At 37.4% G+C, this 72089-nt stretch overlaps 1 protein-coding gene across 1 annotated transcript; it reads right to left on the bottom strand.

Annotated features, from left to right (window-relative positions):
- Positions 1-12065: 12065 nt before the first annotated feature.
- Positions 12066-68211, bottom strand: LOC141840688 (DNA polymerase lambda). The gene is made up of 14 exons (XM_074728738.1): positions 68092-68211; positions 67576-67713; positions 56639-57034; positions 37963-38056; positions 37760-37890; positions 27520-27582; positions 26481-26660; positions 26363-26416; positions 24080-24168; positions 16637-16727; positions 13399-13479; positions 13223-13290; positions 12499-12583; positions 12066-12425 (listed from the first exon to the last, which is right to left on the bottom strand). Exons 1-14 carry the CDS (start codon positions 68209-68211, stop codon positions 12327-12329), a joined length of 1689 nt encoding a protein of 562 aa, XP_074584839.1. The 3' UTR covers positions 12066-12326.
- Between the last annotated feature and the right edge of the window lie 3878 nt (positions 68212-72089).

Here is a 72089-nt window from a genome sequence, read left to right as displayed (position 1 = left end):
CAACATGAAAATGCGTAAAGATATCTAATAAAAGCAGTAAAAATATATGCATATGCTACACACATCACTAATCGCCCAAGACTTAGTATAATTAGGTAGGCAATATTTTACCAATTACATCTTATGCTACTCTGAGAAACAAAGGGTCAAGATCCACATTACACATCATCTTGAATTAGCTTTGGCTAATCACCCAAGACTTAGAATAATTGTTCTCTTACCCAACCTTTCCAATTTTTGGGATATGCCTCTAAGTTCTCCTCAATCTAATTGATGTAACTTAGTTAAGTCCCACCCAAAATTTGATAGCGGGACATCATAATTGTTCTCTCGCACTCTACTAAGATAAATTGTGTTAGTTTGTTTTGGCAAACCTAACAACAAATGATTAAGATAGTAGTGAGTACCAAACTTTGGAAGGCATATCGAGTTGACTTAATTAAGATAAAATTATTATCTAACATACATCACATACACACATAGCATATATCAACACATAAGCTTAAACGTGACATGGTTATGGCTCATATTCTATGATCCTCTCAAGCCAATGAGAAGATTGAATGGTCAACCTAGGGATAACATCTTCTCCAAGTGCTTCATTTGGTCATTATGTGTCATCGTCGGCATCCTTCTTGTAACTTCATCCTCCAATGGACTTTCCACTCCTCATTTTATACATTACAAAATAAAAATACTTGAGTTACATTCGAGTCTAAATCTATTTTTACAACTAGAAAAATAGAGAGAAATGCACGACATGAAAGTCATATTATGAATTATAACATACACACACAACACAACCACAATTACATCGGAGTATAACAATGCTGGTGGCAATCAACACACAACAAATAGATCTAAAACATGAATATTATTATGTTTGCAAAAATTACTCATGAGCAGAAACCTCACGAAAGTTAGCAAGCGGGGTCAAAGTAGCACTCCTAAAGTAAAATTTTATTTACAACTCCTTGAATGAGTCACTGCCCTTTGTTCATCAAAATGAACCTGAGACCCTCTTGTTCCATTGATGCATCCTTGTGATAAAAATTGCACAATCTGTTCATAACAGATCATGAAAAATTTATCACAATTCGTTCTTAATAGAACGATGCAATTTCATCAATAGAACGCCATAGGTTACAAACTTTTATCAAATGAAATTGGACTATAGAACATTGTCATTAGACAAACGCTTGCACATCCGTCAACATGACGATGCTATATCCTCTTAGTTTGATCAACATAAACTTTTGCATACATATAAAATACTCATACAATTAAGCAACCCATAACAAAAATATGTCTTACTTCTATATCACATATAAAAGAAAAAAAATTGTGTATGATCTTTCGCAAATGACTCTAATACCATTGTAGGGAATCCTATGCGATAAACAACAAATTGCAGTAGAAAAAGGATCCCTTGAGTGATCCATGCAAAAGAAAACTCATACAAGTTTAGCTCTATAAAATTCTATCTAATAGGGTATATATTTGGAGGGTGCCCTTCACTTATCCTGCTCATCCAAAGTTTGTCGGATCTCTTGCACGTTCAAATGTCCGTGCCTCTATGCATATCCACATGAACACTCACTTTTGGAGAAAATTTTGGTGGTGTGTTCAGCCAAGAAAAAGAGGCGGAGGAAGATGAACATCCAACATGAGTTTTGAGAAGAAAAAACTCTTTTATACTCAAGCCATTAATACCAAAGGTTTTTAGGCTTTTGGTATTCCCTCATCAATGCATGATTAATCCTTATTAATCATGCATGATGAATTCAACATCATCTTCTTCAATGCATGATTAATCCACATTAATCATGCATGATGAATCAAATTCATCAACTTGGTTTAATTTGAGTCTAACTCAAATTCAACCAACTTAAGTCTAACTCAAGTTTTGGCTATCTAATGAGCTTAATTGTTACTTTAGTCAAACTAAAATGAACTTATCTCCAAAATAGAATGTTATTTCTGTGTGACCCAATAAGTTCTTGTAACATTGGCAATATCTCTAAAATGTATTTTAAAAATATAAGCAATGAGTGATATCTAACAATGCATCATTGCTACCCAAGTGATAAGAATGTGGAAATCCGACATAACCTTCGTGACTATGATAATGTATGACCATGTCCTTCTATCCTCGATATCTAGATTGATCAATGAGACATAGATTATGTCAACCCCTTATCATACTTGGTGTTTCTTGATCCCCAAGTAGACTCACTCAAATAAATGAGCTCAATATCTTATATTGACTTATTTGAGCATGACCATGTATTTCGTGGTCCTACTCTATCAAGAGGTCGCAAGATATCACTCACATTATATTGGAGGGATAGATCTCATCTACATCACTCACATCCCTCCGTATAATTTATTTCATACTCAGTGATCGCTTTTATAGTACACCCTGTTATGGGTGATGTTTGACGACACCAAAGTACATAACTCCTTATGTAGGGAATCATAGTAACTTCAGGTCTAAGGAATATTCATACCAATAGTCACATGCAATCTTTTAAGATCCTCAACTTGAGTTTTCAGGGTAGAAATTTCTTTCTCAAGTTGTTGGATTGGAGTCGAAGTTCCACTCTGAACATCTCCCATTGAAGAACTAAGGTTAGTCTTCTCCTTAAGGAGTGTAACCTCCTTTTGGAGTGACTTTACCCGAACTATAGACTTAGCTACTTTACGAGATAAACAGTAAATTATTGAATATAATTTTTTAAACTAATTTAGCTCTTACATCGGGGTTTGAGCCTTGTAAACCAGATACAAATTCATGGCTTGACTCAAACTCAGCTTTGGACTCAGTGTCGGGTTTAGATTTAATCTCAGCCACTTGCTCTCGTGCTGGTAGGGCTAGGAAGCTTTCTTGTTCTTCCTAATCTAATTCTTCTGAGGAGGATTCATCCCACGTAGCTTTAAGCACTTTCCTCCTTGGCTTCTTCTCCTTCTTTTGCTTTAGATACTCTACCTTGAAATGTCCTTTTTCGTTGCAGTCATAGCAAGTTACTTCAGCTTTGTTGATTGTGATTTGCCTTGATCTAGCTTACTTGTTCTTGGACTGGATCACTTTATTGATGTCCGACTTTCTAAAGCCCTTCTTCCTCTTGAACATTTTTCAAACTAGGTAAACTAGCTCGGTCATGATTTCGTAGTTTTCTAATGAATCTGAGTCATCTTAGCATTCGTGCTGAGGTTGATGGTTTGCCTTTGACTCCTTCTTCTTTGTTTGTCCTGCAAGAAGAGCAATACCTTTCTCAGTCGGAGTGGCATTAGTTGATCATGGAGTTCAAATTCTATAAATAATTCATCAAGTTTAATCTTAGAAAGGTCCCGAGATACCTTATAAACATCAACCATTGATGCCCATAAGGTATTTTTTTAGGAACGCTTTCAACCTGTACCTTATAATATCGTGGTTCTCCATGGGTTTCCCTATTGCATGAAGACCATTAAGTAGATCTTGGATTCTTGCATGTAATCCACTAGCAGATTCTCCTTTCTGTATTTTTATATTATATAATTTATTTAAAAATAGATCATGCTTACATACCTTGGTATCAGAGTTCCCTTCATGTAGCTTAATTAGCTTATCCCATAGGTCCTTTGTGCTTATGAAGGAGCCAATTCTATTGAGCTTCTCCTTTGTGAGATCGCACTGTAAGGTTTGGGTAGCCTTCGCATCTACCTTGATTTTACGCTTAGTTGTGTTATCTCACTTCTTGTAAGGTTGCGGGATTCCGTCTGCATCGGTCGGATCCATCCTAATAGTGAAGTACAAAAGATGAATAATGGAAAACTTAAAGTTACATACAAAAGAATGATTAGGATGTGTGTGTGGTTGTCGGTGCAACATTCCAGTGTCACGGTAGCATCTCAGGTGCTTCATTCTCATTCAGAGTTACCGCGAGAAGAGCGTGAATTAATGCTCTAGGGCTTTCCCTTGCAATTGCTTTTATTGACCGATTGGGGCACTTGGAACTCCTTCCAGGCGTCTCCACGTTAACTCATTGATCTGCTCTCATGCTGATTTAGCATCTTCGGGCACTTGTATCCCTTCTATGCACCTGATGCTAATGTGGAGGTTACCGAGCTAGCTTTGACTCCACCGTGCCTTATCTCCGGGCTGACTTAGCATCTCCTGGTGCTTGGAGACTTCTAAGCGCCTAGAAGTTGATGTGTCTCCGTCCGATCCTAATTCACCACTTCATCCGCCTCTCTTCTATTCCTCTTTATTTATTTCGATCCAATGGATGCAACTTGATCTAATCCCACGGATACAAGCTGATCTCATCCATTAACTCATCCTACGGTCGAGAACTAATCTCATCCAACGGTCGAGATTCAATCTCATCCGACGGCTGAGAACTAATCTCATCCGTTTGATTGCATCCTTTTGAAGATGTCTTTAGGCTACAGCGGGGACCTCGAGGAGGTATTGGATCTGGCCTTCTGATGGGTTTCGGATCCCGTATTCAACCCCGAATACACACCTACATCCATCAATAACGATCCATTCCACTAGAGGATCATTATTGCACTACCAATCTAATCCCCAAATTACATTATGGGTTCCTTCTTATTATTTTATGCATTGCTCCCCGTGTTTAAGATATCGTATGTCCGTCAATTATCTGAGTTCACTGACAACTCAATAATCGACATCTAAGACCTTGAATAGTACCACTCAACCTTATTGTCAGCCGGACCAAGTCCACTTGCAAGATTTGACTTGACAATCCTTATGAGCTCTCCAAGGGGACATCATCAGCCCTACTGGGACACGGATTCCTTCTATAATTAATGGCACACCGTATAGATAGTAACATCACCCAACTTACCGAGAATAATTGATCTGACGGAAAGATCTCACCCTTTGGTAAATCAAAGCAATAATTACTACCTATAGGTGCCCATTTATTACATCGGGATTAAGAGTGCATAATTATAATAACAGAGGTCTTGTTCAATTTGTGAGTCAGAGTAAATTGAACAACCTCAATGGTCCTACTCAATACACACAAAGTGCACTAGTGTAATTCTACAGTCAAGACAGACAGTCACCGAATTACACTACAACCGTTCCCGATGGGTTGTCCAACGCCATCTTGGTTGTGAGCCTTAGTTTATAATTCACAAGGGACTGATAATCATGGTCTTCTGTGTCTCACAGACACCAAGTTATCTACAATGTGAATTAAGAGGACTTTATTGCAAAATGCACTATTGCAATCATTTGACCAAAACATGATTTCTTATTTCATAAATGTTTATATACAAAAGACCTAGTCTTTTCATACAAAACCTGATGAGACTTACCCCTATCTGATTGGAAGTCAGAGTCCGTGTAACCCACAGGGATTAAATTATCTGCCTGGTAAACCAGCATATAATTCCTAGTCCTTCTCAGGTACTTCAATATATGCTTTACCGCAGTCCAATGTCCCTGTCCTGGATTACTTTGATATCTGCTAACCATGCCCACGGCAAAACAGATATCCGGTCTCGTGCATAGCATTGCATACATTAGGCTTCCTACTGCTGAAGCATAAGGAACCGCCTTCATGTCCTCTATCTCCTTTGGTGTCTTAGGACACATCTCCTTAGATAGAGGAACTCCATGCCTAAAAGGTAGAAAACCTTTCTTGGAGTTTTGCATGCTAAAACGAGCTAGGATAGTATCGATATAGGAAGCTTGGGATAAGCACAACATCCTTTTCTTGCGATCCCTTATAACTTTGATCCCAAGAATATGTGCGCATTCTCCTAAGTCCTTCATATCGAACTGCTTGGACAACCATACCTTTACGTCTGATAATATTTTAACATTGTTGCCAATGAGTAAAATATCATCTACGTACAGTACAAGAAATACCACCACGTTTCCGTCACACTTCTTGTATACACAAGACTCATCCGGACATTGAATAAATCCATATGACTGGATTACTTCATCAAACCGGATGTTCCAAGACCTTGAAGCTTGCTTCAGTCCATAAATGGACCGATTAAGCTTGCATACAAGATGCTCTTTGCCCTTTTTCAATGAATCCCTCTGGTTGCTTCATATAGATGTTTTCTTCAAGACTTCCGTTAAGGAAAGCTGTCTTGACATCCATTTGCCAAATCTCATAATCCATATGAGCAGCAATAGATAAGAGAATCCTTATAGACTTAAGCATAGCTACCGGTGAAAAGGTCTCCTCATAATCGATTCCCTCTTTCTGAGTATACCCTTTCGCAACAAGCCTTGCTTTGAAGGTTTCCACCTTCCCGTCTATTCCTCTCTTTCTTTTGTAGACCCACTTGCATCCGATGGCTTTTACACCATCTGCTGGCTCTACAAGCTCCCAGACCTTATTAGAATACATAGATTCTATTTCAGAATTCATCGCACTTTGCCAAGATGCTGCATCTTTATCTTGGAGTGCTTCGTCATAATTCCAGGGATCAGTCACAAAATTTAGAGTCAAATCTTTTCCATGCCTCAGCGTCTCTCGGATGCCTCAATAAGCCATCCTTATTACTGTCCACAGCATGCCATTTCATATCATCAGATGTCTTACTTGACATGAACAATCTTTGTAACCGAGGAATTAAAGGGAAATAACGAAGAAACTTTGCTGGTTGTTGTTTTTTCTTTTTAGTAATTACAAGCCTATGCTCAATAGAAGAATTTTTTTCCATCTAGATGTGCCACATCGCTTGCATTGATTCAAACTTTTATCGGGTCCCCAATATAGCATGCAATCATTTGGACATGCATCTATCTTCTTATAATTAAGACCAAGCTTTTTTATAGTCTTTTTTGCCTCGTATAATGATTCTGGGATCTTTGCGTGCTCAAAAGCATCATGCAACAACTCGATTATCATAGACAAGGCCTTGTCACTCATCCCACAAATGCACTTGATGTGATACAACTTTACTAAAAAAGAAAGCTTTGAGTATTTTGAGCATCCTTTATATAATTCTTGTTCCCCATCTTTAAGTAAATCGTAAAACTCTTTAGCTTTACCACTCGGACCCTCTTGTAAATGTGGCATTCTTCCTTCACCTTCATTTAATGGATCATGCATTGTTGAATCTTGACTGACATGTGGTATAGGGAATATGAAAGCATCTTGAATCATATCACGGATTGGATCTTCAGAAGATTTAGTAGGTTGTGTTTCATGCACATAACTAGAAGTCTCCCCTTCACCTCTCTCACCATGTAATAGCCAAACTGTATAACCCGGTGGAAAGGGCCTTAACAACAAGTGATCGTACACCTCTTCTCTAGTCTGGAATAGTCTGAATCCACAACGAGAACAAGGACACTTTATCCTATTATCGGATGATGCATTAGCAAATGCAAAGTCCAAAATTTTCATTAATCCATCTATATATTCGGGAGTATCTCGCGGCTTCAAAATCCAACTTTTGTCCATATCTAATTCAAGAATAAATAATTAAATTAAAAGCACGTTATAGTAGGTGCTAAAAAAGACCATTAAATAAGGCATAAAAAAAGGGATAGGAGACATACACATTCAGATTAGCACAATAGTTTCTATGGTTCTAAGGGATGCTCATCATATACCAAGAGGATCACTAGTAATTACTAGTGACCAAGGAGATCCACATAGGTGAAATGACCAAGGAGATCAATATAGCAGATTGATTAACATATGCCTATACTAATGTTGCCTATAGTTCCATAGTTGATATTCTCTAACATTGTCCGAGAACACTTGATGAAGATGCAAAATTAGTTTACCAGTCCTTGAATCCTATATAAAGACAAAAGTGGTGTCTGACGGTAATAGAATATTGCAAGCGTGAAAGTGTTCAGTTAGGTAATATTGCAAGCACAACATGTAAACATGATTTACAAAACTCTTCCTAGAACAATTATCTAATAGTAGTTTCCTGATAAAAATAGTAGGCGTAAGTACATCACACATAGTAGATATCACCATTGTTGTCTTTGTGCACAAATTTGGAAATAATGAGTAGGAAAAATGCCACACAAAATCTGAGGTTTGTTATGTTTACCAATAAAAAGCAAACTAAATATACACTGAATACATAAAACAAATCTTCATGAATCATTTCTTTTTATAAGTTATGATAACAGTGATTAGCAATACTCTGATCCTGACTATGGTTGTATTATATTATACATTCGTTTGGATTGAAATAACAGTGTATAAAAGTTTTTTTTTATTCCTTGTGTTTCATGCTAGTAGCACCCGGAAATTACTTGGTCTTTGACCTAAGTCTTGAAGGAATCAGAAATTGCAGAAAACAAGTCTCAAATTGAAAATGTTGAGGAGAGAATTTCTAATACAGTTTCTTTGTTCAACGAAACCAAATCTAGTATTGAGACCAAGCTCGAAGATATGCAATTGGCCTCTCGTGAGGTAGAATCTGAAGATGATGTGTTAGTGATAAGACAGAAGGAAATTAATGAAGTTATGTGTTCAGCACAAAAGATGAGGGGAAAGATAATGGAACTTTCTTCCATTTCCTCTGATGAAGCAAAAACTTATCAGGATTCAGTTGTCTTGAAAAAAAAATTGGCATCTTTGATTTTGAAGTCACGGGAGGATAGAGTGAGGTTTTCAAAGACGGAGGAAAAAATTCTGGAAGACGGAGGAAAAAATCTGAGGTTTGTTATGTTTACCGATAAAAAGAAAACTAAATATACACTGAAAACATAAAACAAAAAACAGATCCGGCAGTGGTTTCGGCCAGCGAGTTGCGGGAATAAACGGAGTGCTAGGAGAACGCATACCTCTCCTGCCCCTAAAGAGGGAATAAACGGAGTGCTAGGAGTTGTCGTCCGGTGGCTGGCGGAGTGAGAGTGGCGGTGTTGGCGTGCGCGAGAAAGAGGGCGATCCTGGGCTAGGGTTCGGAGTGTGCGAGGAAGACGACGATCTGGCAGTGCCGGTGTCCGGCGGCCGTCGGAGTGAGAGGGCTATCGGGTAGCGTCGGAGTGAAACGGAACTGCGGCGGCGTGAAAGGGAAGGGTTTGGATGCGTGCGTGAAGTGTAGGAACAGCGGCGTGAAGTGTGGGTTAGGGAACCGCGGCGTGAAAGGGAAGGGTTTGGATGGAGCCGCGGTTCGGTTCGGCCGTGTCAAAAAAAAAAAGGAAAATAAAAAATCGCCAGAAATACAGAATAATGGCGGTTAAATTTTAAACCGCTGTAAATTAATTTTTAAACCGCCGCGAATTACTAAACCGCCGTGAATTAAATTATAAACCACCGCGAATCACTAAACCGCCGCAAATCAAAATTAAACCGCCGCTAATAATTTATTTTTGCGGCGGTTAATTGAAACCGCCGGGAAAATAGAAAATAGCGGGCTAAATAACCGCCGCAAAATCATGATTTTTTAGTAGTGAACTCATTCCACTAAAGAGTTATTATTGCACTACCGCACCAATCCCATATTATAATATGGACTCCTTCTTACTATAAGTACATTAATCTCCCCGTGTTTAAGATATCGTATGTCCGTCAATTAAATGAGTTACTGACAACTCGAATTTAATTAACTTCTGATCCAAGAGTAGTACCACTCAACCTTTGTTATCATGCGGAACTAAGTCCACCTGCAGGGTTTACATGATAATCCTTTATGAGCTCCTCAAGGGGACATCATCAGCCCTACTGGGACACGGATTCATTCTATAATTAACGGCACACCTTATAAATAGTAACATCACCCAACTTACCTGGAATATTTGATCTAACGGAAAGATCTCACCCTTTGATAAATCAAAGCAATAATTACTAAATATAAGTGCCCGTTTATTATATAGGGATTAAGAGCATGTATATCTATAGTAACAGAAGTTTAGTTCGATTATATAGTCAGTATAAATCGAACAATCCTCAGATGGTCCTACTCAATACACACTGAGTGTACTAGTGTAATTCTATAGTCAAGACAGACTAAGACCAAAAACATTATCTTCTGTGTGTAACTCTGCACACCATGTTCATCTACAATATAGATTAAATGGACACTTGCAAAATATACTATTGCAAACATTTGACCAAAACATGATACTTTATTTCATAAATGTTTATATACAAAAGAGCTAGTCTTTTCAGTATACTTCCTAACAATCTCCCACTTATACTAAAAGACTATGCTGTCTTTTTCTGTCATCCACTAAAAGGCTACGCTGTCTTCTCCTGCCATACATCTGATTCTCATCCCCTCAACATGCCGATCACAAGCTTTCGCCTGAAGGGCCTTGGTGAAAGGATCTGCCAGGTAATCTACCGATGCAATCTTGGCGACAACGTTTTCTCCTCTACCTACGATTTCTCGTACAGGGTGGTACTTGCGCTCTATGTGTTTACTTGCTTTGTGGGCTCATGGTTCCTTCGAGTTTGCTACTGCACCTCTGTTATCACAATAAATTGTGATAGCTTCGTGCAAACCAGGAATCACCTTTGAGTCCATCAAGAAGTTTCTGGGTCATACAGCCTCTTTGGCTGCCTTAGAAGCTGTTCAGCTTCCATACTTTGACCTGAGTTACACTCAAGTTGGTTAAATTTGAGTTAGACTCAAATTAAACCAACTTGATCAATGAAATTTAATTCATCATGCATGATTAATATAGATTAATCATGCATTGAAGAAGATGAGGATATCATGCATGGAGGTTATCATGCATGATTAAATTAATCATGCATTAATGAGAGAATACCAAAAACCTAAAAACCTTTGGTATTCATGGCTTAGGTATAAAAAAAGTTTTTCTTCCCAAAAGTTATGTTAGATTTTCATCTTCACCTCCTCTTCTTCTCTTGGCCGAAACTCACACCAAAGGTTGCTAGCACAACCAACTTTCTCTAAAGGAGTGTTCACATAAAGGCACGGACACTTGAACGTGCAAGAAATCCGACAACCTTTGGACGAGCGAGATAAACGAAAGGTACCATCAAAGGTATACTCTATTAGATAGGACTTTATTTTGTAGATCTAAAACTTTTATAAGTTTTCTTTCGCATGAATCACTCAAGAGATCATTTTTCTACTGTGAATTTTTGTTTATCATATAGGAATCCCTCCGCCAAATTAGTAGACCGACCCGTTCCACCCCTCCATATGACTAACTCCTGACAAATTGACCTGCTCCACAATGAATTAGCTCATTTGATAGCTGTATTCATATTTGTCTCTTTCCATCCACCTCTTTTTTCCATTTCCAATAAAACTCACATTGAACTTTGATTCTTTTTGGTAACTCTCGTGCATATTTTCTTGCATACAAATGAAATCGAGTTTTTTTGTTTCTTTTTTCACACTTATATTTTATATAATTATAAGAGAGAAAACTGTGAATATTAGATTGATCTAGAGGTATTGACCCTCCAAGGTTGGCCATAAAATTGAGGAATATATCTTTCTCAAGGAACAATTGTGAAATTTATTTGGTCATAAAATTGAGGGAATTATTCTTTAGATTATCTTTCTCAAGGAGCCGATGCTCTGTGTTCTTTGCACATTTTTCTGATACTGCATCCATAAGTGATCTCGAGATCAAGATGTAAAGAGCGTTTTTTTGTAAAATAATAATAATAATAATAATATATTCGTTTTTTGAAGAAGTGTCACACTAGGAGTGCAAGAGCTGTGAAATAGGAAAAGTCTTGAACCACATTATTATTTTTTATTTAATTCTTTTCTGTCATTTTAATTCCCCTGCTTAACTTTTTTTAATTATATTTATTTATAGTTTTGTATTGTAAACTACACAATCTCTAAACACACATCTCACTCTTAAATTTTGGGTTGAGTTTTTGAAATAAAATAAAATAAAATTATGAAGGCATATGAGGGCTATTTTCTCAGTAACCTTGTGTGGTGACAATTTTTTTTCACAGCCTATTAATCCCAATTCATTTATTTTCTCAGAAAAGGCATATGAGAGCACACAATCTCGTGATGTTAGATTGATAAGCATTTGTAGGGCCTACACATTCTTTTTTCTCATGCTTTCATTTGGTTGAATGCTCTATTGCATGACCTTTGTTCACATAGGTTTCTTCAACCTTAATCTACAAACTGACTACATTTTATCAGTATCTTCTGCATGTTTATATGCAGCAATAACAAAGCAAGGATTTTATGCATCATGGAGTCCAACAACATGATAATCCAGATCCAAAAGGGGACTCCCCAAAGGGCAAAATATAGTAGTGGTGACTATTTACATGGTATTCTTCGATACATGTCCAATAAAGTACATATAGCCCGCCAAAAAGAGTCGGCACATGTAGAAAACCCTAAGAGAAAATTCACAGATTCCTCGCATGAGGTTCCAGCCAAGGAAAGTCAAGAACATCAAAAACTTCCTTTTCTGTATAACAAGTTACCCTGGTGTTGGATTTCCTCCCCTGGGAAGACAAAACAAAGTTAAAGCATTTACTTTCTCCTTTTTGCAATTTATAGGAGGTGAACTGTCTTTACTATCTTTCCAGCAGAACCCTGAGTTGCCAAGTACAGTCCAGTGTCATCCAGTCTATATCCTTTTGATTCTGCTAACAGCCTCAACCTGGCCCAGGTTTATTTAGTAACGAGATGGTGATTAAAAGAACCAAAAAAACAGATGGGCATAATTGTTTTTTATTCAAGGAAGAATTTAGGCATTTACTCATGCGAAACAAGTAAAAATACTTCCATGTCAATTTTGCCAATGACCATCAGCTGATAAACTCATGAAGCAATCCTATGCCCCGATGTTACTTAATAGTTTTGTAGGTAGCAGTGTATAGCATCTGGGATTTAGTTTACTTTGTTAGATAACAAAAATTTGCTTCAGATGCTATTCCAAAAAGTGTTTGCTTCAGATGGACCAGAAACCATTGATTTTTATCCAAGTGAGATATGTGATGCTGTTGCATGTAAGCCGCACTTCAAATTAATGTCTTTTCTTTGATTCGAGCAAAAACTGAACAGCCTTCAAGTGCGAGCGGAGACAAACATTTGCATGAATTACTTTTTGCGCTGAAAAAACATGTAAGTCTTAATGTTCAAATCTCGTTCATCTTAGGCCAACAAGGACAAGGTTGCAGATTTGAAGATACCCAAGGACTTGATATGAGCTTTATCTATATGTAGTTTTTGGTGCAGAACAGGAAGCTATATTATTCAATAATGATTGTTCATATGAAATTCATAAAGAGATGCTTACCGCCTATTTAGTACATCATTCCCGGTCCATGCAATTAATCCAAAAGCATATCGATCCCTTGGATATACCTGCCGGCAAAAAGTAAATTAAAACATAGCCATCTGGCAAAAATGCATAGGCATATGGGGAAACAATTTTAAGTAATTTTTTTATTTACAATATTTTTGTATCTTTACCTTCAGATCAATTCGATGTCGCAATTCTCTGTCAGGATATGTGCAAAGACCAAAATATGTATCAACCCCTGAATCAGTTCCCTATATTTTTTTTAAGTTAAATCAAGATAAACAAATCCAAATCTCCAATAACAGGAAGTATGAAGTAGTGGAACATAGAATTTTGAGAGTTATTGCTTGGTGCTATGATTTGATATCTGAACTGAAATTTAATATTGAGAAACAATGTTCATAAGTGCAGTGTTGAATGGGGAAAATTATTAGGATTATTGCTAATGTGGTTGGTGCAACATGGGGATAACTATTTTACAAAGAAACTAAAATTCTCTCATACAAAGAAGGAAACTCACAAGAATTTTACAACAATTGAAGAACACCTAATGGGTTTGAGAGTTCTTATAGAACAATAAAATATATTTATTCTTTTAAAAATAACCTATCTCCTAATTACTTGGTAAATAACTAATCCTCATAAACATAAATTCCCTACTTTTGTTTGACTACTTCAATGTAAAAAAAAACATAAAGTATTAAATCCATCACAAATTTACCAATTTTAAAAAATTTATTTTGAACTTTAAAATTAACAAATGTATAACAAACATGTTAAAATTACAACAAATCTACCATGGCCATTAACATTCTGTCAAATCTTTGTAAATGTTGAGCTGATATGATACCTACTTATCAAACCATCCATGTAATGTGCCACATCACCTTCCCCAATCAAAAAAAAAAAACCAAAAACAAAAAACAAAATCAAGAAGGCAACATAAATGCTGGAACAACTAAATATCAGATTTATTTGTATACCACATGGTTCTTCAACACAAATGTCTTTACTTTAGCAAGGAGTTTACTCTGAGGTCAGACTAGAAGTTTGATTGGTGACATGGGTACAAAAGGTGGGTGACTTGACAAATAGGCAAAAAACCAAATCAACACTTTTTTGATAGAATTTAGTGTTGTGATATATTTATTGCAAATTCAACAAGTTTGTAAATGATTCATTAAAAAAATTAGAAGTCTGATAGATTTAGTAATATACCATAAAATTTAAAGCTTCAAGATCTAGAACTCTTAATTTAAGCTTTCCAATTTTAACTATCTTAACTCTTAAATTAAAACTGCATAATTCTACTCAACGAAGATGTTTGTCAGCATCTTTCTTTCTTCGGATGTTTCCAAACATAAGGAGTAATTGTATTGCTAACTTTGTTAAGCATAGTACATTGGTAATCTTTCCCTTTTAACTCTTCCAATGGCTATCTGATTCTTGATGCCTGAATTTCAAAATCAACATATTGTCTAATTAAAAAAAAACACTAATACTTATATAAGTTGGTCAGTTAAATAAATAAACATGAAATCAACTTTTTTTTTTACATTAAGAGAGGTAGAATAAATGTAAATTCTTTTGAAGGAGCCATTTTTCATGAATATGTTGATGCAATTGCAGAATATCATGATGCATCTTACATACATCACTTGATGGATAATATAATTCACGAGATATGTGTAGAACATATAGAGCAAGTGATCACAAATAATGGTGCCAATTTAAGGAGGGTTAGAGAGCTATTGGAGTAAGAGCTTCCAACATTGTTTTATGATGACCACACACACTATATCAATTTGACAATGACAAATACAAGTAAACTCAATATAGTGAAGAAGGTAGTAAAAGATTTGACGATGACAAATACTACAACTAAATTCAATACAATGAAGAAGGTAGTAACAAGATGAAATTTATTTATAAGGAGAGTCTATGACTAGGACAACTATGTTTGAGATTTACTTTCTTCTATTAAAGTCATTGTCCCAGAAAAAAGTCAAATTGAAGATTGTTCACTTTTGAGGATTATGACGCCTCTCGACACTCTAACCATGTGATTGGTGCGGTCGAGAGAGGGGTTGAATCTCGATCGTTCGCATTTTCGTTCGTTTCGATCTTTCTATCATAGGAGAACTTGCAGTGGAATTAATAATAACAAGACAACACAAGAACACGGGGGATTTACTTGGTTCCCAACTTCCCAGGGTTGGTACTCCAAGACCTATGTACAAGAGGCGTCCATCCACTAGCATATTTCTTTTCTGGAACTTTTTCGGAGGCGGAGAAACCCGTCTTACAGTTTTAATTACAAGCACAAAAGATTAGAAGATCAAACACGACTTGTAATAATAAAACAAACAAACACTTTGCCAAGCCGATCCGAAAGTAACTCTAACACGTACATTAAACTATTAACTCTTAACAATGACAAATGTTCATAGCATATGTTGGTTATTCTTGAGCACTACCACTGCTAGTATTCAACTACAATGCCCACCAAGAAAAGCCAGATTAGTTGGTTGTTCGCAACTCTTATAAACTAATGCAAGTATGAGCCCTGGAGGAAGATTAAGTGATAAGAAGTGAAAGGAAATGGAAAGATTAAACAATCGGTAATGGACAGCTAGTAACAATACAATACTAGTTCCCATGGTCTAATCAAAGAAAAAACCAGAACACAATATTGGAAGGACATATCTTCCTGACCTACCTTTACCTAGGTATGAATGTAAGCTATATAGGGATGTTTAACATAATAGTTTTCATCTCAAGCAGAAGTTGATCAATTTCAGCTGTTATGGTATGGGGAGTTAATGACCCATTATTGGATCAACTTGGCCTTGCCAAACTATTGCATCCCTAGATGCTAGATTTTAAATTTGTTAATTTTAGGCGTAATTACAAATTATCCATCTTAAAACTATAGCACGGAATAACAAAGAATTTGGAAGTAAATAGCATAAGTCTAAGCATGGTTAATTGGCTTTCTATTATTCAAGAATGTGGCCTCAAAGATATTTGACCTTGTTACAACTTGCATTACGAAGAGAAATCTTACAAGGAGAGACTAGTGCTAAGTTTTTTGCCGTGAATGAATAGAAATATATAGAAATACAGTATAAAGAAGAAACATGACAACTTTGTAACAAGTCTGCAATAATCAGGGAATGTATCTTGTGGAGAGGAGAGTTTAGATATATGACCATTAAAAGTGGCAGACTGAGGTAAAAGTTCCATGTTACAAACAATTTATTTTTCATTGAAACATGTAATACCAAGCAGTCAGGTAGCTGAATTAATGCTATACTCCTTATGTTCCATGTAAAACTAAACAAGTGTCCTTAATAAATAAATAAATAGATAGAGATGTAGAATAATAAAAATAGGAAAATCACTTGCCTCAGTGCTATGTATGCTAAACACCAAGTCTTCTCTCAAAAATTTGATGTCCTTCAAATATTGAACATACCTAAGTAAGAATCCTTCATGGCTGGAAGATAAAAAAAGGTTTGATAACTGCATAAACTGTACCATTTAAATACAAACAAACAAATAATGAAAAACTATCCCATTTTAAGTAAATTATATCAACTTTGGTATACTTCATGGAAGGAATTTTGTCTGACCATGTTACTGCTCTCAGTAAAGCAATGGCATTTGCTAAAAAATCTAGGTGGCCAGTGGGGAACCTAGCTTGCATAAAAGAACAATATCATGTTGTATTGCCAGCAGCAAGATTCTTGGACATGTCCATCTAAAGGTCCATACAGAAAATAAGTATGAACACAATTAACAGCAAAAGAAAAGGAAACAGGATAGAATAAAAAAGATAAACTTGGCATGTTCAAGACAATACAATTTGCTCATATGCGAATTGAGATGTCAGACAGATTCTCAAAACAAATGACAAATACAAGAAAGATGTAAGGTGAAGGCTAGTTAAAAAATATATATACAAATTCTAAAATGGCAGATAAAACAACTAATCAAGACAAGTGATTTGAAATATATTTGGTATCACTTAACCAACAACAATGTGTACATGACATTAAAGTGCCATCAGATTCTTGCATCCACTAATAACAAAACTTCTGAAATAAATCAGATAAATAAACAAATAAAGGTTAGAAAAATGGTGAAGCCACCGCAAAAAAACATATAAGACATTCATCCATAAAATACTTTATAAAAGGTTTATAAAAGGTTTGAACTATGTTGTCTCAAGGCCACAGTGAACCAAAATGGGTGTCACTCATCTTCCACTATTTTCATCTTCCACTATTTTGGTTGTCTCAAGGCCACCATTGCTCTAAATAAGACAATATTGCTACTAATATTCATAGTCTTTAACTTTCAAGTCACTTTCTTGCATCCACTAATAACAAAACTTCTGTAATAAATCAGATAAATAAACTAATAAGGGTTAGAAAAATGGTGAAGCCACCGCAAAAAAACATATAAGACATTCATCCATAAAATAGTTTATAAAAGGTTTGAACTATGTCAGACAGTGAACCAAAATGGGTGTCACTCATCTTCCACTATTTTTGGTTGTCTCAAGGCCACCATTGCTCTAAATAAGACAATATTGCTACTAATATTCATAATCTTTAACTTTCAAGTCACTTTTAATTAAGTAGTGCTCTTTGTCCTATCTAGTGTCTACTCCCAGGTCAAATTAATTAAATTTGCCTATGGACAAATCCTGATATCCATATATCTTAATCTAATTTTCCTATTTTATCAGGTGCACCAAACTTCCCTCAAATAATAATGTCCTTTTATTATAATAATTTTATTTTTACAATAACACATCTTAGAATTCTTATTTTTCTATTATGTCAAGTTTTTTGCTTTCCTTTTAATCTAAGGAGCACTCAAATATACCCATATGACTCTATAAGATCTCTTTTTGGCCACAAAATCCTTATTATATTAACATTTTTCATTGATACTGTTAGAGTAATTGGAGAATATAAAACGAGAAAAGATATAAAGGAATAAATTCTTGTGTATTGTTTTGTTTGCCAAGAGGCTACATTTTTTATACACCTATTACATTCCTAATGTGTATGATTCGTATCCATATTTTCTATCTTATTTTGCATTTATTTCCAATATTACATGTGCATATTTACATTTATTGCTAGCATTTCCATGCATTTTCACTTTATATTGATAGGCACGAAGATCTCGGCTTTTGGATGCATTTGGAGACGGAGAGCATCATTCCAGCACTATACATGACCTATTCGTGGCTCATGCCACGATCGTGTACCATACTTGGAGGCAAAAATACACATCGGAGCAACAACACGAAGCCCAAGGCCAAACACAACCTGGTCGTGCCAGCCGGCACGGCTATGCCAGACGTTGCTCCCTCCACCATTTAGTCCAGTGAGCCACACGCCCCGGCTGTGTTCTCCAACACGGTCGTGGCGCACCAAGCCGTTTTCTCCCTAAAATAACGAATTTGGTTGGAGACCAAGCCACCCTCAAAAGCTATAAAAGGAACCAAGAGGCTCTAGCCAAAGGACATTGAAGAATATGTGGGTTTGTGACAGAAACCCTCCTTGGGAGAGTTGTCTTGCAAGGAAGTGGAGATTGCGACATCGCCGAGGAGCGATTAGAGTTCTTTTGAAGACATCATTGAGTTCTTTCTAAACTTAATTTGTATTTTCCATTGTAGAACTATGTCTTTGATTTATAATTCTATCTCCATGGAGTAGTCTCCCTAATTCTAGGATTAGAGAATAACGATGTTGTGTTCGACAAAATAAATACATTGATCCTTGTTTTGTTTATGATGCGTATGAATTATGATTGATTCTAGTTTGTTTCTCTTCATCCATCGTTATTGTTGGATTCGACTTAGATAGCAATCTCATCGGAATAACCCGAGGGATAAACCCTAGCTGTAATCATTGCATATAAATATACGATCAGATCAATAGAGAATAGGGGACATACTTATCGGCGAACCCTATTCTCCGACCTCTAGAACCGACTTGAAAGTTCCTATCACGAAGTAAGGGTATCATCTAGAGGTTCATGGAGTTTCTAGTGACAGGAGTTTTCCTTGAAAGCGACCGGAGCACGCTACAACGAAAATTGTTAAGTCTTTCGAGGCTTTCACAATTTTTCATAAAGCTTAAAGGGTCTACCTCAATCTACCTTATGAGTTGCGATTAGGATAAATACATCGGTATTTTTTTTTTCTCCACCCCATAGACACATTTGATTACCTTTGGATGAATCTCTTTATAATCATATGTTGAGATAAAAGACATTGCATTCGTCAACATTTATTATAGTGAAACTGAAACCCTAGGATTGCCTTCCAAATTAGTTTCTCACCGTTTTCTCTCAATATCTTTTGGTTCTTTACTATAACATATTTTTTCTCAATCTTCTAGATAATCTACTTCGTAAGTATTTTGGTACTCAACACACAGTCTTAGTAGACGACAATCTTTTATTACTTAACACCGTGCACTTGCGGTACGACCCACATCAATTACCTAATCAACAATAATAACAAAATTCTAATTAATTTTTTTTACTTATTCTAAAGATTTATTCTAACAACTAATTTGATTTGACGGAGTCATTGGATAATTCTCTTTTATGTGTTAACACAGCCATATTAGGTACCTCTTTGTTGAGCAATAATGTAAAGTTCTGAACCATTACTTGCACGCCATGTAGGAATTGTGAAATGGTTGGCTAGAGAAGGAGAGAGGGGGTTTGTGTGTGTGTGTGGGGAGAGGGGGTCGGGGAAAGTGTATAGAAAACACAATGAATAGTAGGCATGTATATGATCGAGAATATCAATTATATGCAATATGAAAAAAAAAATTCATGTTGTTTGAAGGCCCCACTCCTATTGCACAATCTAAAATGTTTAGTGTGTCACCCTTGTAATAATCCACTATTATCACCCTAATATAAAGCAACGGGATAAACCTCTATAACTCAAGGTTTTACACCCTTAAAAGAAAACACCTTGACCCAACTGTGGAGATTTCACAAGTTATCAATGAGCTAGACCATAAAATCAATACAAATTCAATCTCACCTCTTTCAAAAGATGAAAAATGAAAGATTAGGGAATTAGTAAACTACTAAGAGCTTTAGTTGCATGAGATATTTAAGTCTTCAACCTTTGATTCAAGCTTTTGGGTTCCTTTAGGCACTTATAAATGATGAACTTAAGAGAATTAGAAAGTATTCAATGAGTGTTGAGTGCCCTAAAAACCTTTTGTATCCAAGACTTTAACGTGCACATTTAGTCGCCTACAACCAATTGAAAAAAAATCCTTCGGCCCATTGAATTGCTCAAAGTCGAATGTTGGACTCCAATAACTATGACTTAGTTGATTAAAAAAAATCCAATCAACTAAAATACATTCAATTGATAGAAACCCTTTCAACAAATTAAATAGAAAGATTTTTTATCCAATCAATTGTCAACCTTGGCTAGTTGAGTAGTTGACATCCATTAGACTACCAACCATTAATAGTGAGTTTATCTGGAACATTGGTAATCACTCCTTACTTAGCCTATGACCTATCATAAGCCTTTGCAAGATTAAGGACTTGAGCCCAATTGACCAACATGACTTTAGAACACCCCAATGTTGCAAGACTTAAACAACCAAAATCCTTGCTAGCTCAGTCATAACCTAGACAACCGCACATCATTACAATTTGCATTTACATTCACATGCAATCACCATATAAGGGTCACAGTTTTCAGTCTTTAGCTCCTTAATTCAGCCTCCCCACAACACCTTAATTTGTACTGTATACGCTTGAGTCCACTAAGCTCCATATCCACTCAATAATGGATCGATTGCCCTTAAGTCCTTTGAGTTCCTACCAAATCCCTTTTGAGTTCTACCTCTAGTCATTTTCTCATCTACCATTCATCATCTTCCCATCCTTTGGCCACCATCTCTTCCTATCACTCGCACCAACGTAATCACACCATTTACATATCCTCATCTGCCTTCGGTCATTAATTTTATTGTCCATCTTTGGCCACCTCACTATATTTCTTTAGCCATCAGCCTCCAACCCCTCCTAGCATGTTTCTCCAACAATCTTGACACCATCACCCCACACCCTTTAATTGTTTACCTTCGACTTTCACCTACCTCCCACCAACAGCCAACAGGGCTTGTCAACACCACTCTAACTACCCCAAATCTCAAATAGCTAATGCCTACAACCCCTACAAGTTGCCATAAGGCCTTTTCATTCTCTCTTGCTTTTCTTTATCATTTATAATCTCATGTTCATTAATTATTGCAGAAATTAGCAATTGTATTATCAGATTTCTTCATACAAATATAATTGCTTTACTATTATTATTTATTAGTAGATGGCAACTATATGTACACATTGTAACAATTGCTTTACTATTATTATTTATTAATAGTTACTTTTTAGTTTCTAATAGAAAGATGTATTTATGATTGTTGTGATAGTTATGCAATTAGGTCGGTCAATCAAGGTATGTTCAACTAATTAGCTTCTTTGAGTCAATTCTTGGTTTGATATGCAATTTGACCAATTCATCCACTAGTTCATCCAACAAACTAGTGGAATTCGACTATAAATCCAATCATCGACCAAATGAACTAGTTACTTGGAGCTAGTTACTTGGAGCCATCTTCCCCTTCTTCCATGTTTCTCCAACAATTTTGACACCATCATCCCACAATCTTCAATTGTCTACCTTCGACTTTCATCTACTTCTGACTAACAGCCAACAAGACTTGTCAGCACCAACTCTAACTACCCTAAGTCTCAATAACTAATGCCTACAATCCCTACAAGCTGCAATAAGGTCTTTTCATTATCTCTTACTTTTCATTTTCATTTATAATCTCATGTTCATTGATTATTGTAGAAATTATCAATTGTATTATTGGATTTTCTTTATCTAGATATAATTGGTAGATGACAACTACATGTACACATTTAACAATTGCTATTATTTATTAGTTACTTTTTAGTTTCTAAAACTAAGATATATTTATGATTGTTGTGATAGTTATGCAATTAGGTCGGTCAATCAAGGTCACTTCAACCAATTAGCATCTTTGAGTCAATTCATGGTTTGATATACAATTTGACAAATGCATCCACTAGTCATTCAACAAACTAGTGGCCCAAACCCAAAGGTCTTCGGGTCTGAATTCGACTAAAAATCAAATCATTGACACAATGAACTAGTGACTTGGAGCCATCTTCCCCTTCTACCATATTTCTCTAACAATCTTGACACCATCATCCCACACCCTTTAAATTTTTACCTTCGACTTTCATCTACCTCTGGCCAACATCCAGCTTGTCAACGTCTCAAATAGCTAATGTCAGCAACCCCTACAAGCTGCAATAAGGTCTTTGCATTCTCTTTTTCATTTATAATCTCATGTTCATTAATTATTGCAAAAATTAGCAATTGTATTATCAGATTTTCTTTATATAAATATATTAGTAGATGGCAACTACATGTACACATTTAACAATTGCTTCATTATTACTATTATTTATTAATAGATACTTTTTAGTTTCTAAAACTAAGATATATTTATGACTGTTGTGATAGTTATGCAATTAGCTTGGTTAATTGATGCAGAACAACAAAGCGATCCACAGGATGTACAAGTATTAAATCGAAGCTCGTTCAGAAATCTATAGTTGGTTATTGGGTGGAACCTGTAACAGCGAAGCTCAAAAAACATCGTTTAAAGCCTTTTCAACGGCCCAAAAGCATTTGTCTTTTTTTGTTATCTTTTGTCGAGTTAGGGTTAGGGCGTCTTTCATATATTTAGGGTTTCAATTATTTAAACATCTATTTAGATTTTTAATCAAGACCCAAATGATATTTCCATTCTGCGAAATCAATAGATTTTAAAAGATTATTTCCAATATCCGTCGTCGAATCAACGAGATCATATAGCTTGCACTGCGTCATTAACCAATTAGCTTCTTTGAGTCAATTCTTGGTTTAATATACAATTCAACCAATACATCCATTAGTCCATCCAATAAACTAGTGGCCCAAACTAGAACGTCTTCGTATTTGAATTCAACTATAAATCAAATCATCGACCCAATGAACTAGTGACTTGGAGCCATCTTCAATGGTAACTAAATTGTGATTATACGTGTGTGTGATGTGCAATTCGACCAATCCATCCACTGGTTCATCCAAGGAACTAGTGGCCTAAAGTTTTTGGGTTTGATTTTTAGACCAGAAATCAAATCATTAAACCAATAATCCAGTGACTTGGAGCCATCTTCAATGGTGACTAAATTGTGATTATACTTGTGTGTGTGGTATACAATTCAATCAATCCATCCATCTAGTTCATCCAACAAACTAGTGGCTTGAAGGCTTTCAGGTTTCATTTCTAAACTAAAAATCAAATCATCAAACCAATGAACCAATGACTTGGAGCCATCTTCAATGGTGATTAAATTGTGATTGTATGTGTGTGCACAAATCAAATCATCAAACTAATGAATTAGTGACTTGGAGTCATCTTCAATGGTGACTAAATTGTGATTATACAGAACAAATAAAGTCCTTTGAAAATGAAAATTTACATTGCATCTAATTGTGCAACATCTTCAAGGACACTACAAACATCAGACATGATAGGAAAGACAATGCTGTTTGAAAAAATAAAAAAGAATATTGGTCTCTACTAGTACTCGTGCACCAGTTATGGTCCAATTTTTGCATCATATTTGGTCTAACTTAGGAAGGATACAGATTTCAGTCAAGTTATACAGAATAAACTTTATTGGTATTCAATATAGTACCTTTCACCATCAGGATGCGTAATTACAATGTCCAAGTCGCCACAAGATGCTTTCCCACGTCTATATGATCCTCCACAAACAATAATCACCTGCAAAATCAAAATGCTTCACTTAGGAATGAATATTACCTAAAATTGACGAGTGAAGATAACCTAAGACTGTGATTTAGTGCCACCACTAGACAATCATTTCCAATTGATGACCCTACCAAACCTAGGACTTGATCAGCTCTCATATTAACTACAACACCCTATGCACATAAGAGAACAATTAACTTGATAAGTCCAACATTCATCTAGAATGCTTAGGCAAAGTTGAGAAAGAATAAATCCAAGTCTAGTCTCTCCTCATTATGTCACAACTTCTCAAATTGGAGTGTCATAATTTGTCTAGCAATTCAACATCTTCATCAGATTTTTGTATTTTATAAAATTAAAAAAAAAGGCGGGAAACCATCACTGAAGTAACAAGGAAAAAGGCACACTCACTAACTCCATAACATAATTTAACAATACTCTTTTGGTTGTTTATCATGGGAAACATGACCATGTATATTCCTAAAAAATTGGTTGAAAATATTTGATATATTATGAGATATGATAACTTTATCATATCAAGTTTCCATAAAAGATTACTTAGTTTTTAGAAATTTTTTTATTGGGATGATTAGTTTTAGTTTGAAAAGGAAGAATAAGTTGTGTTATCAATCTATAAAAGGGCGATATAATCTCATATATTGGAGAAATTTTGAATTAATACAATTTTCTATTTTCTTCATAGTTTCAGAGCAAGGTATTTCTGTATAATCCACCTCAGTATTCACAATCTTCTCATAAATGTTATTATTTGGTAGTATTGGTACTTGAAGCTCCTCTCTCAGAGTATGTATTTCAACAAGATAATATTGGAGATATTATTGGCGATCTTCTCTATAAAAAGGTGATATAATCTCATATATTGGAGAAATTTTGAATTAATACAATTTTCTATTTTCTTTATAGTTTCAGAGAAAGGTATTTCTGTATAATCCACCTCAGTATTTGCGATCTTCTCATAAATGTTATTATTTGGTAGTTTTGGTACTTGAAGCTCCTCTCAGAGTATGTATTTCAACAAGATAGACTACTTAGTATCAAAATAATTTTCAAAATAATTTTCCAAATTTTCTGACATTAATGCTAGGATTTCTTCCATATCAAGTTTACTTCTTTGGTTGCAATTTTGATTGTTTCTACTTTTGTTGATACAATATATTATTCAAATTTTAATTTCTTAGTTGCAATTTTTAAATAATTTTCCTATATTTCTGATGTTAATGCTAGGATTTCTTCCATATCAAGTTTGAATTCCTTGGTTGCAATTTTTGTTATTTGTCCTTCTGTTGATACAATAGATGATTTAAGTTTTAATTTCTTAGTTGCAATTTTTAAATAATTTTCCAATATTTCTGATGTTAATGCTAGGATTTCTTCCATATCAAGCTTTAATTCCATGGTTGCAATTTATATTATTTGTCCTTCCGTTGATACAATAGATGATTTAAGTTTTAATTTCTTAGTTGCAATTTCTAAATAATTTTCCAAAATCAGCCTACAGAGAAATTTGAACTTCCAAAGATAGAAATCATAACTAAAGTTTAGATGAAAATATAGCAGTAGCACCACGATAACAAAATTTGATAACCAAATCATTGGTTGTAGATGAACCATGTTTCTTGAGGCAGATTTTTTTCAAAAGAGCATTAAGAAATTTCAGCAGTTTATATAACCATACATGGAAATAAAGCTTTATCAACAGCTTGTCCATCCTTAGGGAGTATGAACATAAGACAAGTTTGATTTTAAGTGATGGTGAAGAACCTCATCTCTCCACCCTTTATTCCATTGTCTCCTGCTTGTCCATCTTTACGTTCTATTCATTCTCCTGCCAATTTCATCCTAATAGTCAATAACAACAACAGTTTTATTCATTATTCATCTCGCTTTCACTGACATAAATACCATTGGAGGAATTTATGGAGTGGTTGGTTCTAAGCACTGAAGTGTATATCATATCTGTACGTTTAATGTTATTTTCCCCATATTATGAATGACAAGATTTCACATGAACACACAAAATGGCCGACACAACTTTAGACATTTTACATGCTCCATGATCCAATAAAGAGGATTCTAAATTAGGCAATATTTATTTTCAGACAAAAGTTCATTCCTGTAGAGATACAAATACACATATCCACACAGATTCAATACACACTAAATGTTAAGTATCAAATATGCTCACCCCAGGCAGAAGTTCCTGACCAGCTTTTTGTAAAAGCATCACCATATCTTTAACCTAGATAAAAAAAAATCATAAGAAAAAAATTAGGTCTAAAAATCAGAAAACATAAATTTAGCACCTCATGCCGTGGAATTCTTTTCTTGATATCATCGAAGTACTTCAGACCTATCTTCTGGGCAGTTGACAAGGAATCATCTTGTTTTAGATCATCAAGTGTATGATGTCCCTTTTCATATAATTTAAGAGCTGTCACAGGACCTATACCCCAAACTTCCCCAAAGAGACTCACTGTTTTAACCTTCAGCATAAAATAGGGGGGAAAATGCAATGAACAAAAATAAGCTAGCAAATAACAAAAACGGCATAGAGAAACACCAGAACAGACTGGCAGATGATCAGATGCTATCTCAAATTTGATTCTTCAACTCAAAAGATCAATGTCAATGCAAGCAGGACCTTAGGCTTTAATGATAAGCAACTTGTCATGCAGCAACTCAGTTAGTCAAAATCACACAGAAGGATGGTGTTTAAATGTCAAAATTAACCAGACAGGTGCAGCATGCTTACACACTTTGCTCTTAATAGCTTAAAGAGACGTTTTGTGTGTATAATCTAAGATGAGAGAAAAGTAAACTATATGTATATAAGTTGAAAATGATAGATACATCAATATTTCCACCCAAGCAATTTGGTATGTTAATAACTATCTTTCTTGGTTATAGGCGAAAAGGATCATGTAAGTATTTTATGCACCTAAGAAACTTGCAGGGGATTGAAAAGATATGCAAGCTACTTTTTTCCACTTTCTGATTAAAACTTCTATCATTTCCACTATGATATGGAGATATAAGGTACTGATCACATTTAATTGTCCAAATTTGGAGATTCAAAATTTTTAATATTTAGTAATATAGGAAGGAGGTAAGGTCATTTTTTGCTCTATTGAATTTGCCCATTCATTACATGGATGACTTGACTGGAAAAGAACTTCTACTTGTAATACATCACTCCCTATGTTGGAAGAAAATGCAATAAAGTTCAGTAGGTGCTAACTTGTGTAAATTTCTAGGGGCATCAAAGGCTAAAAGGAACTGTTAGCCAAGCATGTACATATACAGAACACAAAGTTGAGCTTAGGGCTATAATCATGACATTACCTTCTCATCATTCTCAAAATGCTCCAATTTAGATAATTTCCCAGTAGACAATATTTCATGAATCTGCATACACAGTTTATGTTAACTCATTCATGGAAATACAAATAAATTAATAGAATAAAACAGAAAATGTAATACGACCATGAGAGTATCACAAGGGTAAATCAACAGCAAATTTTGACAATGAATATGAACATTTATCTCCAACTAAAAAACAAATATCACATTAAAATATACAAATCACCATCTCTTATCTTTGATACTTTTCTTTGCCATCAAGCACACATTTGATCCATGACACCATTTGTTCTCCATTAACAAGCCCTTCTCAATCCCTGAACAGTTCCTCCTTGGTCTTGACCATGGCAACCATGACTCCCAAACTTAGGTTCCCTACCTTCCCAGCTGCACCATGGGCTTTTGCAGCATATTCGACGGGCAGGAAGTTAGAAAGAACATACAAGATCAATGGGAGGTTGGAGAACACCAAATAACAAACTGTCAAACTTGTGAGCAGGAAAGAACACAAGAGAAATGGATGGGGGCACTAGGAATAGGATTACAAAACCTCCCATGTATATAAAAAAAGTATTTTACAAAATACCCTCATCCAAAGTTTTAAATTTCAAACCATGTTGGAGTTTTGATACCTTTGTAAATATAAAATATATTAATTAAAAAATATTTTTATTAATATTTGATTGTTATAAATGCTTATTATTAAGTTATATTTGACATGTTGAATGTTGAGTTTGAATTTTGATATTATCTCATGAAATATTTGATGCTTATTAAGTAAAAGTCAATTTAAGGTTAATTGAAATCCACCAAGCAGAGGTTACCACGACTTGCAAAGGCTACCGCAAGACCACCGCAGGGTTGCAACAGCCTCTGAGACCTCGCGAGGCCGCCGTGAGTCGTAGCAGCAAATTCAGCCCGTGCTGATCGGCATGGCTCAATATTTAATACCTTACCTCATCCACCTCTCCTATAGTTCACCAATTTTAACGGTCTAGAAATAAGGGACAACTCAGAATCTTCATCCTTCAAATTATCTTTCATAATTGTTTTCCCTTCCAAATGAAGGATTGAAATGATCAACATATATAGGCTCATCCTTCCACCCATTCATCCATCCTTTAACATATCCATCTAGACAAATAAATTCAAAGGAGATGTTTTCCACCATAATTATGTTTCATGATATTCATATGTTGTAAGGCTGGTGTTGTTGCTTCACAGTTCAAAGTAGCAAAAATGATAGAACTAGTTAGGTGAGGCTGACCAATGTCACTGTTTTATAAAATTGCCACATAGTAGTAGTGGAATGAGCATTTGCATGGAGACAATTTAAATCAGCAAAGTAGAAAAGGAACATTTTATTAGGCATAGTTATATCAAAATAAACCAAGCAATGCAAAGTCACAAAATAAAAAACCATTTTTCAAACGTGTAGAAATTGATCGAAACAATAACCAACATGGAGATTATCATACAAAATGATGCTTTTCAAGAAAAATATAGATGAGGAATAGATGTAAGGAATTATTTTGAATCCAATATAGTGGGATAAATAAATATATTATAGATTGACTTATCTAAGTTTACAATTTTGGGTCGTGCTGCAAATTTCTCTCTGATTAAAATGATATATTAGTATCATATCATGTTGTACCGGCACAATTTCAGTTCTTATTTAATTAAATTAATAATACGAATTACTTATTATTGTAATTAATTATTTATTAAATAATTAGTTAGATTGTTAATGCATACATGCTTTCTATTTATATTTGTTGACCACAGGCTTTAGAGTTAAATATACTTGCAATCAATCAATCAAGCTGATTTTTAACTTAGTCATTTGTAAATTATATACCTTACGCTACAATCTATATAGGAATGAGCAATGAGAAAATAAGACCTTTGGTCCTTTGGGGCCTGTTTTGCTGTAAGTTTTACAATATTTGAGCAATTTTAGATTTAAAAGCCCAAGAATCTTTTATTGTTAAGGATGTAATTTTGTTTGAATGAACGTATATTTTTTTATGGTATCATGTAGTTGTGTTTGAAATTTATTCATTAGCAAAAGAAACTTGAGCATTAAATTTCATTTTGTTTCTTGTATTTTGTTTAATAAAACCTAAATAAAACTCTACAAACAAATATCATTTTGTCTTAATGTAAAATACTATATTTTAATCTTAAATTAAAATTAAAATTTAATTAATTCAATATGTATAAATTTTTTGAAAAAATAAAAAATCTGAAATTTGACATGCAACTTTGACAACTTTCAAAATTTTAGATTTAATATTTTGATAAAAATAAATTCGAATTTGGAATTTTTTTAACTTCAATTTGAACTAGATAATTTTTAAAAAATAATTTGATTCATTCAATGCACATTTATTATAATTATGATGTATCTTTAGTGATATTCCAATAAAATGAATTTAAAATAAATAAATAATTTTTTTCTAAGTTAATTAAATAATCAAACATGTCAACTTTGGATGGAGCATCTTTTGGAATTGTGCAAACGTCTATGTGAGTGTGTATATTTGGAGTTGGTTAGGAGAGAGAGCATACATCTTGTTAGAGAGGGAGTACATTGTGGAGTTACAATGTGGGGTATGTGAAGAGTGAGCATATACACCAGTGATGAGGATGTATAGATGAATAGATCCACCTTAAATGATCTATCTATTCTGCAACAAACGGCTCACAATAAAGACGTTCCAAATCCGTTTATGACTGGGGTTTTGCTAACAAGCCTATGAGAGTGAATAGATCCGTCAGAATGATCTATCTAGTCCGCAGTAAATGGCTCGTGGTAAAGATATTGTAAATCCGTTGATAGCTAACCACTTGCTAAAAGTGAGTAGGTGGCGATGATTGTGACCCATGTGCAGTTGGAGATATCATTTACTGATGGAGGTTGAGGACCCTAGGCCACAACTCTAGACATAGGAGGAGACAAGAGCACAGTCACACTTTCTTCGGCCTTTGGCTTGCCCTACACTGAGACCAGAGGAGCCGAACTCCTAGTGGGATGGAGGTTAGCGAGGATAGCTAGATAGGATGTTGGGCTACATGCGACATGGAGGCGCCTACATGTGGTTGTTTAACATTGATAATAGAGTCTGGTTGATGCCTGATCCCCTGTGATTCATACAGAAAACATTGCAAATTCATTGATAGCTGACCACTTGCTAAAAATGAGTAGGGGATGATAACTATGACCCATGTGGAGTTGGAGACATCATTTGCTGATGGAGGTTGAGGACCCTAGGCCACAGCTCTAGTCTGGGAGGAGGAGACGCGAGCACATTCACACATCCTTCAACCTTTGGCTTGCCCTACACTGGAGACCAGAGGAACCGAACTCCTAGTGGGATGGAGGTTAGCGAGGATGGCTAACCTTTGGCTTGCCCTACACTGGAGACCAGAGGAACCGAACTCCTAGTGGGATGGAGGTTAGCGAGGATAGCTAGAGAGGATGTTGGGCTACATACGACATAGAGGGGCCTACATGTGGTGGTTGTTTGACATTGGTGACAGAGTCCAATTGAGGTCTGATCCCCCGTGATTCATATAAAAGATGGGTATTTGACCGTAGCACATCTGATGGTGGTTGTTTGACATTGTTTGATATTGTTGGGATGTATACCAGAATCCTAGCTATCTATGTAAATAAACATTCTGAAATAAGAATCACATTTGGTCAATATTTGCATTTAATTTTATGCAAGTGTCCACTTAATTTATATTGTAGATAAACATGGTGTGCGGAGTCACACACAGAAGACCATGTTATCAGTTCCTTATAAATTATAAACAGTGTTCACAACCAAGATGGATTGGATAAACCATTGGACTGGTTGTAGTGTAATTTGGTCTTAGTCTATCTTGACTATAAAATTACACTAGTACACTAAGTATGTATTGAGCAGGACCATCTAAGGATTGTTCGATTTATACTGACTATATAATCGAACTAAACCTCTATTACTATGGATGTACATGCTCTTAATCCCAATATAATAACAAACACATGTACTTAGTATATATTTCTTTGATTCATCAAAGGGTGAGATTTAGTGCGATAGATCAAAAGACCCGATGAGTTGGGAAGTAGTATTATGTACATGGTGTGTTGTTGATTATAGAAGGAATCTGTGTCCTAAATATAGGTTGATGATGTCCCCTTGAGGAGCTCATAAGGATTATCATGTAAACCCTGCAGGTGGACTTTGTCCGCATGATAATAAGGTTGAGTGGTACTACTCTTGGATTAGAAGTTAATTAAATTCGAGTTGTCAGTAACTCATTTAATTAACGGACATACGATATCTTAAACACAGGGAGATTAATGTACTTATAGTAAGAAGGAGCCCATATTGTAATATGGGATTGGTGCGGTAGTGCAATAATAACTCTCTAGTGGAATGAGTTATTATTGATGAACTTAAGCTGTGTGTTCAGGAAGAACATGGGAAGCTCAAGCCCATCAGGAGACCAAAACTAATTCCTCCTCTAGGTCCCTACTGTAGCCTCTGGAAATCCTTGAATCCACCTCAGGAAGAATTCATGGAGACCTTCGGAAGAATTCTTGAAGACCTCTTGGAGACCTTCGGAAGAATTCTTGAAGACCTCGGGAGACCTCTGGAAGAATTCTAGGAGACCTTCGGAAGAATTCTCGAAGACCTTTGGAGACCTTCGGAAGAATTCTCGAAGACCTCTGGAAGAATTCTGGAAGACCTCCGAAAGAATTTTGAAAGAATTCTGTGAGAAATTTCGGATAGAAAATTCTATTTATAAAAGAAAATTTCTGAAATTTTATTATGAATTTTTTCGACAAAAATTCTGATAAAAAATTAAAAAATTTTTTAAAAGAATTTCCGCTAAGAAATTTCGTCTCTTCTCGTACAAAATTTTATTATAAAATTTTGTGAATTAATTTTGTTAAATTAACAAAATATTAATTATGGAATCTCGTTAAAAATTAGCGAGATATAATTAAAAGATTTTGTTAAAGATAAGAACAAAATTAATATAATGGAAACTTATTAAAAAGATAACAAATCTTATCCATAAGATTTTATTAGATTTGTTCTAATTAAATCTTATAAAATTTGTTAGACTTTTTCTTAAATTTCCTAGATGGCATAACTATATAAGGAGGGGTTTAGGGGAGGCAACAAGAACACAACTCTTGGCTTTCCTCCTCCCCTAGGGCCGGCGGCACCAACATAAGGACTCCTCCCTTTTGTTTGCCGCCGCCACAACCCTCCTTCTCCTTCCCTTCTCTACTTTTAGGGCCGGCGCCCAGCAGCTTTTCTTCTTCCCTTAGGGGCGGCAATCCTTTGCCCTCCCTTGGTTTCTTGGTGGCCGAAAGTTCCCAGCACCTTTCTCTCTAGGGCCGGCGGCCAAGGACAAAGAAGAGAAGAAGAAAGCAAGAAAGAAGAGAAGGCTTGGTTTGTTGGTTGATTGCCATCAGAGAAGAGCCTTTTTGGTGGAGTATTCTCGAAGGACCGTTGCCCACACAACGTTCGAGAAGAGGAGAGGATATAAAGCAGAAGATCGAGGGGTCATCCACCTCCTTCAAGACAACCCAAAGAAAAGGTATAATTTATTGCTTTCCGCTTTAAATAAATTATTCCTTTTATCTCGGATCTTGTAAACCAAACACAAGAGCCCAATGATCTAAATGCGTCGATCAAATTTTGTTTGATCAACTATGAGGGCAACTTAAATCCATTTCCGAAAAAAATTTTGTTCTGTAAGAATTCACCGGAACGGGTTTTCTAGTGTTTCCCATCAATATGAGCACTTGTACGTCATACCTCAAATGTCTTCTTAGATCTGATATTTCGTCAGACGTGATATAAGCAAGGATCCTTAGTTATTGTATGGTTGTATATTCTTTTGATGATATATATTTACCTTTCTATCAAAAAAAAAAATCTACAGTGTCAGTGTTGCCCAGCCGTCATAATGCCTCTGCCTCAACTAATGGCACATCCATTGGAGGTGCTGGGTCTGCTAAGGAAGATGGGCAGCATGCTAGTTTTGCTGGAGCAACCACCATGCCTACTAGACAATGAGCTTGCTGCTGGAGCCCCATACCTTTCTTGATTAGCTTTCAGGAAGCAGAGTATCCAGTTAGAAATTTGTAGATGAACTTCAGGGTTATGCGTGAACTTACCACACTTATAGCATAGGTAATGTTCGACTGAGTGTGTACCAAATATATTAGTTTCCCAACCAATTTCTGGAGTCCTTCCTTGTCTAATGCCTATTCATCATTTGCATCTTCAAATTTGTGAATGGGATCAATCGGAGTTGAAGCAGGTTTACACAGTAATTTACTAGTTTCCTTCAAGAGTTCAACCACATACTTCTGTTAAGAAATGAAGATACCTTGTCGAAATCGAGCTACTTCTATCCTTATTTGATCTCAAATTCCTTTGTCAAGCAATTTTCAAGGTCTCCTTTTCTTTCTCATCATTCCCAGTAATAATTATCATTAACATACAATAATATATGATCAGCTTGACTTTGCTTATACTCGGTATTGAGTATCACCTTTGTAAACCTACCAAACCAAGCTCTTAGAGACTGCTTGAGTCTGTATAATGCCTTTTTCAGTTTGCAAATTTTGTTCTCTTTGATCTCTCATCCAAAGCTCAAATGGAATCTTCATATATATCTCTTCCTTTAAGTCCTCATGAAGGAAGGCAGTCTTCACATCAAACTATTGTAAATCTCAATTGAAATTTATGGCCAAGGGCAATAGAACCCTCACTGTATTCATCTTAGTCATCGATGCAAATGCCTATTAATAGTCCGCTTTATAGGTTTATGTATAGCCTTTAACAACCAACCTCACATTATATCTCTCTAGAGACCCATTTGATTTGTACTTTATAGCAAACACCCATTCACATCCCACTACTCTTTTATTTTATGGCATCTCTACGATTTCCCATGTTCTATTCTTGTCAAGTGCCTGCATCTCTACTCTTATAGCTTCTCCCCACATCTTATCAGATAAAGCCACACATAATGTATTAGGAATTGGGATGGCGTTTAAGTTGGCTAAAAATCTTTTGTGGAATAGAGAAAATATGTGAAAAGGCACTACTTTGGCCAATGGACATCTTAGATGTTTAGTGTACTCTCTTATTGCTTTTCTAAGGCAATGAATAAATCATGATAAAAAAAATAAGAGAGGAAATTGAGTTTGTGCATACCTCATGTTCAGGAGCAGGAGTTGAGTTTTGGACTTGATCAGATTCTTGTTGGGACAATTCGAGCTGCAGGGATGACTTCTATGGGGATGACCCCTATGAAGGTGATGTGGACTCCTATGATACTAATCTGGGTTGGGATGAGTAAGGTTGTGAGATGGGTAGATCAAGGAAAGTAGAACTTCTGCCTTATCTTCCGCAATAGAGCCAGAGTCCTCCTGAAGATAAGGCAGAGAGAAAAAAGATTGGTCTTCCTTAAAACTGACATCAACAAAGATATAAAATTTTCATGTGAATGGGTGATAACACTTGTAGCCTTTCTAAATTAGAGAATACCTTACAAAAACACACTTGATTGTCGTGGATCTAATTAACCTTTGTTGTAGCTAGACACATGAACAAAAGCAAGACAACCAAAGACTCAAGAAGTGAGATAATTTATGGTTCGAATATTAGGATAAAGCTGAAAGAGGAGATGCATAGGTATTTGATTGGCCAAAACTTTGGAGGGTAGTCGATTTATAATGTGGGGTGTAGCAAGGACAACTTTGCCTAGTATAAATTTTGGAACTCTATTTTGGAAGAGTAAAGCACAGGTTGTGGCAAGTAAGTGACCATTTTTCCTCTCGGCAAACCTATTTTGTTGAGGAGTATCTTGTAGGATGACTCATAAACTATCCCTTCTTATAGAAAATATGGTGAAAGAAATTAGTTAAACTAATGCTTGGCATTATCAAATTGGAACCTTTTTACTTTAACACCAAATTGGTTATGTATCATGACAATAAAGTTTGGAAAGATAGTAGTCACATCGGATTTATGTTTGAGAAGAAAAATCCACAAGACTCAGAAATAAACCACTGAGCTCCTATAAAATTGAGAATTCTAGAGGGGCATCATATATTAGAGTGCATAAGATAAAAAGGAAAAATCTTCTATTATTGCTCATTTGAAAGGAAACCCTTTCATGTTTGCAAATTCACATACCTCACAATGAAAATCTTCAACCTTAACACTTTTAAACAAAGAAGGGAACATTGTCTTTAAAATAGTAAATGAAGGATGACCACAACAGAAATGTCGATGCTAAATGACATCATTATTTGAAATAGAAAAACAAGACTATGAGAAAATGTGCTTAATAGTATGTGAGTATGTGGTTGATGAATTAAGATAGTAAAAAATCACCCTTCCTTTTCCTTAGCAAATTCAAACCTCTTCCCCAAACTTATATCTTGAAATACACAATGAGAGGGATAAAACAAAGACATTATAGTTCATATCACGGATAGCAAGAGACTAGTGGATAGTTTCGGAACATGGAACACATCTTTTAATAATAAGGACGAACTCAACTGAATATGACTAACACCAACCATCATAGTAACAGAATCATCAACAACAATAATATTTTTATTGCTAGGACAAGGTGAATATGTTATAAAATGGACTAGGAAAAATGTCATGTAAACTCAGGAGATAATGAACAGGAGCCACTAGGTTGCTCCAATGACTCCAATAAACTTCCAAGCCTCTCAATCTCAGTCTGATTAAGATGGCTAGGAGTAGTCTCTCTAGAAGGTTATGGGACTGAGTTTTGTGGAGTGTGGAGGAGACTTGATGAGCTCGATGTTGAATTTTTTAATCACCTATTGGTCCCATTCTCGACTTGAAAAAGCTTAGGAAAGCTAAGGTAAACCTTTAAATTTAACAAAACGACACAACAACACAATAGTTTCGTGAAAGCTTGACTATCACATGGTGATGCAAATGGAGCTAAGGTAAACCTTTAAAATTTCGCTTTACTTTGTTTTCTCAAGGAATATTGTACCATTGAGATATATAAAGTTATAATAAAAATTGTCTATTTTGAGGGTTAACGCCAAAATTGAGAAAGCAAACCTTGAAGATACTTAACACAAACAACTTTCTTGAACCACATATCATGCAGCTACACTAACCTAAGAATGCTAATGCACCTAGAGAAGATTCAATTGATGCCTTCTTGGTACAACATGAGGAAGGCCTAAAAATGGATCCGTTGCACAAATGATACATTGATGGGAAGCTAGAAACTTGACAAAAATGATGATAATGAAAAGAAATGAGTGTGGATCATTGATTCATCGTACTCGTTCACAAGGTAGGACATCACCAGATTTGCAATTTTAAGATGTTAGGACATGATAAAGGTAAGATCTTGCAAAATCTTGCTTAGTTTGAGCTAACTCAGGATGATTTTCAGATGTTGGACAATCTAGAGATGACTCGAGTTGGAAAATCCAGCTTCATATGAACAAAGGCTAGATCTGAACCCACTATACTTATGTATTTATTTTATAATTTAAAATGTAATTATAATAACTATTAATGCTTAAAAGTAAATATAGACAAAAGGAAAAAAAAAAGTGTTTCAAATGTAATGGAGAAGAATATGATCGTGGCGAACGAGCAATCAAAATGTCATCATACCACCAGTTAGACACAAGTGAGATTTACCATGTTCACATGATCTGTAGATCCTTATCGAATGGACATTTTAAACACTGCTGTGTAGTTAGGAAAACAATGAAACTTGCATCTAATAGCGCATCCATAAAGTCAATCAGGCAAACTTCTCAACTAGTTATTGTAGCATCTTAAATCGTTAACTGTGGCCCCGTAGTGAGGAAAACAATGAGACTGGAATCTAATAACATCCATGAAGTCAATGAGGCAAACTTCTCAACTAGTTGTAGCATCTTAGAAGCTTAATTGTGAGTTGAACAAGCAGATAACATGTTAAGCACAATGTAATTCCACTGTAATAAACCAACAACTAAGCAAAGCACCATACTAGTGTGAGAACATAAGTAGCTTAGCTTTGTTGAGGAATGACAAGTAGGGAATAGCAGCTTCGACATGAGAAATCATTAATTTATTTAACAGTGAAATATTTGTTAATAATAAAGTAGATAGCCGAAAGTTCAATAAATTTTGCTTACATGATCTTGCAATGATTTTCCAATTGTAGGAAGATTCTTCACCTGATCAACACTTTCAATTCTGAAAGGTAATTTCTCAATAACAGGAATGGCCTTGTAGTAGCTAAATGATCTTCTTTCATCTCCTAGTGCTGAAGCAAAGCAATAAAACTTGCTGTTAGCATAACAGATATTGTTGAACATCAGAGAAATTCTTTCTTTACCTCTATAAATGTTTATCAACTTTCCAAAGATTTCAGTGATGTTCTTATTCAGATCAGGTGGATCGTATGGACATTGCAGATGAGAAGCATCATCCTAGTAGCATACCAAATATAACACTTAGCAGATGTGCAGAAGCCTTGATAGAAATCTCTATGATTAAAAGACAAGTAGAATAAAAATACTGTAAGACATATCAACAGATTTGTTGAGTCAAACAACCCATGGTGATCAAGAAAAAATGTGTCACATTAGAAGACTTTGACAAGTTTAAAGAGATAATATGTTGTACTATTACCTATAGAAATAGGATTGCAATTCATGAATTTACAGCCCTGGGAATAACTACTTCCATCAAAGATTTAGGCATAATAAGAGTAAATTATGCCTTGGACTAAATTTCCTATTTTATCTAATGTTCCCTGTCAGGTTGAAGCATAAAGAGTATCTGTTTCTAGCTGATTACATAAATTATAATAACTCACAGAATGAAAAAAAACAAAACTTCCCAAAGGACGTCAACAAATCCACCTCCAAAGGGAGTAGACCAAATCACCTATTGTCATGTTTCCTCAATTCATACTGTTTTCCCAATCCAAGCCCTCTCCTCACATCACTCTATGGATCAAAACCCTAGCTAGTCTTTTCTACCATTATATATTATTAATAAATAGAACATATTACAAATAATGGCCTCTTACATATTACAAATAACCTCTTACCCTTAACATATTTGCACATATCTTGCTTGCACTTCCTTGAGTTGGTTTAAATATACTGTAGAAACCAGCATGCTACAAATATATTATTTGTCCACTTTATAGAAAAACACATGCAGCTAGAGGTTAGATTCAGCTTGAGATGCCTACAAAATGGCCCATGGAGAGAGGATTTGTTCCACCTAAAGTGTCAGCAGAATGATGCATGCAAAGGAGGCCTGACTAATCTGAGATCTTTGCAGAATAACGCACGCAACGAGAGAAAGCCTCATCCAACTTGAGATCATGAAATGACGCATGAGGAAAGAAGATAGGCCTGGCTTAAGATCCTCAGAATGATGCACAAGAGGAGAGAAGGGCATGCCTACTTGAGATCCACAAAATGATGCAAGCGAAAAGAGTAGGGAATGTCGACTTAAGATCCATGGAATGATGCATGTGGAGAGAAAAGGGTACACTAGCTTGTGATCCATAAAATGGCGCATGTGGAGAGAGGAGGGGATGTTGACTTGAGATCCGTGATGCACACAAAGAGAGAAGGGCACACCGACTTGACATCTGTGGAATGATGCATGCAAAGAGAGGAGGGAACACTAGCATTAAGATCTATGAACTGATTCACATGGAGATAAGAGGGCATGCTAGCTTGAAATTTACAAATTAGCCCACGCAAAGTAAGGGAATATTAGCTTAAGATCTATAAAATGATGCACGTGGAAAGTGAACATGTCGGCTTGAGATCCACAAAATGACTCACATGGAGTGGCATTAGAATTAATATTAGTAGATTGAGGTGAAAAACTTAAGTCTTAATTTAGGTTGACTATTGGACAAACCAAATTTAGGGCACCAATGAATGTTGGATTCTTCGAGTGTATGCCAATATAACTAGAAGCCTCTGCAGTGAACTAGAGAAAGCAGAATCGATGGTGGAGATGTGCCGCCACCGAAAGAAGAAATGATAACATGAACAAAGCAGCAACACAGTCAAATCAGGTAGGGAGCATTGACCTGTTTGGGGGCTTGCATGAAGGACAAAGTGAGTCTCAATGTTATCTAAGAGTAGCACAGAGGACCTCAAGCAAAGGAAAAAAGACGAAAGATATTGATACATGGAGGACAAGGAAGACACGAAGCAAATGAAGGCAAGGGAGGTCGACGCCCACACAGCAAACTTGTCATGCAAAGGATAGGGAAGACATGTCATGTGCAAAGGATAGGGAAGATCTCACCACCCAACCCAATAGGACACTTTAGCACTATCTCGCCAAGATCTCACCTCATGAAGTGATCTTAAACTCTCATCCCTCATCCCCCTCTCCCAACCACCACCACACTCAAGCCATGATTTCATCAACCACATGAAATTTTCCAAGCACATCAATAACATCTTTCCTGTCTCACGAAAAGTTACCATCTCCAAACAAAATTGCAACACTCCTCGAGCCACATCATAGACTGCCACAAAACTAGGCCAGCTTTTGTGTATTCCCTTAGAAGTGATTGACAGAGATGAGATCTTCCGCCATTTTTTAGACAACAATGATGCAAACAAGAAATCAAGATGAACTTTAAATTTGAAATCAATAATGCAGAAAGAGAATAATTTTAAATTTCAAATTCAAATTTCAAGCTATTTGGTGATTATTCTTGTTAAAAAATTTTGAACAAATTAAAATATATTATATATTTTTTATTCATCAAACTCGTACATATATAGAGAGTATCTAAACTTAATCAAATCCCTACCATCAAGATAAATCAAATCATATTCCTATATTTCCTATTTATTTATATAACCTGTAATACTCTCCTTCAAGATGGAGCATAGATATTGACCATGCCTAGCTTGTTTCAAAGATAATCAACCCAAACCCTATTTAAAACTTGTATGAAAATATCTCTCAACTGTTCTCCTGTCTTCACATACCCTATAGAGATCACACCTTGTTGAATCTTTTCACAGATAAAATGACAGTTGGTTCTAAGCCGAAAGGCAGGAAGAAGAGGAAGAAACCAGCTGGTTCGGTAAAGATGGTGAACAGACCTCAAGCGGCGGGACCACAGGCAGGTGTGAAGAAGCCTAAGGGCAAGTGCTTCACATGCAAGCAGTCAGGACACTGGAAGACAGACTGTCCTCGCAAAAAGAAGAACAATCAAGGTATATCCTATTCTCTAGTTGTTGAAACATGTTTAGCGGTGTTATCTACCGGAACCTGGTGTGTAGATACGGGTGCCACTGATCATGTCTGCAATTCATTGCAGGGGTTCCAGGAAACCAAACAACTACATGAAGGGGAGATCACCGTCTACATGGGCAACGCTACGAAGGTGGCGGCTGTTGCAGTGGCAGATGTTTATTTACAGTTTGAGAGAAATAAAACTTTAGTTTTGAGAGATTGTCTTTATGTACCTTTTAGAAAGAATTTAATTTCAGTTTCTAAATTGTTTATGGATGGATATTCAGTTTCTTTTGATAATAAAGTTATTGTCAAAAAGAATAGGATTAATATCTGTTCTGGTACATTGGTCGGCAATCTATACACTCTCAATCCAATAAAACCCACGATGCAACAAACGGAAATTAATAGCACATCTTCTAACCTTAATAAGAGAAAAGAACCTTCACAAATGAACCAAACATATCTTTGGCATCTAAGGTTAGGTCATATTAACTTGAGTAGGATTCAAAGGTTGGTAGCCGATGGACCTTTGGGTTCACTGGCGGTTGAAAATTTCCCAACTTGTGAATCTTGCTTGGAAGGTAAAATGACCAAGAGGCCTTTCAAGGCTAAGGGGTATAGAGCCAAAGATGTGTTGGAATTGGTTCATTCTGATTTGTGTGGCCCTATGTCTATCCAGGCAAGAGGTGGTTTCGAATACTTCGTCTCTTTTGTAGACGACTATTCGAGATATGGATACATATACCTGATGCGCCGCAAGTCTGAGTGCTTTGATAAGTTCAAAGAATTTAAGGCAGATGTGGAGAAACATCTTGGTAAGAGTATCAAGACACTACGATCTGATCGTGGTGGCGAGTACCTCTTGGGAGAATTTAGGGATTACTTATCAGAGGCTGGGATTCAATCCCAATTGTCCGCACCTGGTACACCCCAACAGAATGGTGTGGCGGAGCGAAGGAATAGGACTCTTATGGAAATGGTTAGATCGATGATGAGCTATTCAGAATTACCGAGTTCGTTCTGGGGACTTGCTCTAGAAACAGCGGCATATATTCTGAACTTGGTACCTTCTAAATCAGTACCCTCTACTCCCACAGAATTGTGGACTGGGCGCAAGCCTAGTCTAAGACATATTCGGATTTGGGGTAGTCCAGCACATGTGTTGAGGGGAGACGCTGATAAGTTGGAATCACGTACAGAAGTTTGCCTGTTTGTGGGCTATCCTAGAGGAACGAAGGGTGGTTTGTTCTATAGTCCTAAAGATCAGAAGGTCATCGTTAGCACGAATGCCCGATTTTTAGAAGAGGACTATGTAATGAACCACAAGCCCACGAGTAGAATTGTTCTTGAGGAAGTTAGAGGAGATACATCCACTTCAGTACCAATAGTGCAAGATGAGATACCACAAGTAACTGCACCGCGTGTCACAGAAAATGCACAAGAACAGGTGGTGCCTCGTCGTAGTGGGAGGGTTGTTAGACAACCTGATAGATTCATGTTTTTGGGAGAGTCCTCGGACTTGGTCCCTGGTGAACATGAAGCTGATCCCTGGACTTATGACGAAGCACTCCAAGATAAAGATGCAGCATCTTGGCAAAGTGCGATGAATTCTGAAATAGAATCTATGTATTCTAATAAGGTCTGGGAGCTTGTAGAGCCAGCAGATGGTGTAAAAGCCATCGGATGCAAGTGGGTCTACAAAAGAAAGAGAGGAATAGACGGGAAGGTGGAAACCTTCAAAGCAAGGCTTGTTGCGAAAGGGTATACTCAGAAAGAGGGAATCGATTATGAGGAGACTTTTTCGCCGGTAGCTATGCTTAAGTCTATAAGGATTCTCTTATCTATTGCTGCTCATATGGATTATGAGATTTGGCAAATGGATGTCAAGACAGCTTTCCTTAACGGAAGTCTTGAAGAAAACATCTATATGAAGCAACCAGAGGGATTCATTGAAAAGGGCAAAGAGCATCTTGTATGCAAGCTTAATCGGTCCATTTATGGACTGAAGCAAGCTTCAAGGTCTTGGAACATCCGGTTTGATGAAGTAATCCAGTCATATGGATTTATTCAATGTCCGGATGAGTCTTGTGTATACAAGAAGTGTGACGGAAACGTGGTGGTATTTCTTGTACTGTACGTAGATGATATTTTACTCATTGGCAACAATGTTAAAATATTATCAGACGTAAAGGTATGGTTGTCCAAGCAGTTCGATATGAAAGACTTAGGAGAATGCGCACATATTCTTGGGATCAAAGTTATAAGGGATCGCAAGAAAAGGATGTTGTGCTTATCCCAAGCTTCCTATATCGATACTATCCTAGCTCGTTTTAGCATGCAAAACTCCAAGAAAGGTTTTCTACCTTTTAGGCATGGAGTTCCTCTATCTAAGGAGATGTGTCCTAAGACACCAAAGGAGATAGAGGACATGAAGGCGGTTCCTTATGCTTCGGCAGTAGGAAGCCTAATGTATGCGATGCTATGCACGAGACCGGATATCTGCTTTGCCGTGGGCATGGTTAGCAGATATCAAAGTAATCCAGGACAGGGACATTGGACTGCGGTAAAGCATATATTGAAGTACCTGAGAAGGACTAGGAATTATATGCTAGTTTACCGAGCAGATAATTTAATCCCTGTGGGTTACACGGACTCTGACTTCCAATCAGATAGGGATAAAAGTAAGTCTACATCAGGTTATGTGTTTACATTGGGAGGTGGAGCCATAACATGGAGGAGTATAAAGCAGAAATGCATTTCGGACTCTACCATGGAAGCTGAGTATGTGGCAGCCTCTGAGGCAGCCAAAGAAGCTGTATGGCTCAGGAACTTCTTGATGGACTTAGATGTGATTCCTGGTTTGCCCAAGACTATCACAATTTATTGTGATAACAGTGGTGCAGTTGCAAACTCGAAGGAACCACGAGCCCATAAGGCAAGTAAACACATTGAGCGCAAGTACCACCTGATACGAGACATCGTCAAACGGGGAGAAGTCGCTGTGGTCAAGATTGCATCAGAGGATAACCTGGCAGACCCTTTCACCAAGGCCCTTCCGGCGAGAGCTTTTGATCGGCATGTGGAGGGGATGGGGATCAGATGTATGGCAGCATATGAGGCAGCGTAGTCTTCTAGTATAAGTGGGAGATTGTTGGGATGTATACCAGAATCCTAGCTATCTATGTAAATAAACATTCTGAAATAAGAATCACATTTGGTCAATGTTTGCATTTAGTTTTTATGCAAGTGTCCATTTAATCTATATTGTAGATAAACATGGTGTGCGGAGTCACACACAGAAGACCATGTTATCAGTTCCTTATAGATTATAAACAGTGTTCACAACCAAGATGGATTGGACAAACCATTGGACTGGTTGTAGTGTAATTTGGTCTTAGTCTGTCTTGACTATAGAATTACACTAGTACACTAAGTGTGTATTGAGCAGGACCATCTAAGGATTGTTCGATTTATACTGACTATATAATCGAACTAAACCTCTGTTACTATGGATGTACATGCTCTTAATCCCAATATAATAACAAACACATGTACTTAGTATGTAATTCTTTGATTCATCAAAGGGTGAGATTTAGTGCGATAGATCAAAAGGCTCTGATGAGTTGGGAAGTAGTATTATGTGTAATACCCAAAATGTCCTTCAATAATTTCTGGATAAATAGTGATGTATATGATAGAATTTTATTGTATGATAAGAAGGAATAAATATTTAGGCAAAAAGGAATGGCCTAAAATGTTTCTTTAATGGGTTAAATTATGAAGGCTTTGCTATAAAAAGAAAAGAGAAAAAGAAAAGAAATGTGGAGGTGCCAGGGATTGACCCTTGGACCTCCAATATGTAGCAAGCCAAGTTAACCATATGAGATAGTAGTGTATTCTTGTTAAAGGAATGAGGGCAATGCTTGTTAAACCTGAAGGTCTATGGAATTTCATTAAAACCAAACGGAGAGGCAGTAGTGGGTCTAGGACGTGGGAAGATGGGTTCGTAACTGCCGACTCTTTTCTCTTTATAAACCCTTCCCCTCGCACAGAATAGCTTTTTCCTTCGTTTCTGCTTCTTCTTCTTTGGCCGCCGATCTGTTCTCTGGCCCTGTCCGAAGGTGCCGAAGGTCCCCCGGTTGCAAGGAAGGAAGAAAGGAGAGGCCTTGTCGATTGGTATAAACCGTAGGAACTCGAGAACTACGGTAAGTTCCCTCACCTGCAATATAATAGCTACGGATGAATGTTGTATGATGTTTTCAGTTGTCTGAGGTGTTAGAATTTATGTTATAACTGGTTGTTTTAAAAGTTTTTAGACAGGCATGTTTAGATAAGGTTTAGATTAAGTTTTTGTTATATATGTTTAGAATCGTTTTATGCTCTGTTTTGTTATCTGGAACTTCCCTATGTTATAGCATGTTTTAGGCTTTCGTATGTTATGATAAACAAAACCTAAGGATTCTTTGTTAGATCTATATGCTGTTAGGTTAAAATCTCGTTAAACTGGTGGTTGTATGTGTTAAACAGAACAGAACTTAGAAACTGAGAAACCGAGAGCAGAAACCCTGGTAATCGACTCGTCGGTCGATTACCAGAGGGTGTAATCGATCGCCCGATCGATTACACGCTTTAAAGAGAATGAAATCCGCGACTTTTCGCGAGTTGTGATCGATCCACCGATCGATTAAGCTGGTGTAATCGATCAGCGATCGATTACGGGTCTGTAATCGATCGGTTGATCGATTACCGAGCGTACTGTGGACACCGAACTAAGGTAATCGATCTTCTGATCGATTAAGCCCTGTAATCGATCGGTTGATCGATTACAGACGCTACTGTGACGAAAATTTTAACAGAATTGACCATCGGATCAATTTAAAACCCACCAATCGATCTTCTGATCGATTACAAGGTTATAGGTCCTTTGGAGTGGTCGGGTTGAAGCAATGAAGCTTAGTGAAGCTAAATTTATGAAGAAAGTGCAACCAAACCTAAGTTAAGGTTTAAATGCTATTAGACATATGATTTTTACCACACTTTATGTCGAATTCATGTAATGTATGACGTGAATGTTCACTATGAATGAAAGAAAGATGTTATGGAACATTCATGTTATGATGGAAAAGGAAAAATATAAAAAGTATTTTACTTTAAATGAATGGCTTGTACCGGAACCCGAAAGGGATCCAAGGGATGGGCTCCAAAAGTTGCCCCTAGGTTGAAGGACATCTGAGAAGACCTAGTAACCGTGTAGTCGGGATTAGCTACCTCGTACTACTTGGTATGTATGCGCGCAAAAGAAATGAATGGGTACAAGCCAGGGATCCCCAAAGATGATGATGATATTATGTTTATCTATTAAGATAATATTTTTCAAAAAGGCAAAATGATTACTATGTTTCATGTATATGATGTAAATGTCAAATGACTGATTATGCCTGTTTAGGAAATGTTGACATGCTTGTATGCTTTAAGGTTATGTTTTATGTAACGATGGATTTTGTGAGTAGGAAAGGAACTTACTAAGCTTTATGCTTATAGATACTTTTCCTTATATTGCAGATCCAGTTAACAGGTACTGAGCAAATGGGAGGCAGCAGGACAGGGCGGTGAAGATGTGTGTGGGGTGACTTGATCAAGCCTTGGCCATGCAACAATTTTATAATTGCATGTTAAACAATGTCTTTAATATCATGTTTAGAACTTTACAATCTAGAATTTGCCATGCAACCTAGGTTAGTTTATTATTATTATTAGGTTATTATTTAATTATCATATATGAACTCTGTTTTAATAGTTAGTTAAGTTTCCGCTGCAAAGTTTAAATTTTCCATATATGATAGTGTATGTATGAATGAATGTAAGAACTGTAGCGTCCGTCAAGGGCCCACGTAAGGGCGGGCGTTATATTATGTACATGGTGTGTTGTTGATTATAGAAGGAATCTGTGTTCTAAATATAGGTTGATGATGTCCCCTTGAGGAGCTCATAAGGATTATCATGTAAACCCTGCAGATGGACTTTGTCCGCATGATAATAAGGTTGAGCGGTACTACTCTTGGATTAGAAGTTAATTAAATTCGAGTTGTCAGTAACTCATTTAATTGACGGACATACGATATCTTAAACACAGGAAGATTAATGTACTTATAGTAAGAAGGAGCCCATATTGTAATATGGGATTGGTGCGATAGTGCAATAATAACTCTCTAGTGGAATGAGTTATTATTGATGGACTTAAGCTGTGTGTTCAGGAAGAACATGGGAAGCTCAAGCCCATCAAGAGACCAAAACCAATTCCTCCTCTAGGTCCCTACTGTAGCCTCTGAAAATCCTCGAATCCACCTCAGGAAGAATTCATAGAAACCTTCGGAAGAATTCTTAAAGACCTCTTGGAGACCTTCGGAAGAATTTTTGAAGACCTCGGGAGACCACTGGAAGAATTCTAGGAGACCTTCAGAAGAATTCTCAAAGACCTTTGGAGACCTTCGGAAGAATTCTCGAACACCTCCGGAAGAATTCTGGAAGACCTCTGAAAGAATTCTGGAAGAATTCTGGAAAAATTCTATGAGAAATTTCGGATAGGAAATTCTATTTATAAAAGAAAATTTCTGAAATTTTATTAAGAATTTTTCCGGCAAAAATTCTGATAAAAATTAAGAAATTTTTTAAAAAGAATTTCCGCTAAGAAATTTCACCTCTTCTCATACAAAATTTTATTATAAAATTTTGTGGATTAATTTTGTTAAATTAACAAAATATTAATTATGGAATCTCGTTAAAAATTAGCGAGATATAATTAAAATATTTTATCAAAAATAAGAACAAAATTAATATAATGGAAACTTATAAAAAATAACAAATCTTATCCATAAGATTTTATTAGATTTGTTCTAATTAAATCTTATAAAAAAATTGTTAGACTTTTTCTTAAAATTCCTAGATGGCATAGCTATATAAAGAGGGGTTTAGGGGAGGCAACGAGTACACAACAATTGATTTCCTCCTTCCCTAGGGTCGGCGGCACCAACAAGAAGTTCCCCTTCTTTTCCTTCCGCCGCCCACCTTCTCCTCTTCTAGTTCCTTTTAGGGTCGGCGCCCTTAGGTTTTTCTTCTCCTCTTCTAGTTCCTTTAGGGCCGGCGCCCCTTTGGTATTCTTATTCCATTAGGGCCGGCGGCCAAAAAGAAGAAGGAAGGAGAAGATAAAGAGGAGGAAGGAAGATCTTTGCTTGCTTGATTGCCATCGGAGAGAAGAACTTTTGGTGGAGAAATCTCGAAGAATCGTTGTCCACACAACGTTCGAGAAGAGGAGAGGATATACAGCAGAAGATCGAGGGGTCATCCACTCCTTCTAGACATCCCGCGAGAAAGGTACAATTTATGGTTTCCGCTATAAATAAATTGTTTATCTTCTGAAGGATCTTGAAAACCAAACACAAGAGCCCAATGATCTAAATGCGTCAATCAAACTTTGTTCGATCGACTATGAGGGCAACTTAAATCCATTTCCAGAAAAAATTTTGTTCTGCAAGAATTCACCAGAACGGGTTTTCTAGTGTTTCCCATCACTATGACCTCCATGGATGGTATACATGATCGTGCAAAAAATGTCATACATATATATCTAGAATGCAGGGGTACAAATGTCAATGATACAAACTTAATCCTATGTTCCTCAGAGGAGAACCTAGGGTCTGTACTAGGGATAGTAGAGGTGTCAGCCTCAGTGGTCTTCCTCTTAATCCTAATGCATAAAATAAACTTTTAACTAGAAAAATATTAATTTAAATTATTTTAGAGTTGGTTTAAGGGCTTACCTAGGCATTTTCAAAAACGAAATAAGAAACTAACTTATACACTCGGCGACGACGTGGAAAGATAGATTTTTGGAAGTAGTATAGGTTTTAGTGCAGTTTAATATGGTGGGTCTCGGATTACTTTTATAAATCGATTCTGGGCCCCAGAATTTAAATTAGGGCACCTAGATTTTACACGGTGAAAGGCGCCTCGAAAGAACATTCAAGCGCCTGGATCCTTAAAACCGAGGGCGCCTGCGCAAAACTGTAGGCAGTGTTCGGGAAGCAGGTCGAGATGTCTGGATTTTTTATCCGGGCACCCGGATGAGGTTAGATCAGACTTTTAACGGGTTTGGGTTTAAATTTAGGTTTTTAATTTTGATTAAGAAAAGATCTTAAGAGGATTAAGTTAATTAGGGCTTTAATACTTTAGTTAATTAACCATAAATTTTCATGAAATTCGTTAATTACAAATTTAAAGATTAGTTAAACTTTTAAAACTTAGTTAATTAAAATTTTAATAATTAGTTAATTAATTAAAATTTAAGACTTAGTTAATTGATTAATTGATTAAAATTTAAGACTTAGTTAATTAGTTAATTAATTAAAGTTTAAGACTTAGTTAATTGATTAAAATTTAAGACCTAGTTAATTGGTTAATTAATTAAAGTTTAATTAAAATTTTGAAAACTTAGTTGATTAAAATTAAGGATTACGTAAATTAGAAATTTTTAAGGATTAATTAAATTAGAATTTTTTAAGGATTAAGTAAATTAGAAATTTTTAAGACTAGTTTCATCTCACCCATTTCTAAGTGATCACAGTTAGTCCTATGAGTTGTGTGAGATGATTTTTTATTTTTATCTTGATTAATGAAATGGATTTTTATCTAATATTTGATTAACCTTGAATTAGATTCAAATTTGACCTTTTGACTTACTAAATATGTATTTCAAAAATCAACGTCTATGCGGTGGCGAAACACAGGGGCACTCTTAGTTATCGGAACATCCACCACTTTCTAAGACAATGTTAGTTCAAGAAATTGCATATTTAGCTAATTTAGGGAGAAACTTTGGTCTAACTAATCTAGAATTCAACGAGGTAAGTTCGGCCAGTTCTACTAAGCTAAGTAAATCAGTTAGGATACTCCTTACCTCACTTGACCACTTAGATTAGGTTTTTCTAACGTACTAATGTCTCAACTCATCGTTGTACTATGTTGGTCAAGTGTTAATCAAATTTTGAGTCCTCACCTAGCCTAGGTTATTCTAAAATAAATCAAAAATCAAAAATTAAAACATACAAGTTTATCTAACATGCAAGGTTTTAGATCCCCCTGGATCATGACCCATATTAGATTTGATCAAATAATGTTTTTGATCTTTGGGGACCCAGTCCTGGTTCAATTCAACTAAATTGGTCAGGTTGGACTTAGGAACACATGCTTGAACTCTTGATTTCTTAGGTCGATTTAACAAAGGCATATGATTTATGTTTGGCTTTGTGTCCAAACCCAGATCTATTGTATCCAGCCTTTTGAGTTCCAAGTATCATGTTGAGATACTTGGAGCCCGAAGTAAACTTTTCCAACAATCTTTTCAGATCGTCAATCTGAAGTTTCAACTTGGAATTCTCTTCCTCAAGTTTGACTTGAGTTAAGTTTCCAACTTGAACATTTTCAATTGGCGATCTGGAGTTGACTCTCTTCTTAAGAAGTGTTACCTCCTCTTAGAGTGATTCAACTTGAGTGTTAGACTTAGCCGGCATCTTTGATAAACTGTAAATTATTGAATACAACTTTTCAATACTTATACTGGTTGAGGGTCCTTCTGAAACGAATGTGGATCTGTGGCTTATACTTGAGTCGTTGTTTGATTCGATTTCTGTTTCAGCTGGTTCGTCTCGCGCTGGGAGTGCTAGGAAGCTTGTGTTGGCTTCCTCTTCTGAGTCTTCTGAAGACGACTTGTCTCATGTTGTTTTAAGCACCTTCTTCTTGGTCTTGCGCTCTTTCTTCTGATTAGGGCATTCAGGCTTGAAGTACTCTTTCTCCTTGCATCCATAGTAAGTGAGTTCTGTCTTGTTACAGGTGGTTTGTTGGAATTGGTTTTCTGCACCACCTTCTTCATCTCTGACCTTCTAAGTCAACGCTTCTTCCTTAGCATCTTTCGAACTAGATTTACTAATTCGGTGGTGACTTGGTCGTTGCTTTCAAATCCCGATGATTCGTCAGATTCATCTTCAATTGGTTTTCTGGACTTTTTCTCCTTGATTAGTCTTGCAATAAGAGCGATACCTTTCTCGACAGAAATGGCGTTAGTCTGCTCATGTAATTCAAATTCAGAAAATAGTTCGTCAAGCTTAATTTTTAAAAGGTCCCTAAAGACCTTGTAAGCATCAACCATAGATGCCCACAAAGTGTTCCTAGGGAACGCTTTCAATGCGTACCTGATTGCATCCTGATTTTCAATGGGTTGGCCGATTGCATGGAGCCTATTTAGTATATCTTGGATGCGTGCGTGCAGTCCACTAGCGGATTCACCTTCCATCATCTTGATGTTGTAAAATTTGTTGAGAAGGAGATCGCGCTTGCTGAACTTCGTGTCGAATGTTCCTTGTGAAGCTCAATGAGCTTGTCCCACAGATCTTTTGCGTTGATGAACGGACCGACTCTGTTGAGTTCTTCTTTGGTCAACCCACATTGTAGTGTTTGGGTTACCTTCGCATCAGCTTCAATTTTTCTTTTGGTCCCCGCATCCCATTTCTCGCATGATTATGGAAGACCGTCGTTGTCGGTCGGAATCGTGAACCTAATTTGAATGACGATCCACATGTCTACCTGAGTCTTTAGGTGGTACTCCATTCTACCCTTCCAGAAGATGAAGCCCTCCCCAGAGAACAAAGGTGGCCTGATAATGTTGTATCCTTCCTGATGGGCCATTGAAATCTTGCACACAATAAAAAATTCCGAAATGTACCAAGATTTGGTCTTGGATTATCAGTGCGGGAGAAAATAAAACGAATTGAAAATGAAAAATCGAAAAACTTACTCGATCAATGGTTGCATTATGTTCGAGCACCCCTCGCTCAAATATCAATTGTAGGATCGTTGGGAGCACTAGAGGGGGGTGAATAGTGCATATGTTGCATTTTCACAATTTGTATAAAAGTCGTAAATCTTTGTGTAGATAGAAATCGAGAGAGCAACGGAAAAGAAAAAAATACAGGGATTTACTTAGTTCACAACCACAGACTACTACTCCAAGACTCATGATCAAAGGATCATTTCCGATGGGCAATCAACCATAGAACTCCCCTCTTACGAAAGGGAGTTAGTGATTTACAGAAATATAAAACCGGTAATAAATATACCGACCTAATAAATTAAGCACAATGTAAAATGTACCGATAGAGTGAAGATCGTGAATTCTAGTGCAGCTCTTCGGCGTTACGATGTTCCTGGTTGAAGCTTCGCGTGCAAACGGTCGTCGCTGAATTGCATAATAATACTTCAAGGGCTCTCCCTCGAGACTCTTTTATTAGAGTATCCGGGCGCCTGGAAGCCTTTACGGACGCCTCCACGCTGTTCGTCGATCTACTATTGACGCTACTGACACGGCACTTTCGGGTGCCTGCATCCTTTTCCAAGCGCCTCTATACTGATGTGGAGGTTCCGGATCAAACCTTCATCCGCAATGCCTTATCCAGATCGAGGCGCCTAGAACAACTCCGAGTGCCTGAAAGCTGAAGTGTCCCAACCACTAGGACTGCCACCTCACTACTTCGCTGGCCCCGTTCCGCTGACGTCTAATCGCCTGGAACCAATCCGGACGCCCGATCACCTAGATCCAGATAAGGGCGCCCGAAATACAAAGTTCCAGTCTCTCCTTTCCTGCATTACAAGTTAGCATAAAACAAAATCTAACAAGAAAGAGTAACAGTTTAACAAACTATTTTAGTATTGACTTCGGATTTCTAATGAAACTCTGGATCATACCGACGCCTACTGTTCCCCTTACCAAGAACGCGCCCTCACCCATTCCATTTGGGAGAATTTACCTGTTGCCAACTAAGTCCTCTAGACTTGTTGGACTTCTACTTAGCCTCGATCCTTGGCCCCTAAGATTTCCACCGCTAGACATCTGGTCTTCCTGACCTGCCTAGTCTTCCACCTAGTGCACTTAATCTACCAAATCTTCCTACCTAGTCCTCCTGAACAAGACTTCCCACCTAATCCTCCAGATTAGGTCTGCCCAGCCTCCAGACAGGATTTCCACTGCCTAGTCTCCACTAGGACTTCCACTGTCTAATCTCTACTAGGACTTTCTTGTGCCTAGTCACAACTAGGGTTTTCCTGTGCTACCTACACACTTAAACCAGCTCATTAGTAAGCATTACACACTTAACTTGAACCTTTTGTCATTATCAAAACTAAGGTTCGATCATCTAGTGCTCCCTACACCAACACACTTGAAACTGGAACTACTAACAAAGTAGCTGGCGTAGGACATAGATCAAGAGGAATATGTCGCTGAAAATAAACCTATTGTATGAGAGGTTAACCAGAACAAATTCAGTAGGATCAGAAATAGAGGATGTGACAATATAAAATAATAAATCATCATATTCCCCCTGATTAGGGCGATCGATAGAGGGAAAGAAAGGTATGATTCAAGAAAAGTGACAATTAGTAGACATCAAATACCTGCTAAGATTAGGATAGTAACATCTATATCATTTTTGAACCCTAGAACACAAAAAAAAACACACTTTAGAATTATAGATAAGTTTTGCAACCTAAGGATGAATATCTAGAACAAAGCAAGTACAACCAAATATTCTAGATTCAATAGGAAACAATGACTTATTTGGAAAGGAAAAGCGATAAAGAGTCTCACCATGAAGAACAGACAATGGCATATGATTAATTATTAAGCAAGCTATGAAAATTACATCAGCCCAAAACCGTTTAGGAATTTGCATTAGAAATAATAAAGCTCTTATAGTTTCAAGAACGATTTATTCTCTCTCATTAACCCATTTTAAGATGGTGTGTCTACACAAAGGTCTGATGGAGAATATTGAGTAAACTCGGTTTAAGACATATAGAACACGGACCCTAAACATCTGAATGAATAAATTCAAAAGGAGCACCAGCTTGTTTATTAACTCTTAGACTTGAACTACAATGATGGTGTTCAGCAAGCTACATGACTCACAATCTAACGAGGATAGAGTATAAAATTGAGGATAAAGTTTTTTCAATAATGAGAGAAAAGGATGACCCAACCGACAATGTACTTCAAACGGGATGATTATTCTAAAGCAGGCAATGGACTTTAGAACCTGTACATCAAGAATGCAGAGGCCCCCAAACTCATGTCCTTTACTAATAATTTCTTCATCGTAAGATCTTGAAAAAGATAATAATAAAGAAAGAATAAGACACAACAGTTAAGAGTACAAGTGAGTTTGCTTGCAGAAATTAAATTAAAAACAACTAAGGTAAGCTTAAGACAAAGTGTAATGGAATTGAAGGAGTTGGAGTAATTGTGTCAATTCTAAGAAAATAAGAGCTTGACCCATCTACTAAAATAACAATAGAAGTAGAGGTATGTGATTGAAAAAATAGAGAATGGATTAGAATTATCTATCATATGATTAAGCAACCAGAATCAATGACTCATTTGGAGGATGAGAAAACAAGATATGTATTTGGTTTACCTGACTCGGCAATGACACTAATTGATGTGGATAAAGATTTTAACAATTCTTGGTACTAAGAGAATTTGACATATTCATCAATAGAGATCATGACAAACTTCTCAGTCATATTATCAAAAGAGCAACCAAAACTAAAGAAAACTGAGAACTAAATCTAAAATATTAAAGAAACCTTGAACCTATTGCACAAAGAAAAGTCCCACACCTGAACAGATGTTGACTCAATAGATATGCAAAGACATTGTATGGAACAGGGCAAATGGAATAGTGGCAACTAAAGAGATTTTCGATAACAAACACACTTTCACATGCCGACGTGTGGGACTAGACCAGAAAACTCGCTACAGCACATGTAGCTCATGTGCAAAGATTATAATAACAAACAGTGATCAACGATTCCTCCTAGACCAGCGGCAACTAATGGAGACGAGTTGTCAGCATCGATCAATAATGGTAAAGAGGAGACTAGAGTTTGGAATGATGACTAGGGTTTAGAGACACGACTAGGGTTTGCTCTAATACCATGTTAAGAAATTTTGGAGGAATTAAAATATGTTATATATTTTTTATTCATCAATTTTATTCATCAAATCACTATACTCAAAGTAAATCAAATCCCTACACTCAAGGTAAATCATATCCCTATATCCAATTTTTATTTATATAAATCTGTAGCAATTCTAATTGAATTTGTTATTTTTTAATTTGGTAGTCATTGATAGAGATAATTGTAGGATCGATTATAGCATATAGAGGTTGGGTGAATAGTTGAAATTTAAAAGATGCAACTAAAACCTTGTGTGGAATAGTGTAATTAAATATTAATTGACTAGCAAAAATAAAATAAACAATAATAAAGCATAAATGACCCAATTCCTTTTATGTGGTTTAGAACCGCCAAATTTGAAGTGTGCTTGCTTAGGATTTGGTGGGAAGGATGTGTACTTGCTTCTGTGGGCTAGTTCCACATGGTGAGAAGTCATAGTTGTCAATGGAAAAGGTAACAATTGAGAGATGCCTTGGAGTAGTAGATTTATAGTGGAGAGCACATTGCTATAGCTAAAAGAGCCATGGAGATGAAGAAAATGTTGGAAGAAGTTTGTTGTTGAGGCTATTGTGCCAATTTGGTGCTCAAGAGGAAAGATAGCTACCATTATCTTGTGTGCATACCTAGTATTTAAGAGGAGAGTTCATGTGGATATCTATTGGTAGCTAGTAGGGAGGATCATTAAGGCTTTAACAAGGAGTTGTAGCCAGAGGTGAAAGGAGGGTCACAAGCTCGAACCACTAGGAAAATGACACATGTTGGACGTCATACATGAGAGTCCTTCTCATTTAAGAAATTACACATCAATCTTGCATTTTGATGAATTTATAAACAATATGTTTCCTAATTTTACTTATCTTGTTGACAGTTGGAATTCATTAAGTACTTCAAAGATGATGACGTAGAAAAACTGTAAGTAGTTGATTCCAAGAGAATGTGACTCAATCGTGGTATTTCAAGAGTCCAAGGATAACTCATGTTTATGATGGACAAACTCATTAGTTTCTTATGTCATCCATAAAAAAGAGAAGTGATCAAAGAAAGATAATGCTAAGGTAAATTTTAGCTTAAATATCTGTCTTTAAACTAGAGACTCTAGCAAATTGACCGATGAAAAAAATGCAGTTTAGAGTCATGCATAAAGATTATTTGAAACATTTTTGGGTGCAATAAAACTAATCGAGATGATAATTTGGACTAAGACTGGGAAAAAAAAAAAAAGAGGTGGGACATGTGTCAGTTTCCTGCAAGCAAACTTTATTTTTTAATAGTTTAGGTGAATGGAGGAAAATAGAGGAAGAAATTAGAGACTGATGATTGAACGGAGGAGACAAAGGAATTAAAGATTTGTGGGAGTGGAGCTCTAGCTGTCAAAAATAAGTTGCGCCCTCTATCTTAGGCAATTGAGAGAGAAAAATTAACCCTCAGAGAACTCACTCTGATAACAAAATGAAAGGGAGGAAAGATTGTGCCAATAATTTGTACAGAATTAGTTTTTATGCATTTATTTGTCGTCTTTAACGTAACAAATTCTAAGTTTAAGGATAAGACTAGGTTATGACTTGTACTAGGTTTCCTATTTTATCTAACAGTCCAAAATATTTTCAGATAGATCAAAGTCAATATATATCATATTCTATTTCAGTTCTTAAGTTCAACCCACATATATGTGACAATAATATCCATGCAGAAGTCTAAAAGGTTTTTACCTTTTTTTCTGGAGTTCCAGAATCATCAGGATCAAAGTCAGATTTTGTGTCATTGTGGAAGCTACTACTGTGGCTAGCTCCCATTCCCACCAATAATCCATCGACTCCGGGAATGTCTGACACTTCATTTTCTGTTTTAACCGAATCTCCTTGGTCAGCCAAATCTTCTTCTTTCTTGCTTGTTCCTTCCCCAACCTTTGGCTTCTTAAATGAAACCGTGCATCTTTTGTGGCTTAGTGATTCATCATCAGAATGCCTTGCTGCAGATGGTTCAGGAGATATCATGCAAGAGCGCTTTGCTGATCCACCTCTCTCACACTTCATCACATATGGCTCTTCAGCTATTTTTTCTCCTAATTTTAGACAGTTTTCCAACCATTGATAGCGCAGTAAACGCTGAAACAGCACCAGGGAAATAAAATCATCAAGGATAGATATTAAGAAGTTGCACTATGAACTTCAATAGCTACAGGCAAAAGCAGATCATATACTTAGGCAGAAAGATAAATGGTTAGTAGGAACTTCTTTTGCTGATAACTTCCCTAGGGACGTATTTCTTTATTATTTACTATGAAGTGTATAACCAAAGGACCAACAAATACAGATATACCTCTAAAACATCCAATCTTCAAAATGGAAGAAAATTGCTGTGGCTACTCCCACCTGCTTTTGTCTATTTTGTTGTTACTGAAAACGGAAATTAATGCTAAAAAACAGGCCAAAGATGGCCACTAATGCTAAAACAAACTGACACCTTGTAATCCAAACTTTCACTTCACCATCCCACATAAGCTTCTGGTCTTTCCTTTGATGCACAAGTATTCCGCTTGTATACTTCTACCATGACATCTATGTGAATTGCACCCTTTAGGATGCCTCAGTTGACAGCTTCTTCAGCAACCAGCCAACCAACAACTTCCTCCAATATCCACTAAGCCAAAGTGGTTCCTTCTCGGTATTTGGCCTGATGACCACATCCAACTACAAAGCTGAACACTAGAGGGTAGAAGTATTGGTGGGTCAATTGGGAGTTGAACACTTGGCGGTGGAAGGCCCAGTGGGTCAGCTGGGATCTGAACACTTAGCAAAGGTGAAGTCTTGAAGGAGTGAACTCCAAGCAAAGTAAAAGTCTCGGAAGAGTGAACTCTAAACAAAGAAAAAACTCTAGGAGTGAGTCCTAGGTAACGAGAAATCTTGGAGGAGTGAACTCCAAGCAAATGAGCTCAGTAAGTCAGGTAGACTAAGTAGGCTTGTTTTGCATCTTGTTTGCATGTTTGTTTTGCGAGAAGTTGCAGTTGGTCTTCATGAATCCTAGATAATGAGAAGTCTTTGAAGAGTAAACTCCAAGTAAGTAAACCCAATAAATCAAGTAGACTAAGTATTGGGCTTGTTTTGCATCTTGTTTGCATGTTTGTTTTGCAGAAAATTGCAATTGGATGAATACTCAAGATCTCAAGGTGATAGGAGCACAATCAGAGACCAAACCAAGCCGGAGTCTCCCAAACTGGTTCGGGTGATCGGACACAACCTAGTCCTAGCTGCTGAACCAAGTCTAGTCGACCGGAAGTTGATCTAGGCGACCAAAACGGATCCGATCAATCGAAAATATTTGATTTGATCGTCTTCAAGTGATTCAGTCAATGGAAAAAGTTTGACCAAGTTCCAAGCGATCGGAGGTGTTCTAAAAGACCAAAAGTCGCTAAGTCAACCTGATCAACAATTGAAGAGGATTAAACTTACAGCCAAGTCAACGGAAGTCTAGGCACCCAAAAGAGCCTCTCGACAACTGAAAAAATATCGATCAAGATTTATAAAAGGAGAGTCAAGGCACTTGCTTCTAACATCATTCACAATCAAACTACTCTCTGTTCAGTGCTCGAAAAGTGCTAAAAGTCTTGCTCGTGTGATCCGAGAAGAGTCAAAAAAAATGTTGTGGCATTCAAGGCTTCCAGACCAGATCAACACACGTTTGATTACTTTTACTTTATTTAAGTTCTTACTATTTTTATATTGTGCTTATATAGTTATCAAATCTTGTAAGAGATTTCTCCATCGCTGGAAGGTGTACGAAAAGGAGAAAAAGAATAGTGGACAGCTCGCTCTGTGCATAGCCTTGGACGTAGCACCCAGGGAGTGTGAACCAAATAAAATATAATGTGCTTCTCTTGTTTGTTTTCATTGTTAGTATATTATCATTTTGTTGCATAACTAATCTGATAGATAAAAAAGCGAAAAAGAAGTAAATATTATTTACCCCCCCCCCCCCAACATATATCCTACAAATTAGCAAGGATTGAAATCTCGTATCGTATGGGGCGATTCGCACGAAAATTTTCGTTCCGCCGAAGCATCGGCACCGGCACAGCGCCGGCATAGGAATTCCAGCCGAAGAACACCTCCGGAGGTGGCGCGAGGCCTCGGCGATGCCACCAAAGGCCCCGCTCGGGGCCGGCGACATTGCCGAAGGCCCCGCCCGAGGCCGGCGACGCCGCCGGGGCCCGGCGACACTCCGCGCGGGTCGCACGCACCGATCGCGCGACGCTGTCCATGATTTTTCTTTTTTTTTTGTTTTTAAAACTTAGGGTTTAATTAGGTTTTAATAATCAATTCCTAGCTATAGTTTAAAGTTAAAATTTGGGATAATTTAAATAGACTTTATTAAAACCTATAAAATTATCTAAAAAAATATTTTTTATTTTTAAATATTTAGGTTAAATTTTTATTTTAATTAATATATTTTATATTTTAAAAATACCGAAACTATACCGGCACGGTACGATACAGTACCGAAACTGTATCGTTCCAGTCGGGAACCGAAACTCCGGCACGGCTCGATATTTTAAACCTTACAAATTAGTAATCAGAGCAGGAGGTTCTTCACTAGACTAACCACCAAAGAAGTGAGCCTAGAGGTTCGTGTATTATTTTTTTATTTTTTTATTTTTTTGGTGCAATAAAAGTGTTGAATATGGAGTTCAAACAAAAGCTCGATCGGACCATCTACGAACTACCACCATACAAAACAAAAGGTTTCAAATTATGGAGGCCAACAATGAAGAACTTTGTGCTAATGGGGGACTTCAACAATTGGGTTGCGTTGAAGCAACCATCTTCCCAACGGATTAGAGGCAGATACAAAGGTAATGAAGTTTATTTTAAATATTTTACTTAAAAACATTTTATGCAGAATAGGAAAATTTAAGTATGCCCACGATTTATGGATCCAATTCATCGAACTTCACGAGGATCCCTCAAAGCTAGAAGATCAAGTTGAGTCCGAGTCCGAGTCGTCAAGGTCATGGATCAAGGGGTAAAGTCCTAACGAGGGCTCTGTAGGATTGGTGGGCGCGCTAGAGGGGGTGAATAGCGCTCGTCATTCGTTCATTCTATTATAAAGGCTAACAGCAAATATTAGAATCACAAGCACAGGAGACTCGTGAATTTACTTGGTTCCTAACCCCCTCCAGGGTTATAACATCCAAGGCCTATATACGAGAGGTGTCTGTCCACTAATGGTCTCTTTTCCGAAACTTTTCTGAAGGTGGAGAAACTCGTCTTACAGTCCAATAATAATAATGAAATACAAGTGCAAAATGTAAGACTTTAAAGGAAATGATCAAACAATCGTGTAGAGGTCGATCCGGAAGTCCTGAGCACAACACACCCTTCCTGGAGCTTCCCCAGTCGCACGAGTTTGGCCCCGTTCGCGTTCAACAGTACTACAGGATGAAGGATGGTAGGAATTGGGATTGGCCAGGTGCTCCACGCTGAGGCTCCTTATATAGACCCTTTCGGACACTTAGATTCTTATCCAAGCGTCTAGATCCGATCCAATCCGATCTCTTCGGTCTTTATTGGAGCCAATTCTTCTTGATCCAGGTGCCTGTACCATCCAAATGCGCCTAGACCGTCCGGGCACCTGGAGTAACATCCAGGCGTCCGGATCCAATCAATTCGGATTTGACCTGAATTGACCCTAGGCTTAATTAAACTGCTTCTGTTTGCTCCTCTTATACTTCCTCTATCTTGCTTCCAGCTCCTAATCCCTACAAGATTAGCATACAAACAAACAAGTAACTTAAGTCTACCTGTAGTCCATCTGACCTACTAGGCTTACCTAAACTTTACCCTGTAGGCCTAACCTACTAGCTTACCTGTGCCTAACTTCCAATTAGGACTAATCACTTCCATAGGTCGACTACCCACCTGCCAAACATCCTATTTGGACTTTCCCTTGCCTAACCACCAGTTAGGATTAGTCACTTCCATAAGAGATTTCTTACCTGCCAAATAGCCCGAGGAACCGTAGGAGGAAGGGCCCTATCAGACCCGAAACCAATCTCGGCCCTAGCAGGAGGACCCCGCTCTTCTCAAGGGGAGAAGCTGATACGTCGGCTCTATTATGTGTGTGTTTTGTGCAACACGTTGGAGGCAGACTCCTTAAAGGAAGCATTGTTAATAGGATCCCACCGAAAGGACTCGTTAGAGTGTTTATTGGAAGTCGACTGACCTGCCTCATTTGGATAAGGAGTAGGAAAGGTTTCCTTTGAACTGGGTGATTGTTTCTGCACTCAACTCCTCTTCTTGGGATGAAGCTCTCTTTAGGTCTCGGTCATCACCTCGATCACCTCCAACTCAGCTTCAATCTCAACCCCAGGCACCCCCCTCTCCCCACCACTGCTGCCGCCATAGGGGCAAGAATCACGAGCTCATGGGCAAAGGGTCAGGGATCCTCAGCCACAGTTGGAAGGTCACTAGCCGCCACTGGAGTTTCAACTCCAGCAGCCGATGACTTTGCTGCGTCATCCCACCAGCTATCCATCATCGACAAGTCCCACTTTAAATGCTTATTAACTGAGACCCCCAATATGATTCAACCTGTGAAAGAAGAAAAGGTTAGTTAGTAAGCAAGACGGTTTAGTGGAAGTAGTGTCTTACTTAGTCGGTCCTCCAGTGGTACAGAATTTGGACTCAGCCCTGCCCGGTAAAGCAAAGCCTCGTAATCCACTAGTGTGTTCACACTAAACTTCAAACTCGCTAAAGTCTCGGCTGCCGTCCAAAAAGCTCTCTCTTGCTTACACTGGCCTAAAAAAGGTTGAGGTGGTAGTTCTGGATATCAAGAAGTCAAACAAGTGTAGGGATACGGTGGTTTAACAAAAATAAAACAACTCTTCCACCCCTTGTGAGAAGTTAGGTATTCCCCAAGAAAGTTAAATCAAGGTTTAGCTGCAAAATACACCACCCCTGGCTTTCCTCGCTTGGCATAAAAGAAATAGTGAAAAGTAATAGGATCAAGAAGAACTTAGTATATGCGAGCAACTATAACTGCGCTACTAATCAGATGAAAGGAATTTGGGGTGAATTGGGAGAGGGAAAGCTAGAAGTAGGTAACCAAGTCTTGAAAGAATGTAGGAATAGGGAATCTGAGGTTGCTGGCTAATTGGCTGTGGAAGCAAGTGATGTAACTTAGTGGTGGCTCGTGAGGACGATGCTCGGGTATCGAGGCTAGTATTTGATGGTCGACAGGAATATCATACTAATCTCGAAGCAATGGACCCTCCTCTCTGGTATAAGAAGATCGTTGAGTCTCATACCAAGGCATAGACTCCTTTCCGACCATAAGATCGAAAAAGAGAAAAAAGGAAAGGAACCAGATGAAGGAAGGAGACGCGACTTACTGTATGGCTAGAAAAGGAACGAGGACGAAGATGATCAGGAACGAGAACGAAGATGATAGAAAGCACGGTGATAAATGGCAGTTGTCGTGAGACTGTTGGATGACGGAAACTCTTCCTAGTCGTTCGATCAGATAGTCTGACCATCGCCATCTCGCTAATTAAAAAGCACTAAGAACGAGTTACGAGAAAACTCTTTGATTTCGGAAGCAGTTCAAAACATAATCGTCCGATGTAAAGATAAATAAACAACAATGCGACACGACTGCAAGATCTAAGGCTGCGTCAACAAGCGAAAATGACACATGCCTCTGCAATTAATGCAACAGGGTGCTCTCGCAGCTCGAAAAACATCCCACATGACAGCCATTGATGCAATAGCACGACACACCAATCAACAAGATAATACACGACCCGACGTATCAGACTCAATAAATGCAACATTTAATCTCCCTTGTAGCAAGAACTTAGTCAACTGTCCCTGCAAAATAACGATATTTCATCAAGATATCCCGACAACAACTCAATACAATTCAATCAATCGGACTATGCCTCTTTGGACTAGACTAATTTGGGGATGTTTGTGATGCAACAGAAGCCTGCAACTACCACGTGGTCCGCGAGATCTGGGTTTATTAATCAAAATCAAGGCGGATTAGACAAATCTCACTGGATAGAAAGTTGGCAACCTTAGCCTCGAGTCCTGACCTCGACCTCTATTCGGTCTCAAGTCCTGACCTCGGCTTCAAGCCTCAAGTCTCAACCTTGACCTCCGTTCGGTTTTGGATCCCGACCTCGACCTCAGTCCTGACCTCGACCTCGGTCCCGACATCGACCTCTGCTCGGCCTCGGATCCCGACCTCTGCCTCAGTCCTAACTTCGACCTCATCTCAGCCTCGGGCGCCAATGTCTACTCAGTTTTGGGTTTTGATCTAGACTTTTGCTCAGTTTCGAGTCCCGACCTTGATCTCTGCTTGATCTCATGCACCAATCTCATCGCAGCCTCGGGTGTCGACCTCTACCCGATCTCAGATCCAGATCTTAACCTCTGCCCGAACCTCCGCCTCGGCCCCGACCTCGATCTCATCTCGACCTCAGGCACCAACCTCTACTTAGTTTCGGGTCTCCATCTCAACCTCTAATCGGTCTCAAATCCAGACCTCGACCTCTACTTGGCCTTATGCGCCGATCTCATCTCGGTTTCGGATTCCAACCTCGGTCGCTACTTGGCCTTATGCACTGACTTCATTCCAGCATCCCTCTTTGTTCGATTATAGGTTAAGCCTATAAGGCCAGTTCGCTCGTAAAACCATGAAACCCTGAGACTATTCCTCCCGAAAAGCAAAGAAAATATTCCAAAAAATATGGGCAACGGGAGTATGTATATCGGAATATACCATAAACGGTAGCACGTAAATAGATGTCTATGTTTTAGAAATTGAACACATTGATAACTCTATAAAAGGTTGCCCCTACCCAATGGCATAGATATGCACACAAAACCCTAATTTTCCCATGCCCTTAATCTCCTTCCTCTCGTAAAATCCTAATTTGAGCATCGGAGTGGCTTGCCGAGATCCATGTTACCATTCTAACTCTCTTTTGAAGTGTTTTTTAGGTCTCTTTACCCCTTACGACGATTGTCTCCAGAGAGCGTACACGTCAACCCGTGCATTGACCCCGATCATCCATGGTATTTAACCGGAACAATCATGTCTAATGAAATGAAAATGCTTGATTCAGTATAAATATATATTTTTTTATTTCAAAAAAATTATACACCTTGAAAATGAAAATTGTTGACTAATACCTAGCTTCAACATCCTTAGGTCAATTATAAACCCTAGACACCTAGGTATGTCTTCCTTGTGGTTAACAAGGATGTCCTAAGGGATTGTCAGATTAAAGAGAGCCTTATTGAAAGACCAAGTTTTAAAAGGGGAGATTTTCAAAATTAAATGTTGACACAAGCTCCAAAGTTAAATTTCTCTTTGAATATGTTTGAAAATTTTTGAAAAGAGAAAGAGATTCAACATGTTTCAAAATTTACTTGAAAATATCTCTTAAAATCTTGTTAACAAAGGTTTCAAAATATTTTTTTGGGAACATATCTTCAAAGTTATTTTTGGAAAATATTTTTAAAATGTTTTTTTACAAAGATATCAAAATATCTTGAAAAGTTATTTTTGAAAAAGGTTTTTCAAAATAATTTTTAAAAAAGGTTGAAAAAGTTTTGAAACACTTTGAAATATTTTAAAACAAAAGTAAGAGATTATCTTGAAAAAGAAATATCTTGAAATGATAAACACTAATGGTCTTTTAAGAAGACAAAAAGGGAGAAGTTTTTAAATAAGGAAATCCCTATTATTATTGGTGCAATACCTAAGGAGGTCCTCAAGAGTCGAAAAGTAGATACATTTTGTTTATATATGTCAAAGGGGGAAAAGAAGGATTTAAGTTAGAAATCCTAATTTTTTACTTTGGCACAAAACCTAAAATAACTTTAATATATTGGCAAACATCAAAAAGAGGAAATTGTTGATGTAATCGATCTCTACAATTTGATGGTTTGTTTGAACAATATGTTTAATGGAGTTTGGTCAAAATTGACCAACTAACTTGGTCAAGATTGATCAAGTTAAGTGTGAAAGAACAAGTCAAGGGTAACCAGATACTTAGCACTTGATGGAAAGTCCTAGTAGGATTCTAGGCAATGACAATGGAAGACTTATACTAAGAAGTGGAAGTCCTAGAGAATACTAGGTGGTGAAAGTCATAGTGGGTCAGCTGAGAGTTGAACACTTGGCGGTGGAAGTCTCAATGGATCTGTTGGTAGCTAAATATTTGACAGTGGAAGTCCCAGTAGATCAGTTGCTAAACACTTGGCAAAGGTGAAATCTTAGAGAAGTGAACTCCAAGTACGGTAGAAATCTTGAAAGAGTAAATTCTGAACAAAGAAAAAATCCTAGGAGTGAGTCCTAGGTAGCAAGAAGTCTTAGAGGAGTGAACTCCAAACAAGTGGACCCGATAAGTCAAATAGACTAAGTACTAGACTTGTTTTGCATCTTGTTTGCATGTTTGTTTTGCAAGAAATTGCAATTGAATGAAGACTCAAGATCTAAAGGTGATCAGAGCACGACCAAAGACGGGACCAAGTTGGAGTCGCTCAAACAAATCCGAGTGACCGAACCATGTCCGAGCGACCTACCCTAACCTAGTCCCAACGACCGGACCATGTCCAATCGATCAAACACAAGTTGGTTCGGGTGACCGAAAAGGGTCCAATCGACTGCAAATGTCTGATTTGACCATCTTCGAGTGATTCAGTCAATGGATGAAGTTTGACCAAGTTACAGCCAATCGGAGGTGTTCCAGGCGACTAGAAGTCGCTAAGTCAACCTAATCCACAGTCGAAGAGGATCAAACTTGCAGCCGAATCAACAGAGGTCTAGGAGCCGGGAAGAGATTCCAAGCGACCGGAAAAGTGTCAATCAAGCCCTATAAAAGGCGAGTCAAAGCACCTGCTTCTAACATCATTCACAATCAAGCTACTCTGTGTTCAGCGCTCGAAAAGTGCTCAAACTCCTGCTCGTGTGATTTGGGAAATGCCAAGAGAAGTGTCGCAGCATTCAAGGCTGCATGACTGAATCAACACGCGTTTGTTTAAGTTCTTCTTACTATTTTGATTATTGTGCTTATATACTTATCAAATCTTGTAAGAGATTTCTCCGCCGTCGGAAGGTGTTCGGAAAGAAGGAAAAAATAGTGGATGGCATGCTCCATTCATAGCCTTAGACGTGGCACTCTAAGGGTGTGAACCAAATAAAATTTGGTGTGCTTCTCTTGTTTATTTTTATTATTAGTTTATTATTATTCCGCTGTGTAACTAATCTGATAGATAAGAAAGCGAAAAAGAAGTAAACATTATTCACCCCCCCCCCTTAGCGTACAACTCGATCCTACACCATCCTGTCTATATCCTATGTCCATCCTTTTGCAAAAATAAATCTAAATACTTAAAGCTCTCAATTATGTAACTCATTATTTACTATCTTAACAATTATTTTGATACATCTACTACAATAAACTTAAATTTCATATATTTTATCTTTTATCTACTAAGCCTAACACCTTTTATTTACTGTGTTTCTCGTTAAGAGTTGAGAGTAGCAATCACTTCTCGTGTCTCATTTACCAAAACAATATCATCTGTAAACAACGTGCATCATGTTAGTACTCTAGTAAAGTTTTAATGTATGGTCAAATAAGTTTGAAGTTAGATCTTTATTATGTTTGATGCATGTGTCTAAGTGTACCGGGACTTAGGATAACACACGTGTTCCAGTTGGCGAACCTTGGCAGAAGACGCAAGCAAGCGAGACGGATGGTACAAGAAAAGAGCCGACAGGTTCGGTACATTCGAGATATGAGGAACTACAGAAGAGCACTCCGACAAAGCAAGAAGAACGCACGGGAACAAGCCGGAAGGACTCGATGCATCCGAGCGACGAGAAGTCGGAAGGAAGACTGCGCAAGACGACCACGACAGAACGGAAGAGGAAAATGATCAATCCAAAGTTGACCATTCTAGGCGCCCGGCACCTGGATCGGTTTCAGACGTCCGGATTTCCCATTCCAGGTCAGCGCGAGCCATTGTTGAACAGATCAGGGCGATATCCACGTCGACAGATTCCAGACACCCGGATCTCTTCCAAACGCCCAAAAGGCCCAGAGCCATTAGGGGGCCATTGCTAAGTGGATGATGTTTCGACAAGTCCAAGCATCTAGGATTTCCACGTCTGAAACTGTCATATCAGCACAATGGTCAGATCAAGATGAATGATATAAATAGACTGAAGCTTGAAGAAGAAAATAACACACATTTGAATTTTTTGTCATTCAATTTTTTTATAGTTCTTACGCTCAATTGTTATATGAGGCTTCTCCGCTTCTAGATCGTTTCTGATAAGCAGATTTTAGTGAAGCTTTCTTAGTTCTTGAACTAACAATCCGAGGGTTGTAACCAAGTAAATTCGTGTCTCATATTTTTCATGTTATACTTATGTTTTTAATTAGTGTATCTTTGCTAAAACGTTAAAAAGAGAAATCAATATTTTAATTTGTAGATTGTTATTCAACCTTCCCCTCTAGCAATTTGAACCACTTCCGCTGCACTAACACACCATAGTAACACATATTAGATATGAACAAGAATGATTGAAGATCATCTAAACAGAAGCATCAGTGAAAAAAGAAGCTTACTCCTTTCAATTGAGACAACTGTTCCAGGCTCAATTGTTGTAGAAACACGTCATAGTCAGTAGCAAAGATATGGGTAACTTTCTTAGAAAGATTATCATCAACCACAGCTCCCATTTGGATCAGCTTCTGCCTCCATACCTACCAGTAAATGTTCAATCAGTTCCTGGTAAAATACATTTTAAAAAATGAACTTAGGCAAAACTACTATAAAATACGCTCCCTGATGAAAGGAGAAAGGCATAATTTGTTAATGTTTAACAATTAATCAACACGAACAACTAAGCTTCAAATTATACGTGCGAAATCGTAAAATATAGTTTTTGCAATGCAGCTAAAATAGGAGACCAACGCAATTTATATCATATTTGCACCTAATGTTAGATCAAGTATAATGCAGTTAGCGTGCAAAATGAAGATACGGCAGCTCCCGTTGGTTCTTCAACCTAAACCCGCACAAAGCTCTTTGCGCCATCGAATCAAGACTGAAAAAGCAACGTGGAGGGAAGAACGATATACCTGAAGCCTTCGGGGTTGGACGCCCTTGGGGAGCAAGAAGACGACCATGCCCTGGAACATCCCATCGGAATCTGGAGCAGAAGAATGCTGCGGCTTCTTGGAGCCTCCTTTTCTGGCCATCCAAAAAACAAAAAACTCAAGCTTGCCGCCACGAAAGTAACGTCTTCTTCGTAGTCAGTAGCCGCCGGCGGAGAGATGACGCGTCTCCTGCAGGAGGGATGAGCGACCGAAGCGGCGATGGTGGCGATCAATCGTACCTGCAAACGATTTAAGTCCTTTTTTCCCCCTTTTTTATTTTGTTGCCATTTTACCAACCAAATAGATTTTCTCAAATTACTGTTTTATTTTTAAAATTTCCTCTAAATCAAAATCGGCATAAATTTAAACTCTTTTTAATTTAAATTGATTTAGTTTTTTAATCATTTGTAAATTAGTTTGCAATTACTATTTAAAATTCATTTTTGTTGGTACAATTAATCTCCACGATTTCGATATTTGATAATATATCTATGTTTAATTAAGTTTGACCAAGTGTTGATACATAAATGACCGGATAGTCTAGTTGAGTCAAGATTGATCGGAGGACTAGCGAAAAAAAAAATCTAATCAAGTCAAGATTGATCGGATGACTAGCAAAAGTCCAAATAGATCGAATAGATCTGATATTTAGCAAAGGAAAATTCTAGACAGGTCGAGGAGTCTCAATGTTTGGCAAAGGAAAAGTTCAAACAGAATGATAAGACTCGATATTTGACAAAGTAAAAGTCTAGACAAGTCAAGGAAACTTGATATCTAGAAAGTGACAAGTCTAAGTATGTCAAGATGATCAAATGCTTGACAAAGAAAAAATCTTAAGGGATGAATCTTAGATAGTGAAAAGTAAGTCAATAGGTCAAATAAACTTACAAGATTAGGCTTGTGTGTTTGCTTATGATTTGTATGTGTGTTTTGTAGAAACCTAGAACTGGAAGTAAGACGGAGAACAGATGAATACAATCAGACATAGTTAGATCAAGTTCGGAGTGAATCAGATTTGACCCTGATTGAACCAACCTAAACTGGTTTGATCGACCAATCCACTGGTGCCATCGATAGTTGGGTTCAATTGGCTGGGTCGATTATAGTTCAAAGGCCATTTAACCGCCAAAGAGGCCGCTACTCTTTTTCGATCATAACCCACGGTAGCAGTGTGGCAGTGGTTGGCGAGGGGCATCTGGGACGGCAGCGACCTTCGTGACGACAATGCGAAATAAGGAGGTTGACTCGGGGCAATCATGTTGTGTGCGTCAGCACAGGTAGCGTCGGCGTCAACGGTTGGCTTTCGGAACATCAACATCACAAGAGGAGAGGCAAGGGGAAGGGACATGATGTGTCCGTTGCTCATGAGCAACGACTGGCATCATTGAGTCGGACGCACAACAGAACAGCACCGCGAACGCATAGTGGCATAGGGGAGGGGAGAGAAGGTGGCGCATGGGCGAGGGGAGAGAATGGAGAAGTAGTGATTTTAATTAAAACTTAGCTCTAAACCATTAAAATATAAGTTCAATCAACTCTTAATTTAAATACATAACTTAAATCAGCCTTTCAAAATCTTAATCGGATTATCCAATTAAAATATAATCACATGGATTTTTTTCTTTTATACATAAAAGTAATAATCTTGAACCTTGACGAACCATGAACCGAACCGTGAAATCATAATTTCTTGGATGATTCAAATTAAGAGTCGACCTATTAGAAATAATTAAATCGACAATTTTGAACCATCGAACCAGAGTTGGGTCCATTATGAATCACTAAGCACTTGATTGAGTTATACTCAATCTTGTACCTAACATCACATACTTAGTTAATACTTAGTAAATTAAACTTAATGCCTTCAACTAATCATACATTCCTTGTCACAAAATTTGAATTTAGTTATATAATTACCTTTACCAATTACCATTAATTCTTCATTATTATGAAGAAGACACTTCCTTTGTGTTTGTACTTTATGATGAAAAATATTGAAGCCTGTTTGCATCTATCAATGAATTAAGTTTTTAGATGCACCCCCTAACCTATATATAATCAAATATAAAAAATAAGATGTTTTAATATCCAAATGTTGGGTCCTATCGTATAACTCATAAGTTCCTTGGAAACCCCAAATTTTACAGTTTTACAACTAGAAGAAAAAGATCTAACAATAGAATTAGAGTTAACCAATTTTTGTCTATCTATGATTGAGATATAATTTACTTCTTTAGTGTTGGTACAGGGAGCACCAGATGATTGAACCTTAATTTTGATAATGGCAAGAGGTTCAAATTAAGTGTGTGGTATTTACTAATGAGCTGATCTAAGTATGCAGGTAGCACAGGAAAGTCCTAGTTGAGACTAGGCATAAGCAAGTCTTAGTGGAGATTAGGTAGTGGAAGTCCTAGTTGGAAGCTAGGCAAACCTAACTTGGAGGGTTAGGTGAGAAGTCCTAGTCTGAAAGACTAGACAAGAAGTCTTGGCTGATCAAGTGCACTAATTGGAAGTCTAGGCAGGTTAGGACGGACCAGATATCTAGCAGTGGAAGTCTAAGCAGGTCGAATGGACCAGATGTCTAGTAGTGGAAGTCTAGACAGGTCAGGTAGACCAGATGTCTAGCAAGAAATCTTGAGGTCGAGGATCGAGGCTAAGTAGAAGTCTAATAAGTCTAGAGAACTTGGTTAGGAAATAGAGTAAATTATCCCGAGTGGAGTGGGTGAAAGTGCATTCCCGGTAAGGGAAACAGTAAGCGTCGATTGACCCAAGATTTTACTGAAAATCTGAAGTCAAAACTAAAACAGTTGTGAAACTGTTTTACTTTCTTGTTATCTTTTGCTTTTGTGCTAACTTATAATGCAGGAAAGGATGGATTACAACTTTGTGTTCCAGTTGCCCTTATCTGAACCCAGGTGATTGGACTCCAGGGTGCCCGGAATTGGTTCTAGGCGATCAGATGTCAACGGAATAGGGCCAACAAAGTAGGAGGTGACAGAGTCCAGTGGTCAGGACACTTCAGCTTGTCAATGTTGACCAGATTGGTCAAGCTCGGGTTGACTCGAGTTGGATTTTGATGTTTGATCAATATGTTGATTAGAAGTCGAATAAGTCAATGTTGACTAATACTCATGGTGAGAAGTCCAAGTGGGTCATGGAGGACCGGACACTTGGCACGAGACGAAAAGTCCAAGTGGGTCATGGAGGACCGGACACTTGGCACGAGACGAAAAGTCCAAGTGGGTCATGGAGGACCGGACACTTGGCACGAGACGAAAAGTCCAAGTGGGTCATGGAGGACCGGACACTTGGCACGAGACGAAAAGTCCAAGTGGGTCAAGGTTGACCGGACACTTGGTGATTGGAGTCAGAGAGGGCTCGGTAGCTCGTTCTCTGGACCGGATGGAGTCGGAGAGGGCTCGGTAGCTCGTTCTCCGGACTAGGTCAGAGAGGGCTCGGTAGCTCGTTCTCTGGACCGGATGGAGTCGGAGAGGGCTCGGTAGCTCGTTCTCCGGACCTAGGTCAGAGAGGGCTCGGTAGCTCGTTCTCTGGACCGGATGGAGTCGGAGAGGGCTCGGTAGCTCGTTCTCCGGACTAGGTCAGAGAGGGCTCGGTAGCTCGTTCTCTGGACCGGATGGAGTCGGAGAGGGCTCGGTAGCTCGTTCTCCGGACTAGGTCAGAGAGGGCTCGGTAGCTCGTTCTCTGGACCGGATGAAGTCGGAGAGGGCTCGGTAGCTCGTTCTCCGGATTAGGTCAGAGAGGGCTCGGTAGCTCGTTCTCTGTACCGGACTATGATCGGAGAAGGCTTGGGAGCCTGGTCTCTGGATACATGGTCCAATATGGTTGGCTGGGTTGGTGGGTGAGACCCAAGTTAACCAAGTGAGGAATCGAATTCACCTTGGTTTAATCGATCAGTGAATCGATTAACCAGGGTTTATGGTTAATCGATCTGATGATCGATTACAGAACATTCTGTAAGG

Source organism: Curcuma longa, chromosome 11, assembly GCF_044706935.1.
Source record: "Curcuma longa cultivar G26 ecotype Majalengka, Jawa Barat chromosome 11, ITB_CL_G26_1.1, whole genome shotgun sequence".
Taxonomy (NCBI): Eukaryota; Viridiplantae; Streptophyta; class Magnoliopsida; order Zingiberales; family Zingiberaceae; genus Curcuma; species Curcuma longa.
Note: the sequence above shows the minus strand (reverse complement) of the source record. Positions and strands in the feature narration are given on the sequence as shown.

Coding starts and splice junctions, on each gene's coding strand:
- LOC141840688 (XM_074728738.1), bottom strand. CDS start 68,211: ATGGCCAGAAAAGGAGGCTCCAAGAAGCCGCAGCATTCTTCTGCTCCA. Junction 27,583..37,759: donor GAAAATCATTGCAAGATCAT/GTAAGCAAAATT, acceptor CTGTGTATGCAG/ATTCATGAAATATTGTCTAC. Junction 24,169..26,362: donor GTCAGGAACTTCTGCCTGGG/GTGAGCATATTT, acceptor TTGATTTTGCAG/GTGATTATTGTTTGTGGAGG.